This window comes from Durio zibethinus, chromosome 20 (assembly GCF_047325235.1).
Source record: "Durio zibethinus cultivar Kanyao isolate XHJ-2024 chromosome 20, ASM4732523v1, whole genome shotgun sequence".
In the NCBI taxonomy this organism is placed as follows: Eukaryota; Viridiplantae; Streptophyta; class Magnoliopsida; order Malvales; family Malvaceae; genus Durio; species Durio zibethinus.
Genome location: NC_143181.1, coordinates 3,861,944 through 3,913,659, shown reverse-complemented (window position 1 = coordinate 3,913,659; position 51,716 = coordinate 3,861,944). Strand labels below are relative to the sequence as shown.

At 31.1% G+C, this 51,716-nt stretch overlaps 5 protein-coding genes across 10 annotated transcripts; 3 read left to right on the top strand and 2 right to left on the bottom strand.

Annotated features, from left to right (window-relative positions):
• Positions 1–2,840: 2,840 nt before the first annotated feature.
• LOC111315532 (uncharacterized) lies at positions 2,841–3,589 on the bottom strand. The gene is made up of 2 exons (XM_022917350.2): positions 3,269–3,589; positions 2,841–3,143 (listed from the first exon to the last, which is right to left on the bottom strand). The coding sequence occupies exons 1-2, from the start codon at positions 3,440–3,442 to the stop codon at positions 3,051–3,053; spliced, it is 267 nt and encodes an 88-aa protein (XP_022773085.2). The 5' UTR covers positions 3,443–3,589; the 3' UTR covers positions 2,841–3,050.
• Positions 3,590–4,442: 853 nt separating this feature from the next.
• Positions 4,443–6,082, bottom strand: LOC149513060 (uncharacterized). The gene has a single exon (XM_089749288.1). The coding sequence runs from the start codon at positions 5,725–5,727 to the stop codon at positions 4,729–4,731; it is 999 nt and encodes a 332-aa protein (XP_089605414.1). The 5' UTR covers positions 5,728–6,082; the 3' UTR covers positions 4,443–4,728.
• A 4,336-nt stretch (positions 6,083–10,418) lies between these two features.
• LOC111314921 (MADS-box protein SVP-like) lies at positions 10,419–26,584 on the top strand. Of its 4 annotated transcripts, none has more exons than XM_022916539.2 (9): positions 10,423–10,586; positions 11,060–11,250; positions 24,547–24,625; positions 25,029–25,090; positions 25,189–25,288; positions 25,376–25,417; positions 25,585–25,626; positions 25,717–25,874; positions 26,335–26,584. In XM_022916539.2, the coding sequence occupies exons 2-9, from the start codon at positions 11,069–11,071 to the stop codon at positions 26,348–26,350; spliced, it is 681 nt and encodes a 226-aa protein (XP_022772274.2). In that variant the 5' UTR covers positions 10,423–10,586; positions 11,060–11,068; the 3' UTR covers positions 26,351–26,584. The 4 variants fall into 4 exon arrangements, with proteins under 4 accessions (XP_089605415.1, XP_022772274.2, XP_022772275.2 ...); XM_022916540.2 differs by having other exon boundaries at positions 10,508–10,751; XM_089749289.1 differs by lacking the exon at positions 26,335–26,584 and having other exon boundaries at positions 10,419–10,586; positions 25,717–25,878.
• A 4,607-nt stretch (positions 26,585–31,191) lies between these two features.
• On the top strand, positions 31,192–40,949 carry LOC111315113 (putative ubiquitin-like-specific protease 2B). Of its 2 annotated transcripts, none has more exons than XM_089749286.1 (16): positions 31,192–31,491; positions 32,373–32,704; positions 32,789–32,879; positions 32,973–33,022; positions 33,716–33,913; positions 34,002–34,077; positions 34,528–34,636; positions 34,826–34,882; positions 35,064–35,195; positions 35,334–35,534; positions 35,632–35,687; positions 35,762–35,855; positions 37,445–37,535; positions 38,296–38,415; positions 38,809–39,234; positions 39,496–40,949. In XM_089749286.1, the coding sequence occupies exons 1-16, from the start codon at positions 31,353–31,355 to the stop codon at positions 40,579–40,581; spliced, it is 3,258 nt and encodes a 1,085-aa protein (XP_089605412.1). In that variant the 5' UTR covers positions 31,192–31,352; the 3' UTR covers positions 40,582–40,949. The 2 variants fall into 2 exon arrangements, with proteins under 2 accessions (XP_089605412.1, XP_089605413.1); XM_089749287.1 differs by having other exon boundaries at positions 32,350–32,704.
• A 633-nt stretch (positions 40,950–41,582) lies between these two features.
• On the top strand, positions 41,583–51,454 carry LOC111315531 (kinesin-like protein KIN-4C). 2 transcript variants are annotated; one of them, XM_022917348.2, is made up of 28 exons: positions 41,583–41,718; positions 41,869–42,016; positions 42,131–42,277; positions 42,394–42,546; positions 42,629–42,882; positions 43,199–43,374; positions 43,503–43,627; positions 44,202–44,238; positions 44,362–44,453; positions 44,548–44,664; positions 44,773–44,886; positions 45,010–45,093; positions 45,174–45,351; positions 45,899–45,999; positions 46,324–46,422; positions 46,513–46,626; positions 46,697–46,813; positions 46,924–47,004; positions 47,591–47,662; positions 47,743–47,836; positions 47,934–47,965; positions 48,134–48,219; positions 49,262–49,333; positions 49,451–49,678; positions 49,843–49,987; positions 50,148–50,243; positions 50,322–50,828; positions 50,929–51,454. In XM_022917348.2, the coding sequence occupies exons 2-28, from the start codon at positions 41,906–41,908 to the stop codon at positions 51,277–51,279; spliced, it is 3,783 nt and encodes a 1,260-aa protein (XP_022773083.2). In that variant the 5' UTR covers positions 41,583–41,718; positions 41,869–41,905; the 3' UTR covers positions 51,280–51,454. The 2 variants fall into 2 exon arrangements, with proteins under 2 accessions (XP_022773083.2, XP_022773081.2); XM_022917346.2 differs by having other exon boundaries at positions 50,316–50,828.
• The last annotated feature ends 262 nt before the right edge of the window (positions 51,455–51,716 follow it).

Below are 51,716 nucleotides of genomic sequence, written 5' to 3'. Positions count from 1 at the left end.
CGGTGAAGATCGGGTTTAAAGCTCTCTAAGAACAAATTCAGGGTGTATTTGTTGAGTCACTTATTTGATGAGATTTTTCTAATTGTTTATCTAGTTGTTTAGTTCTAATTTTAGCTAGAGAAGAATATTGTATAACTATTATTTGATAGTAAAATTTTTTTTGATGACCCGTAATTTTTTTTCTCTACACTAGAAGATTTTTCACGTAAATTTTAATGTGTTTTATTTTTTTTACGTATTTAATTATTGATTATTATTTATTATTTTTATATTGTTGTGATTATTGCAGACGCAACAATTAAACCCGCCGTGAACATGACATTTCATCGCTGCAATTGGCATGTTTCTGGGCCCAACTTGCGTCTCATGCTTGGTCGGCATCAATTAAAGTTCATTTTTTCCACCGACACTCGGTAACTAGAATTCACAAATGGAGAATAGGGTTTTAACAGTTCGCTAATGGAGCATAGGTTTTCTTTTCCTATATCTTATGTCTAAGGTTTTTTTAATACAATTAAAGATGTTTTTGTGTTTCTGTTTATTTATATAAAGTGATAGTAATGGCATTATATGGGAGAGAAGCTGCATGTATTTTGAGTTGTTAATGCATGCAACTTGAAAAAAGATTTAAATGAATTTTTTATTAAAAATAATTAAATCAAATTTTGAATAATAATTAATTAATATATTTTGATATATTTTTGAGATAAATATTTTTAATAAAAATATTAAAAAAATTTTATTATTAAATAAATATTAATTAAATCTAAATTATAAATAATATTTTTAATATTTTTAATTTTGTTAATTTTTACATTATACTTATTAATTTATTAATTTATATTTTTTATTAAGTTTTTATTACATATTTTTCAAAAAATTTCACAAAAATCTCATTAAAAAAACTTAATATTGCCTTTATCATGTAACTTAATTTATAAGGAAAAATGACCGATTGCAGGCCAAGTACTTGCTTCCATATTCCACTGCCAAAACCCTGAGCTGTGTGGGACCAAAGTCAGAAATGACTGTTTAACAAATTACACCGTACTTGGAATTACTTTCCTTCTTCTAAAACTAAAAGCTTTTAAGTTCAAAGTTACCGAAAGAAATGGAAATGAAAATGGCAAAGCAACCGACAAGTTTGCTCTTAAGACTGTACTTGCTAAGGAATAAATTTTGGATGATAAAAAAAATTTTGAATTCAAATTTTGTTTAAAATCACTTATTAATTTTATCTTAAATATGTAATTTGTAATCACTTAATTTATACGATTTATAATCACTTAAATTATAAAATTTTATCATCGAAAAATTTACTTATTTCAGATTTTTTTTGTAAAATAAAAAAAAAAAGGGAAAAAAGCAAATGGCAAAGCAAGATGTAATGAGATGGGACATTGTTTCCCGTAGGCAGCAAAATGGAAGGTCCCTTTAAAGGCAAATGGAACTTCAAACAGCGTTCAAAATTCTGTATGTTCCAAAAGCTACCTGCATCTGTCATTTACGTGCAACCCAATGGTTCATATCACTTTTTCAACTTTGGCCCCTTTATAACTATTTTTTCACTTCCCCCTCCCCGGCTTCGCTCGAGCAAAGCAAAGGCGTGAGCAAAAGCACAAAAAGAAGAGACAGAAAACATGGAGACAAGAGTGAAAATGTGAAACATGAGAAAAAAGTTTGTCCTTAGAAGAGAGAGCATCTTTGTTTCCCCATTTTGCTTAGAGATTTTGCTATTTGTTTCTGCAACTATTTTAAAGAGCGCTCCAGCATCTGCAGCATAGTGGCATATCAGATGCATGTTAACTACTCTACTTTTCCTAGCAGTTGCATCCTGTATTAAGGTAGCATTTATCAGCAACCAGGTTTTACCAAATACAGCTTAAAATTAGAAGAATGTATGATGACAACTAAACTTAAAGGAGTTGATTCATCCGCCTGATTCTCTTTTACTTGATTTGATTCAATTTCTTCTTGCCTTAGGAAGTATCACCTCCTTTATTTGCTTCTAACAAGTAATAGCCAAGAAGTTAATTCAATAAACATGACATGAAAACATCGTTACCACACAAACTCGATTTGAATATGGCAATCCTATATATATAATGAAAGGTCTGAGAAACACAGCTCAGTGTGCGTATCTTCATAACATGCAGATTTCATCATGAATCTAGACTCTAGAGGGTAGTAGCTTTATGATTATTCTATAAAAGAAAGGGCATGCTTATCTTTTAAAGTTATCGACTCTTTTTTTAATTTGGCGGGAGAGCAAGGAGATAGATATCAGTCCTCTGAAGTCATAAGTTCCTAGACGGTTGCTATCAACCAAGAATTGCACAAATGTGAAGAAACACTAGCTAAGTTACATGGGACTACAACAGTACTAATTGAGGTGCCCAGAAGGTTTCACTTTAATCAAGTCAATCTCATTGCAATTCATGTGACAAAAATAAAAGCAATGCTTCAAAGGCTCTGTTGTTCGCTTCTACATTGTTCTTTCCGGATAACCAAGGCAATCCTACAGCCATATCCAAAATGATGGGAGAACCATCAATTACAATCTTTAGGAGTAATTTGCTAACTATGACAAGCAGGTCTGCCCAAATAAGAATCTGCTTCAAAACAATCCAAAATGAAAGGGAAAAACGAGGTAGGGGAGAGAGGAAGAAACTTATTACCTGCTCCAAAGCTTTGCCAAAAATCTCTTACAAACTACCATTATTCTGTCCTAGAATATGTCAGTATAGAGACAGCATTTCAAGATAATCACTTTGAACGCAATAACCATGCAGTATAATAATGCACATGAGTGGTTGAACCACAAAGATGGAAGTACAGGATAAAAAATTTACCATTTTAAACTCAGAATAATATTTCATAAGGTCTGAACGTAAGCTGCAGGGGACATATAAGACACTTCAATCCTTGCATGGTTTTATCGACACATTTTAAATCCTTACAAGTTTATAAAACTCATAAAATCCATAACAAAGCTTTCTAAACTTTCCCTTTAAGAAAAACGACAGTTAAGAGAGGATAGAGAGAAATGACTACTCATAGCTCCATACAGCTGCACAGCAACTTCCCCCCTCTGATTTATTTCCTGGTTTACAGCTCGCACTAACACTGTTATCATCAACAACCTGACACAATATTGAGTAGAGAAATAAAATTCACAGAACTACATAATTCTGATCAAAAGGCTAATTAATTTCTAGAAGACCGGATAAATGAGTTGCACAACCAACTAAGACCGCATTAAGCATACCAGTGCTGGCCACCAGGAGTTTCCGTGGAGTTTGACCCATATTAAATCTCCTAGTGACACCTTCCCTTCCAACTGCAAGGCAGCAGATTCCTCCTCATCATCATTGTTATCATGAATTTTGCTACCTGCAGTACTTTTACCTTTTGTTGCCTGTCTTTTTTGTGATTCACACATAATCTAGTTTCAAAAGCCAGTACATTTAAAGACATATCATACATGATCACAACTCCACCATCACAAATAACATCAGCAAAATTTGCCACGAAAAAGAAAAATCAGCATTAAAACGGATTTCTAAATAATATATATTCTTTTAACAGATTTCATTAATGGGTCGAGTAAAACCCCAAAAAAAAATAATAACTTCACTGCACATGACAGTCTTTACATATACACGACAGTTTACTCTACACATTCAATTTCAACAGAGTTCAGAGAAATGTTGATTTAGAAAGAAAATGTTACCTCAACAAGGGTTAATGATGAATGTCATAAACCCAAATAATTAAGTGATCAAAACTTTTAAGTGATTGTATATGCAAATCTAAATCTTGATAGACACTGGAAATGAGATTCCACCTTTACATTTTGTTTGGTTAGCATGAAAAGAAAAGAAAGTGAAATGAAAGAAAATTAAAGAATACATCTTTTCTGTCAACAAATGAAACTAAAACCCGACACCCAATGGCCCAAAAATTAATTACCTGGTTACCTGCCTGTGGAATTCACAGTCTAACTTTCACCTGCTACACCTATCTCTACTCATCAACTAAACAATAATTCACAGCAACACAAGGAAAGCTCCTTGGCTATTCAAACACTGCTGTTATAATTAACATTTCTGCAGTTTGTCATTAGAATCATGGAAGATGCACCAGTCCAACAATATAATTTAATCTATGAAATGAGGAATGAATCAATATCTCAATTGCAATATGAGAAACGTACACAAACAACCAGTACTGCTGCGTATGACAACAATTATGGTAGTGTTCTAAACCATCTCCTATTTCACAATTGCAGGGAAAAAGTTCCTGTCAACATCGGTGAATTTTAGCCATATTTTCCTAAAAGACAGAGGAAGATGAAAAGATCACCTTTAGTCCAAGAAACTGACTAGAAAATGCACCGATTCAATCAAATGCCAAGAAGTAAAATTGCTCAAAATCAATGGTGAAAGAATTTGCAGGCTTGACATTACTGCGTATATGATAATGTTACATAATCACCTATCTGCCAGTCAGTACATGAAAACAACCTATAATCTACAAACAAAATAATTAACAACAACTACAACAATACTAAAAAATTCCCCCAAACATAGCAAGTTTCAGCCTCATTTCTATCCTTCCTTCTCCATTCATCATAATCCTCGGTATCTGCCTCGAAAACTCCTGCATCACAGTCAGGTTCGTTCTAAACCAAAGCTAGGAAAACCATATTGCCTTACCTATAAAACCTCACAGTGGATTCTTCCTCGGCCTCCCTCTCTTCCTTGGGGCGGAATTGGACACATTCCCACCCGAAATCCCTGCCACATTATTCCTACTTTCTACCACCTTCTTCGTGGTGGTCTTAGGAGCAACCGCTGGCAGTGGCGTAGCTGGCACACTATCTCCATTTCTTTCACTCTCCTGCCGCAGTCTTGGAAACATAGGAGGCATCCAATTCGGAAACCCGGTCGGAGCTTTTCCTCCACCCTCCTGACCCCCAGACACAAACCCTAACGGGAAAAACGCCCAGCAACAATAATACGCTTCTTTTCCCGGAACCAACGGCGGCAAAGTCGGAATCAAAACCGCGTGAAAAGCTCTCTCACAATTCTGGCACCTTAAACAACAACCTTCGTAATCCCTTGGATACTCAAACAACCTATAACAGTATGGACATGCTGTCCAAAATGTTGACAATCTTAACCTTGGATTCTCGTTTTGCGTCTTCGAATTCGGCGTGCGATGTTGCACGCAATCCTGATATTGCCCTCTTCTCGTGACCGCTAAATTCCCGGCTTGATTCGAACGATCGCCGGCACTGCTTAAATCAATCCTCGTAAACAAGCTCAACTCTTTGTCGTAAAGAGATTTTTTCGAGCTGTTAGATAAAACGGCCCATGCATCGGCTACGAGCTTAAACGCGTGATCGGCGAAAGGAAACTTATTTTTGTCGGGGCGAAGAAGGAGAGCTAGGCGACGGTACTGTTTCTTGATGAGATCGTTGTCTTCGGATCGAAGATCCACTTGTAAGATGGAGTACCAATCGTGGTGGTTGTTTATTCTTTTTTCGGTGGCGAGGAGGACGTCGGCGACGGCTAGGATCTGATCTGACCCATCCAAGAGGGGTTCGTTTTCTTGGGCTAAGATTGCGAAGTCTCTTGAGCCATTGAAATCACGGTTTTGGAGAAGCTTCTCGGCGATTCCTAGAAGGCGTATGGCTTCGGCTCTGCTGCCGTTTTCCTCCATTTCCCACCGGTGAGGGTAAGGACCTGTTCGGATGGTGAGAAACGATGGGATTTTCGATTTTGATAGACTTATACGTTGGAATTTCTACGACTAGATAGAAGGAATTGGTGTTAGAGTTTTGCTTAAATTACAAAGAATTTTAGGTTTTTTGCAGTGGTAGGGCGGCTGTTTTTGATCTTTTTAAAGGAATCGTAGATTTTCAGACAAAAAAACCTTGAGTATGTCTTTGAAGTTTGAACTTTCCGTTGCGATTTTGGCCAAGTGAAACTGGCTCTGTTTGCCTGCCTGAGTTGAGACCCGGCACTCATTTTTAGATCTTACTTAGTTTTAGGACTCATTTGTATTTCGCCGCATTTAAGATGTGATAGAATTGAACTCATCGAATTTTTAATTAAATTTAAAAGTTGATTTTAGTAAGTTTTATTTAATATAAATTTTTTATTAAAAATTTTTAAATTATAATTATAATAATTTTTTTAATCACAATTATAATAATAATAATAATTATTTTTAATTTTATTATAATTAATTTTATCGTTAATCTAAATAAATAATTTAAATTTTATTGAAAGTGCGATTATGGTGGTGTCAATGAGTTTAATGTATTATTAATTAAATTTAAATATTAATTTTAATAAAATTTATTAAATATAAAATTTTTATTAAAATATTTTTCAATCAAAATTATAATAATTTTTTTATTAAATTAATTATAATAATTATTATTTTTAATCTAATTAAAATCAATTTCATTTTCTATCCAAATAAAATCTAAATTAACTGACCATTTTTGGAGAAAATTTATTCAGGTTTATTTGAATTTCCTTTTCCATTTTTTTAGTATGAAAAGATTATTCAAAATTTATTTATTTTGAAATGCTACAAATTGCTCACAGGACCCCAAAAAATATTTAATTCCCTTATATGTATCCCTGATTAAAAAAAGTTGAATTTGAATATTTTCTCTAAAAATTGTACCTTTGATTAAGATAAATTAATAATGAAAATTATTCACTTCTACTATCATTGATAGGAAAAAAATTTTTAAAAAAATAAAGTTATTTCTTCTCCATATTTGATATAAAAAGATGAAAAATAAAAGAAAAAAAATTTATGTCATACTTGCAAAAGCTCGGCCCAGACCCATAAATAATATCTCGACCATTTCATTTTTCAAGGCTGGGGCAGATTTGGATACATGGTTAAGTTGGGCCTGACCCATAAACATCTTTAACCATCCATTTTTTTGTGAATTTGTTTCTCGAACGATCTTAAATAGACTCTTTTGCATCAATTTAAGGAAGATGATGAACTATTTTATGGATCATAGCATACAACATTGCTTTGATCATTTTGAAATTTTGGTTTACTAGTTATGAGGAGCATTAACAATGCCTTTGGTTACAGGCAAAAACAAATTCATGATGCCAAGGTAGCTCAACAATTATAATATGCACAAGTCCATGTAGTTTTTGAAAAATGGTATGTTCATGGAGAGTCTTTTTGGCTAATATTATGTCGTATTTCATCTTTTAAAATTATGTCAAATGTTCAAAGAGAGAGGATGGGATGCATTAATTTCGTATAAAATAAAAAATATAGGTCATTGAATATATAAATATCGGTATTACGCGTTTTAATAAATCGATTTTATAAAAAAAAAAGATATTAATATGTGATAAGTGATATTAAAATTAATTTTTGACTCGTCTCATTTCATGTCAAGCGTCTTAGTGATGGTATACAAGGTAAGTCAATGAAATTAAACAAAAAAAAAAAATCATACCAAACATTAAAAGAGATTAGACAAGATTCATTAACCTTACATCAAATAAGAGAAAATTACTCGGCATGTATATAAACAATGATGTTGCATATTTTGAGAGAACAATAACAATGTGACAAGAGTTTTTTTTTTTTCTTCAAAATTTTAAAAGAAACTAATTTGGGTATTACTAAAAATTTCAGTTTTATATTATAATTAAAAAATTAAAGATAAATTTAACGCATCGAATGATTCATAAAATATAAAAGATTAGATTAAAAATTATGCATAGAAGATATACTTTTGGTACAAACTTATTTTTTAATAAATATAATATTTTAAAATACAATATAAAAATTATATAAATAAAAAATACAAAAATAATATGATTTAAAAATTTTAAAAAATTATAAATAGATTAAATAAAATTAAAAAATTATATTTTATATTTTTATGTTGACATAAATTATAACATGTAATTTTTATATAAAATATAATATAAATATAATATTTTATATGATATGATGATGTGAATTATTAAATTTATTTTTTTTAAAATAAAGTAATTTAATTTGTAGTACTGTATTAGTTTCAAAGCATTTATTTCGCACGTGAGCTTTTAAGTTTTGCATGGGTCAACTTCAGTTTTCGACTTTTTCTCGTGCTCCGGTAGCGCGTGAGCGCGATGGAAAAGGAGAAAACCTTTTTCCAATTTCAAACAAACAGGCCTTTACCACTTACCAAAAAAATTTATTGGAACATAGAGGAAAAAAATAATAAAGTTCAAATAAACAAATTTAATTTATTGAAATTTCAAACAAGTCTCTTGGGACCACAGAAATTTCCAAAGAAAAAACCTCAATAAAAAACTCCCTTGACTATTGAATTGACTTGTTTCATGTGATTTTGCCATATAAAAAATTAAGCAAATGAAATAATGAGAGATATGGAAACCTGAATCCAACATTGAGAATTACAAAAAAAGAAACAAAATTCACATGAAGGCTGGAAGGCTTTAACGTCTCTTGGTAGTTATTCTATTAATTCGATTAATTTTGAATTAAATTATTTAAAATTAAATTAATTAAATTATTTTATTAATCAAATTTAATTTATAAATTTATTAATTTAATTTAATTTAATTGATTTAATTAATTATTTTAATTAATTAAATAATAAATATATTTAAATTTAATTACATTGTAAACTTTTAATTTATTATATTTTAAATAAATTAAGTAAAATTATCTTACAAAATATTTAAATATCAAAGTAATACATTAAAAATTTTAATAACTTATGAAATTAAATGATTCATTTTATATATAGATTATATATATATTTTTATTTTTAATTAATTTGATTTGAAAATCGAATTAATCAAAAAATAAAAAAATTTTAAAATTATTTTTATTAATTGATTAAAATCAATTCAATGAGCTATCAATTATTCAAATTAAATTAGTTGGACATTAAAATCGAATTATGAACATATTTATTTAACAATGAAAAATTAAAATTTATTTGAGAGTATAATAAAAAATATTTTCATCACTTTTTATTATAGTTTTATGATCAAACTTTTAAAAAGTTAATTATAAAACACAATTATAATGCAATAAAACTCTATCCAATCACACCATCAAATAAACCCTATTCCTTGGTGTGAAAATGCGTGAAGTCTTCAGTTTCGCAATGAGGGGCCTCGACGGTACCCCAGCAATGGCCGAGCCAAGCAATTTATGCTCCCCTTCATAGTGCCGTTGCACATGCCGCGCATCTCCGTCGTATTCCCCAGTCTATTCTTAAACAGTGTAAACGCGATCATCTGCCTCAGCCAGCCAAAGTGTTTGTCGAAACGCAAACAACATTTTTGGCCAAAAGAAAAGAATGATTTGATTCGTCCTCAGCCATCCAAAACTGCCGTCGGCCTGCGACATTCCAATATTCCATCCTATCACACTCATTTTTATTGGAGGCATTGTAGTTTCAAGTTCAACCTTATTTAGTTACCTCTAAATAAAATAATTTCGTGTATTATTGATGAATTATTAATTCAATGATATTAAATTCGTTTTTAGAATTTGTTAGAATTATTTAAAAGTCAAAAAAATATGTTGATCTCTTTTTTATTAGAGATTTTTTATACATAATTTGCGGTATTTTAGGTATTTGTTTCGAATTTAATTTTATATCAAATTTATTACATTATTATTATTTTTGGTTAATTTTTTATTTTTTATCTATAAATATAGATATCAAAATATTTTTAAGATAAGTCATCTCTAATCTAAATTCTCTATCTAGCTTTTTTTAAAAATAATTTTTACGTACATGTCAAAGTATAAATGTAAAAAATATTTTTTATCATAATTTTTAATTATTTTTCTTTCATATCCTTTTAAGAACACTGTTATTTCGAATTTCGACGCAAAAAATTAAAGATTTTAAACTTAAACTTCAATAGTAATATAAAAATTTTAAAAAAATTTATATTTTTTTATTTAAAAAACTGGATTTTATTTTTTATTTTAAAAGAAGAGGGTGAAATACATTCTGTTGAATCAAGACTAGCACATATTGATTGAACAAAAACTGCTGTCGATTTCACATATCTCGATTCTTTAATTCGTCGGCAAAACTTTTTAAACTTTCAACATGTATTAAATAATCTTATAATTTTTTTATAAGAAAGGTTAATAACTGTTCAAAGTTGCAAAAGGAAAATAAAAAGTGATAGAAGGAGGAATCAATTGATTGGGAAGTGATGCAGTGACGTGCCATTGGGTATAGGAATAGCAGAAACAAAGTAGGGTTATATTTAACGCTATCCATTGTACGAAAAGCGATAGACCACATAAAATAAAGAAAAGAGGTTTGATAAAAATTGAAATGAAGTCACTTCATTTGGTTTTTGATGCCATCATCTATGATCGAAGCCCTGATTTTGGCTTCCCTCCCTCTCTCTCTCTCTCTCACTCTCTCTCACACGCCCACACAAACGAATTTCTTTTTAACCTTTTTAGGCAAAAACTCACAAACTGAATATAGTGTTGAAGAGTCTGCCTTCATCTATAAAAGGGAAGGCAAATCGGTAAACCTTTCCCTTCTTGAACCAGCAAATATTCACAAACAAAGCCTCTCTCTCTTTTTCTGTTCTTTCTCTTATGGTTTAACTTTCTGCAATTGTGAGGCTTTTGGTTTCTGTGAGCTGACCTAACTTGCAGCTTCTGAACAAATCCCACAGTTCCTCAATAGGGTAAAACTAATGAAAAATAACCCACCAATCTTAGATCCTTTGTGTTTTTTGTGCATGTCCATGAGCTAAGATTGGTGGGTTTTTGTCACTTTTTCTTGTTTTGTTCACCTGGATCTGGACTTGGGGTCTTCCACTAGGGTTTCAGCCAAAAATTCATCAAAGACCTTAGCACAAAAAGTCAAGAAAACCCCCTAATTCTTTTTAAGTCATTTTATGTACTAGTATAGTAGTAGTATTTGTCTTTCTATGTGTGGTAAAATGTGGAACTTTTATTTTATTTTTTTGGTTTTGATCTTATGTTATGGAAGGTAGTAGAAATGGCCAGAGAGAAGATCAAGATCAAGAAGATTGACAACGTGACGGCCAGGCAAGTGACTTTCTCTAAGAGAAGGAGAGGGCTTTTCAAGAAAGCACAAGAGCTTTCAGTTATGTGTGATGCTGAGGTTGCTCTCATCATTTTCTCGGCTACTGGCAAGCTGTTTGAGTTTGCTAGCTCCAGGTATTTTTAATAAACCGTCTTTTCTTTGGAAAAAAATGGCTTTTGTATATCACCAATGCATCACTTCTCTGATCTCTCTTTCAGTATTCCTGCTCTTCTTTTATTTTGCGTGTACTTATATGAGGAAGGGCAAGAGGACCTGGCAGCTAGATTCTATTGCTCTCAGGTTTTAGATCGCACGACTGATCTTTCAAAACAAGAATGATCAACCCTTTGAAGAAAAAAGGAAAGTCTTCAAGGGCCAGAAAGAAACCTGGCTATCTCAAGCTAGTGCCTGGGTTTATGATTATGGTTTACCGAAAGCTCTTAGGGTGAGTCTTTTCAAGGAAAGATCTTGAGGAAATGAGAAATTACAAACCCTTAAGGATCATCTTTCTGTTGTTGATTTTCCATAGATCATGGATGCCAAACTCTCTTCTAAGACTTTTTAACTTATTTGTAGGAAGAAAAAATTGACTAAAACTAGTTTTTTCTTTCTTTTCTAATTGAAGACGTACCCTTTTTCATACTAATTTTTATTTTATTGCACGACATTATTAGATACTAACATATAGTACAATTAATTGTACTATATGTTCTCTCTTCTGCATAAAATATAATTTCTCAAGCCCCAAAAAATCTACTCCTCGTGTTGGTAAAGATTGGTGGACTTTAAGAAAGATGATTCGTGTTTAAATTTATTTAGTTCATATCTTTCTTGGATAATTTTGGTACCTTGCTTTTGATCATCCTTATGCCCTTCGGTTACCGAGTCTTGGGGCAAGAGATCTTAGGTATTGCATGGTATATGTTGAGAATCTTCGGTGGCACATATAGCTACCTAGAGAATATATCCCTTTTAAAATTTACATGTACAAAAATTTATTGTTCCATTTCTGATAGCTGTGGAAGATGACTTGTTAGTATCAAAGGTTTCCTTCAAATTTTTTTTTCAAATTTGTTTTTTGGTATCCAAATGTTAATTCCATGCCATAAAACCTTATTAATGGCATTGTCTACTATTATCTTATATGAAGATGGTCTGAGATTGACCAAGTTTGAGTTTGAAGACAAGCCTTGCTATAGTGAAAAGTCTTAGGAAATATGAGACTCATTCATATATATATATATATATATATATATATATAAGGTATAGCTAAGCTAAGCTGTTTTTGCTCTTTCTTTGTCCATCAACTATGAAATTCCAAGACTAACAAGTGCGTAAAACCATATTTTCTCTTTCTTTTGTCTTTAATAGGTGTTGTACTTCTTATTTATAAAAGCTTGAATGGTGTTTGAAAGCAAGGGGTTATTGAGTCAAACAAGAGGCTGTAACAATATGACTATGACTATGACTGTCAGCCATACAAACTTGAGCTAAATGATTAGTTGTTTATATATAAAGTATATCAGATGAGCTAATTAAGAAGAATATGTAACAGAATAAGTATAACTGATGTCGGGCCGGAACAAGAGAGGAATGCTAGTCGTTGGAGGGAGAAAAGACATTACTAATGCTGTAATGCAAAGGGATGATTTAGAAGATGAAATAAATGAAGGTAGTTGGATGCTTTGTGTTGAATGCAACCTGAAACAGTAGTGCAACAAGACTAAGGCAATCATGATAAAAAAGGATTGGGAGAGACTATGAGGTTTTATTTGAATATATAACTAATAATGAATGAGTATTCAATGAACTAGTGGAATACACTATATATCATAAATAGCTTATATTACAATGCTAGGTGATCATGGCCTTCTAGGTTGAAATAGTTAATTGATGGTGTAGACATCTTAATTTGTTTGGGGTTGTAATTGTTTAATTTATTTTTATTAAATAAATAAATAATGAAAAAGAAAAATCAAGTGGTTTAGTTTATATGAACTGTTTGTTTGGATCGTAAAGTTAGAGTTGAACTTAAAGTTTGAAAGGAGAATTAAAGGAAAATTGAAACTTTGTTTGATATAGAGTTCTCTTTATTTGAATCTTATAAATACAAACCCAAAATAAGCAGTAGAACACATAGAGAGATAGCAAAAAGAAAAGGCATATTTAGAAATTAGAAAAGAAAGTAGTGATTTTTTTTGAAGAGTTTTTTTTGGAAAAATATGAAAATTTCAAATTTCGACGGACTTTTTCAGTTTTCAATGAAGATTTTGACAAAGTTTGAACTTTTTGGTAAGTTTTTCAAAATCTGATTAAAAATTTTGATGAAGATTGAATTTTTCGATGGTATTTTGGCAAAATAATCCAAAAATCAATGAAGATACCTTGTTTCTGGTGACCAATTCTAGAAATCGGTGAATGTGCATTTGGTTGTTTATAGGTTGTAGATAGAGAGATAGAAAAAAATAAGTAAAGAGAAAATGTATGAGGATTTTGAGGAACAGAAGAATTTTGGCCTTTTTATACGTCTACCCAAATGTCGTTTTTTGCATATAAGTTTTTATAGGATTTGTGTTTTTTCTCGTGCCTAACCCACGCCCCACATGTGACTTGGTTCGTAACTGGCAAAGTTGAGCAGACTCTTTAGTTGAGTCGAGTACTAGCTGAGCCATTTCAATCGTTTATTTGTTCCTTTAGTCGAGCCTTCTAGTCATTAAAGTCGAGCTGGTTCTTGTTTTGGTATTTTTTATTTTATTTATTTACTTTTAAAGTACTTTTATATGATTAAATTTTAAAAAAATTAAAGAAGAAAAATAATATAAAACAAAATAAAACATTAATAATTTTTTTAAATAAATACTAATTATCCAATGATAAAATTTTTAAAAATTGTAAAATGTTAATTTTTATACAATTCTTATGTGAGAATTTTTTAAATTTAACTTAAATGGAAGAGAATTTGGATAAAGTTTCAATAATAATAATAATAATTTTTTTAATTTAAAAAAACACAAATTTAAATAAAATTTTGGAATTAAAATATTAATTACTCAATGATAAGATTCTTAGAAATTATCCTCAAGCCTTTAGTCTAGTGGTTAAAGGCGCTCGAGAAGATATCAAAGGGCTAGTTTTGAACTAAGCCTCTCTCTTTCCCCTTACTTGTGCTAGGGTTTTGCCCTCCTGATGTAACCAAAAAAAGATTCTTAAAAATTTCAAATAGCAAATTTTTTAAAATATTTAGTGAGGAATTTCTTTAAATTTTATTCAAATTATGAAATAATTTAGATGAAATTTTAATAAAAGTAATTGTATTCTTATCTAAATAATAGTTAAAAATAATAAAATTATAACAAATATAACTTTAAAATGTGGAGAAAAATATTTGATAATTATCCAAGGATGAGAATTTTAAAAATTTCAAATGATAAATTTTTTAATAAATTTTGAGGTGAGAAATTTTTTTAAATTCAACCAAAATGGTGGAAGAATTTAAATGAGACTTCAAAAAATAATTGTCATATTATTTTTTCTAAGGATTAGAAAATTAACAATAGTTTAAATTCTAAATTAACTCAAATTGTGAAAAATTTAAAAATAAAACTTGTAAAAACTTTTCTAAATACACCCAAATGGTGAAAAAAATTTAAAAATAAAAATAAAATTGTAAAATAAATTTCAAGGATGAAATTTTTAGTAATCATAAATGAATGGTTATCTAAAAAATTTTTAGATGAGAAAATATTTTTAATTTAGGCCTAAATGGTGGAAGAATTAGATATATTTTTGACAAACAAAAATTGATTAAGTTTTTTGGACGACGAAACCTTTTCAAGAAAATAAATGAAATTCTTGAATACTCTTGAGGTGATGAAGTAATTTTAAGAATTCTTTTAGATTGATGGAGAAATCTTAGAAGTTATTTTCAATATTTAAACATTAAAATAAAAATTATTAAAACCAAGATAATTGTTAGAATAATTCAAAATTAAATGGTATCATCTTAGGATGGATGTTGTAAAGGTGCTATAATATTTTTCACACATAATCAAACTCTCAAACTTAGTTTTGGTTAGAAAGTCAGAACCTATTCTTTAAGGACCCTTAGTCAAGTTTACGAGTTCTTTAAAAGAATAGATTCATTAGGTGATTTATCACACCTTAAAAAAAGATTGGTGACGACAGTTCAGTTATAGATTTTTGGATTTATATGTTATAATAGTTTGACAATTCCACTGGAGATTCTGAGAGTTAGCTATTAATTAATTTTGAATTTTTCTAATTTTTGTTTTGCTTGGTTTTAAATTATTTATTTATTTTATTCTTTGACTTGGCATGTGAAAATGGCGAATAATGATATATGTATTTTTTCATGTTCATGATCATATGCATATGCATCACATGAGCTCTATACCTAAGCTTTTTCCTTCATAAGAGGGAATAAAATACTTACGCTCTCGTGAGATAATAATCTCTGTAATGATAATGAAATATTTTTATTCAATTTGAATCATTTTCATTTATAGCCTATGATGGGCGAGGATTGGACTCTCTTAGTAGTTTGTGATGGATAATGATGTGAGAACAATTTAAAAACTTTTAGATTTAACCCAAACCACGTATAAAAATACATAAGAAGCCAATCTTAGGTTAGAGCTATATCTACCCATCACTAAAATATAACCTTAATTAAGACATATGAGTGGACTTTTTGAGCTTCATGATAAATGTTGATTAAGCTATTGTATGTTAAGTGTTGTATTTTATTCCAGCATCACTAACGTATGTTTTTATCCATGCATATGATGTGACACGTCAGTACATGTATTCATACATTGTTTATGCGTTTATTCATTCATACATATAGGATTTTTAAAAAAGGTTAGATTAATAACATTAACATACTAATCAAGGTATACAAGGTTCAAATATAGCTTCACCGTCTAAGAATCTAGTTCAACCATTCACCATCAGTATAATACCAGAATCGGAGCTATACAAATGGAATAGAAAAATGCTAATCGTTTTGAGAAGATAAAGAAAGCCCAAGAGAAGCTTGAAGAGGAGTTGGATAAGATTCTAAAAGCTTTGAATAAATTAAATACGAAAAATAGTGTAGAAGAAGATGTTAGTCAGTAAGAGCATTATTCACAAGATGTTTTTCATAGTTATGGCTCGTATCAAGCCCAGTTCATATAGGATTCACCATTACTTCAATTCACATACCTTGTAGGGTATACATACTGCGAAATACCATTGACTTCAAACCCAGGGCATTATCAGAGTTATGTAAATCCTATCTTTATGAGAAGACAGTAGAATCAATCAAAGTTCCTGATATTCTTGATATGGATAATCTAAAAGAAAAAGAAAAATTAAAAATAAAAGTGGTCGAGTTGCTAGGGGACTCTAAGGTTAAACAGAAAATGAACTTGTTAGAAGAAAGGTTGTGAGTAGTGGAAGAAATTGATTTTTATGGTTCCATGGATGTTGTTGGGCTCTGTTTAGTTTCAGATATTGTTATTCTTTCAAAATTTAAAGTTTTAAAGTTTAAGAAATATGATAATACAAAGTGTCCAATGAGTCATATTACCATGTGCTGTCAAAAAATGGTTACCTATGCTAGTAATGAAAAGTTACTAATGCATATATTTTAAGATAGCTTTATTGGCTCTGTTGCTAGATGTATGTCCAGTTGGACAAGACTCTTATTTACTTTTGGAACGAGATGGCCTGTGACTTCATTGTCAGTATCGACATATAATAGATCTAGCTCTTGATCGCCTTTACTTACAGAATATGGAGAATAAGACAATCAAGTCCTTTAAAGAGTACGCCCAGAGGTGGAGGGATATAGTTATTCAAGTTTAGCTATCTTTAACTGATAAGAAAATCGTTTGTTTATCTATACCCTTAAAGTTCTTTACTATGAGAAAATGGTAGGAAATGCAACATAAAACTTCGTTAATATGGTGATTTTAGGAGAAATTATTAAAAATACCATCAAAAGTGGCAAGTTTAAAGAAGAAGAGATCGATAGCACCAAGAAAAAAGGTTGCCTAAAAAGAAAGAAGCTAAAGCCCAAATTACGAATTTCGATAGGCAACAATTTAAAAGCTATGCTTTATATCCATCGCTTGTTCATCCTGTTTACTATCCCATAGTTAATGATATTGTGTAAGCTTTTTACCATCCATATCCACGACCAGTTTACCCATCAAACTACCAACCAGCCTTTTAAATACCCATATATGGGTCTAGTCATATCACTACATCAGCTACAAAGCCTAACAATCAAGTGAGTAGTTTGAAAAGATCTTGTAATAATCAAGAAAGGGCTCACATTGGCTTTATTTGCATGACTTACACTAAGATATTCTCAAAATTGATGGAGAACGATTTGGTATCTCCAGTTATTCTATAATCATTGTAGTCACCCTATCCAAAGTAGTATGATGCTAATGCCATATGCAATTACTATAATGGGAACATAGGTCATTTTATTAAAACTCGCCTTACTTTCAAACACAGGGTGCAAAGTTTGATCCGAAAAAGCTTGACAAGCTTTAACGAATCAGGGGAGTCGGATGTCAATAAAAATCTTTTGTTTGATCACCCAAGGCATAATTTTTGGAAGGACAAACATGTTAAGGTTGGTTGAAAATTGTCATTTTATGATTTCTTTTAGAGTAATGTTAGAAATTTTTTATATAATAATATTTTATTTTTTTGTCATTTTAATAAAAAGTAAGTTTATGCATTTCATTACATTTTCTCTTTCATTCCAACCACTATTCCATGCTTAGGTTTTTTCCCATGTCTTTTTATTTTCATTCTCAAATTTCAAATGATAAATGTTTAGACAATGATAAACAATAATTTTAGGATTTACTTTTGAAAACTTATATTGATTTGTGGAGACTATTTGAGTAAAAGAAACAAGCTACTAGCAGATATAAAATAGATATATCTTAAAGATATACAACATTTATAATGATACATGAGTTTATCTTTGTTTAATAGATGATCTTCAAAGAAAGTATTCACGTTTGAGATGAAAAATGATCGTCTTTTTTTTATCATTCATAAAATCATTTATTGATACCATTTTTAAGTCTTTTATGATTTTTTTTAAAGAACCCCAACGAAGGATCACTTTTCGTATTGGGGAATAAATTTTGAGAATAACCTATTTGAAAAAAAAAGGCAAAAGATTACAAAAGTCTTTAAAGATAGAGTAAAAAAAAAGAGAAGAACCCATTAAAAAAAAAATGAATGCTACAAATGATTTGGGGTAAAGTAATGGAATTTTTTGTAAGAAATAAGATAAATAAAAAAAAAGAAGTGAAATGATGAAGAATGGGGCAAAGTGTCAAGTTGCATCAAATGATGAGAAATGAGCCTTTGGTTTTGAACCTTTAAGCATATATTTTAAGCTTATTTTTTTTATGACCCCTCACCATAGCCTTCACTATAACCCTTAAAAGTTTATTTTGATCGAATGTAAATGCTCAAATTGAATGATCATATATTGAGCTAAGACATGCTTGTGAGGGAGCAATGGAATTGTTTTATGTTTTTGTATTTTAGAGATTGATATGTGAGAGATTTATGATGGATGAAAAAAAGTGAAAAAATGAAAATGAAAAAAAATGAAATTGAAAAAGTGAAAAATATGAGAAATATGAAAAAAATAAAAAAGTGAAAAACATAAAAAAAGACTTAAATTGAAAACTTGAAAGGGTGATTTGGGTAGAAAAATGTTTAAGTTAAAAATTGGATAGGTAGTCAAATATATAGAAGATTAAAGACATCTAAAGATCTTTTTAAAGCTAAGACAAAGTTTGATGAGCTCAAAATGAAAGATAATGGAATGAGTTTTTGAAAAAGAACTATGGGTCAATGTTAAGAATTATTTGAATAGTTATTGTTTGGACATTGTTGTACCATTCAATACCATCCTTAGTGATATATTTTGAATTTATTCCTTTGTCTATTTAATTTTTACTAGACTTGTTCTTTTACCTTTCTCATAATTCACTTAGTACTATCGTATTTTTGTATCCCTAAAATAAGTTGAGAAAATATATGATTGTATTATATTTGTCAAGAATTGAAATGATAATGAATGAATGAGAATATTTAGAAAAGATTCTTGCATTCATTAGAAAAGAAATCTATGAGCAAAAAAAAAAAATGAAAGAAGCTTCAGAAGATTTGAAAAGACAGGGATGACTAAGTGATGAATATGATAATAGATTAGTCGACATAACCTATGAATTGTGATCAAACGATGAAATAATATGGATCAGTGGATGAAATTTGTTTTGAAATTGCTAGTGCTGTGAAGCCTGTGGGTTGTGATCAAGTGATGAAAATAATGTGGAGCAGTTGACGAAATTTGTTTTAAATTGTTAGTGTCAAGATGCTAAAAAGAGAAAAAATAAGATGGTGGACTCTTGAGAATCATATTATCACAATTAATTAGAATTTCATGATATTAATGTTAGTGATATTTGCATTACATGCATTACGTTTGCATTGTTGTTTGAACAATAGATGTACATAATTTGGTAAATATTTAAAACTTTGGTTTGATCATGCATTCGCATCATACAGTGAACATTTGACTCATGGTTTAAAGTATGGCATTTGCATTATTGTAAGAATTTAGACTATTGCATTTGCATCATTAAGAAAACATTTGCCTCATGATCATGACATTTATTACATACAAAATCTTGACTTTAATGAAAAATTGAGAATTTTCATGACAAAAAATTTTAAACTTTTTGAGGAAAGCCTTTTGAAGATAAGGTTGGGAATTATCGAATGGAAAAATGTTTTATAAGAAAAACATTTAGAATTCTGAAGTTGTGAAGCCTTTTAGAAGAGCATTTTTTAATGTTAAAAATGATGATAATCTTTGAGTTTTAAATAAGAACATGTAAATTTAGATGTGAAACTCTAAAATTTATCAAATGTGAAATTTTAAACTTAATGAGAAACTTTGAAATTTTGGAAGTAAACTCTTAAATTTTTTGAATGAGAACCTTTGAATTTAGATGTGAAACTCTAAAATCTATCAGATGTGAATATTTGAACTCGAATAAGAAGTTTGAAATTTTGAATGTGAACCTCTAAAATTTTTTGAATGAGAACCTTTGAATTTAGATGTGAAACTCTTAAAATTTATCGAATGTAAATCTTTGAACTCGAATAAGAAGCTTTAAAATTTTGGACGAAATTCTGAAGTTTTTAAATGAGAATTATCGAATGTAAAACACAAAACTTTAAATTCTTGGAAGTCAATCCTTAAAGTTTTTCAAATAAAAAATCTTTAACTTTTGGATGTAAATCTTTAGAATTCGAATGTGAATCTATAGATGTTAATGTGAATCTTGCAATTTTGATGCAAATCCTTAAATTGAACTTTGGATGTGAATATCTCAAATGCATATATGAATTTTTACGAATCTAATGTGCTTGCAAATTTGAAATGCTTACGAATATGAAATACTTGCGGATCTGAAAAATCCTATGAATTTGAAAATATTACGAATTTGAATTCTTTCGAATTTGAAAGTCTTGTAAATTTTTGAATTACGAACCTTTGATTTTCAAAATGGTGATTCTTTGAACTCAAATTGTGAATCTTTAAGTTACAACTTGGATTACTAATTTTCAGGTTACGAAGTTCTTGAATATTTCAAATTGTGAATCTTTGGAGTTCAAACACAATCTATAAGACCTCTAAACCTTTATTTATAGGAGTTTTTTTTTTAAATCATTAAACTTCTGTGTAGAAGAATCTTATTTAATTTTCAAAAGTCATTGAGCCTTTATTTAGAGGAGATCATATTTATTTTTCAAAAGTTGAGCCTTTGTTTAAAGAAGCTTATATATTTGTCAAAAGTTGTTGAGCCTCTGTTGAAAGGAGTTTTTATATTTTTCAAAGTGTTAAATCTCTGTTTAAAAAAGCTATTATGCTATTCAAGACATCTTACGTATCCTTTTCTTAAAAAAAATGTCGAGTTGATTCTTATTTGGATTGTATACGTCTTTACACAATTCTTAGTTCTCAAAAAGTACGCAAAGAGGAGCAACTGTAGACATTTCAATTTATTTGGGTTTGTAATTGTTTAACTTGTTTTTGTTAAATAAATAAATAACTAAAAAAAAAAGGCGGTTGAGTTTGTATGAAACTGTTTGCTTGGATCGTAAAGTTAGAGTTGAACTTAAAATTTGAAGAAAGTTAAAGGAAAATTGAAACTCTGTTTGATATAAAGTTCTCTTGATTTGAACCTTATAAATACAAACCCAAAACAAGTAGTAGAACACATAGAGAGATCAACAAAAAAAAGGCATATGCAAAAATCAAAGAACAAAGTAGTGATTTTTTTTAAGAGGTTTTTTTGAAAAAATCTAAATTTTTAGATTTCGATGAACTTTTTCATTTTTCGATGATGATTTCAGTGAAGTTTGAACTTTTTGACGAGTCTTCCAGAATCTAGTTGAAGATTTCAATGAAAATTGAATTTTTCAGTGGTATTCTGGCAAAAAATCTAGAAACTGATGAAGATATCCAGTTTTCAGCTACCAATTCCAAAAACCAGTATATGTTCATTTGATTGTTCATAGTTTGTAGAGAGAGAGGGAAAGAAAAATATTAAGTAGAGAGAGTGTAAGAAGATTATAAGGAAAAGAAGAATTTTGGCCATTTTATACGTTCGCTTAAACAACGTGGTGTTTTGCATATCAATTTTTATAGGATCCGTTTTTTTCTCGTGCCTGACCCACGCCCAGGTGTGACTCAATTCGCGACCCGCAAAGTTAAGCCAATTTTTTAGTCAAGTCGAGTATCGATTGAGCCATTTTAGTTCATTTGTTCCTCTAGCTAAGCCTTCTAGCTGTTAAAGCTGAATCAGTTCCTATTTTATCTTATTTATTTATTTTTAAAGTATTTTGCATGATTAATTTTAGGAAAAATTAGAGAGGAAAAAATAATATAAAACAAAATAAACATTAATATTTTTTAGAATAAATAATAATTACTAATGATAAAATTTTTAGAAATTGTAAAAGTTTAATTTCTATACAATTCTTAGGTGAATTTTTTTTTTTTAAATTTGACTCAAATTGAGGAGAATTTAGATAAAATTTTAATAATAATAATTAACATTTATTTTTAATTTGTAAAAAGAATAAAAAAAAACAAATTTGAATTAAATTTTAGAATTAAAATGCTAATTACTCAATGATTAAATTCTTAGAAATTTCAAATAGTAAATTTTTTAAGAAATTTATAAGTGAGAAATTTTTTTAAATTTTACTCAAATTTTAAAATAATTTAGATAAAATTTTAATAAAAGTAATTATTTTTGTGTGCAAATAATAATTAAAAATTATAAAATTATAAAAAAATAAAACTTAAAAATGTGGGGAAAAAATATTTGACAATTACCAAATGATGAGAATTTTAAAAATTTTAAATGATAAATTTTTTAAGAAATCTTTAGATAAAAATTTTCTTTAAATTCAACCCAAATTGTGGAAGAATTTAAATGAGACTTTAAAAAATAATTGTCATTTTTTTTTCTAAGGATTAGGAAATTAACAATATTTTAAATTCTAAATTGACTCAAATGGTGAAAAATTTAGAAATAAAACTTTTAAAAACTTTTCTAAATAAATCCAAATGGTGAAAAAATTTAAAAATAAAAATAAAATTGTAAAATAAATTTCGAAGATGAAATTTTTAGTAATCACAAATGGATGTTTATCTAAAAATTTTTTAGATGATAAATTATTTCTAATTTAAGCCCAAATGAAAAAAAATTAGATATATTTTAGATAAACAAAAATTAATTAAGTTTTTTTGACAACGAGGCTCTCCAAGAAAACAAATAGAATTCGTGAATACTGTTGATGTGAGGAAGTAATTTTAAGGATTCTTTTAGATTAATGAAAAAATCTTAGAAGTTATTTTCAATATTTAAACATTAAAATAAAAACCATTGAAATCAAGATAATTATTAGGATAATTCAAAATTAAATGGTACCATCTTAGGATGGGTGTTGTTGGGGTGTCATAACTTTTTTTACACGTAATTGAATTCCTGAACTTAGTTCTGATCAGAAGGTCAGAATTTATTTTTTAAGGACTTTTAATCAAGCTTAAGAGCTTTTAAAAGAATATATTCATTAGGGGACTAATTACACTGTAAAAAAAAATGATGGCAATTTTTCTTGTTAAGTCTAGCTATAGATTTTTAAATTTATACGTTATGATAAATGTTTTGGATAAATGTTCTAGAATATTTTAATAGAGTATCAAATTGTGTTAATAATCATTTGATTTGTCTGTAAATTGTTGAGTTTTTAGTTCTAGTGATTAATTCGGACCTACAAATACAAAAAAAAAAATCAAATTGTACTTTTGATTTCAATATTATAATCCCAAATAATTTTCCAAATGGTTTCTTATGTTATGCAAAGAGCAGAATATTGATAATCATACGAAAAAGTTTTGCATATAAATTAATAGGGTCAAATTGTTTGAAATACATAATATTCTATGACTTGATATATAATAATTTTACAATTTACATATATCAATTAATGAGTTTTCCTAGATAATTCTTCTAAGAGATGGCTGGTGCTTGTTGGTCAATGCAAACACATGTCCTTACGTCTCAAAAATTGACCTTTATGATGTGTTCTCCCTCAGTTTATCATATTTGAATGGCCTTTGTTCTTTAGAGGCAATGTAGGAAAACTGGGAATTTTGATGTATCATGTTGAATGAGCCTAGCTAAGTTAAGTTTCTGCTTTTGCATTCAGCTCATTCCAAAGGGTAATGTATTTCTGAATGAATTGATATATGAAATCTCAGCCAGAGCTTGAGCTCAATTACTTGGTTTTTCTACTCCCTAATTTTAGATTGAATGCCTTGTGTATTTAATTTCCGTGCTACTTGGTCTGAATTCAACATCATAGTATATTTATTTTTTCTAGCAGTGCATCTATTGTCTTCTCCATGGTCTCCAGTCTCAATTATGAGTGTTGGTTAACTGTTTAAGTGAACATCACACACTAATTCGTTAAATGCAGAAAATAAGATTCCACTGTTATAATGTCATTTTTTGGATACAATTTGCTTATCGATGATTGTTGCAGTAACTGTTTAGACTTTGTCCCTAGCATCTATAGGCTTACTGTATGGTGAACATTCTTTAACATATCGTTTCGTGTCAGGTGAAACTATATTGGAAATATAGATAGTTTTGCTGAAGAAGAATTCCTTTTAAACCTTTCCTTGTTTGATGCACCTTGTAATTGAATTCAATATTTATAATGTCATGCTTCAGGTTTTTCACCTGAAGAATAATGTCATCTAAGTAATTTTATCATTTTTTTCCTCCATGAAGCATGAGGGATATATTGGGAAGGTATAATCTGCAATCCAACAATCTCAGCAAATTGGATCAACCAACTCTTAAACTGCAGGTATACAAGTTGTTTTTAACCTTCTAAATCATTTTGTTATCATAATTTCTGAAGCATCCTTTAGGATATGTTGAATATTTCAAGGAGAAACATGCTTCAGCCTCTTGAATTGCATTTCAAACATATATTTACATGTTCAGTTTATTTCCTATGCATAGCTTGCGATCCCCCTTCATTATATGTAAAGCAACATTGTTCCTTGAGTTCTTCCATTAATTTTATGTATGTAGAATACTTTTTTTTTTCCAATTTTCTTTCTGTTGATAATTTCATCTGAAAAGATGGAATTTGTAGATTGAAAAGGCTTCAGAAAACTCAATTGCCAATGCTTTCTTTTGGTATTTTGAAGTCTTGCAACTTGGAAATATAGCTTTTAATCAGAGTGTGCCATTTTTAAATACAGCTGGAAAACAGTAATCACGTAGGATTGAGCAAAGAAATTGCTGATAAGAGCCTTCAACTAAGGTAAGAATAATGATCAATAATTTGTTTCCTTAATATGACTGCTGCTGAAGGAAATTAGACATTTATGATTACATTGACACATGACCACTTTATAACAGGCAGATGAGAGGAGAAGATCTTCAAGGATTGAACATAGATCAATTGCAGCAACTAGAGAAAATGCTTGAATCAGGACTTACTCGCATTCTCGAGACTAAGGTTTATACATGTTGCTTAAGCTGCAACGCAAATGCTTGATTTTGATTTTGTCCATTATAACAAGAATCTTATTTCATTTTTTTCCAGGGTGAACGTATTATGAATGAGATCTCTTCACTTGAAAAAAGGGTTAGTAAGCAATGGAAATATCTATGACTACAAGCCAAGCCAACAATATGCATGTTAAAACAAGTGTCATCTTCCATGCAAACAACCATGAAAATTATTAAGAAAATTCATTTTTATATCCGTGTTTTCTTTTTTGTTTGCTTAATTTGCACTTGATAATACTGCAGGGAGCACAGTTGCTGGAAGAAAATAAGCAACTTAAAATGAAAGTAAGTGTAGTAGTTTCCAAAAATGTTATGCTGCTGTTCATACAATTATCAAACTATAAAAAATTTGACCTAGGATTTTGGGTTTTTCAGCTGGTGTCATTGTGTAAGGGAAAAAGACCTGTCTTAGCATATTCAGATGTCGGAGTTCAGGAAGAAGGCATGTCATCAGAGTCTGTCACTAATGTTTGTAGCTTCAGCAGCGGCCCTCCAGTGGAAGATGATAGCTCAGATACTTCTCTCAAATTAGGGTAAGCTAAAAATTTTCTATACACGCATTCTTCCAAATCTTGAACGTTAATGTTTGAAAGATTAAGCGATAATGTTACGAATGGTCATTGAATTATAGTAAAATATTCAATATTATATTTGAACTATAAAATGATAATAATGTAATATTTCAAAAGTTATTTGTTCGTTACGTATTATTATTTAGAACTAATCATGTTAGAACTGCTATCATATTAGTTACAAATTCATATTTCAAGTACTGAATTAAATATTTCAATATAATTTAAGGGTCATTCTTCACATTAATACAAGGATAAAAGGTAAGAGACAGTGGCTAATCGCGGCTTTTAATCACACACTTGAAATTCAAGGTCTTTTAACCAGTTAAAAATGGTGATAGAGGTCTCTTTTGATAGAATAATCAACATTGGTGCACTACTGGACATGTTTGATCAAATTTTGGTGCCTACTCTTTTGCAGGCTTCCCTTCTCTTAGCTGGAACACATGAGAGGAGATGAAGTAAATTCTTGCAAGAAATAAAGCTGAACACTTGCAAGATATGTTCCTGTCATATGTGTTAGGTGAAATGCAAATTGAAACATATAATATAATATTGGAAGTTGGTGATTTATCTTGAATTGCTTTAAACCTTGTTGTGGGTAGCACTGTTATTACCCTTTTAATTTGGATGTTTTTTTCCAACTTATTCTGAAGAAAACAAGTTTTTAACTTGTGTGCTGCTAGGGTTCTACGGTTCTGTTTATTAATTGATAATAACTAGTAATCTATATATCTACCTTCCTTTCGTTTCTGGATAATATGATCAGGACATAATTTTTTTAATATTAAAAAAGAAAATAATATTTATTTGTTCCATGTCAGCATTTTATTCCATGTAAGCATATCCTTCTTTCAAGTCTTTCTCTTCCCTGCAATCTCAACTAAAAAGCAACCAAAACATTTTATTTCGCTAGCTTCATCTTTTAAGATTTTCAAAATAAAAAAAAAAAATCGTACGATTTCAAATTGAAGAGAAAGAAGAAGAAATCCAAATTTAAAACCCAAAAAATAAGGAGAAAAATATCTCAAAATAAAAATCGAAGAGTTTTTTTTTTTCTTTTTAAAGGAGAATGACAAATAAGATTTGTGATTTCATAAGAAATTTTTAATTTTTATTTTTTGAAACTGATGATGTGATTTTGCTATGCATCCGTGGGAAGTAGATTTGATAAGCCAATGCCAATGGATTGGAGACATTAAAGATAATGGAAAGGACAACTTGTTCAATGAGAGGTGGCCGCCATGTTCATATCCACTTTAAAAGCTTCTTCCCACGTGATTGTGTGAGAAAGGGCAGATTTTACTAATTTAAAACACAAAATAAATACGATTCAAAAATAAAATATAAAAATGATATAATTTAAAATTATAGTAATAATTATATATGTATTTAATAAAATAAAAAAATTATATTTTATATTTTATATTAACATAAATTATGATACATAATTTTTATATAAAATATGATACGAATATATAAATTTTAATATTTTATATGATATAAATACACAAATTGTCAAATCTAAAATAGGTGAATAGATCACCAGTTCATTTCTCTGCAATAAGATTTGCAACAAATTTTATTGTTTCTTGGTTGATGTTGTAGGAAAGAAATGACAAATTACTTTGGCTTACTGACATAGAGTATAATGTTGACATGGAATCGAATTAAACCAAAATATCTTTGTTTAAGAATAAAGTTTAAATGTATCTTATTTTTGAGAATTAAGAATTTAAACTATCTTAATTGAGGAAAAAACTCTGAAATTCTTGCTATTTTTGTATGATGGGTATTTTAAATGTTATTTTTTAGAGTTTTTAATTAAAATAAAAATAAAACTATTTGTGCCGAGCTCCAATCTTAGGGCATTCTTAGAGAAACAGAAGAAAATGACGATATGAGGTAAAGGCAAAGTATGTGTCTTGCATTTGCACTTCGACGTACAAGTAAGACATTATGAGGTTGGAAAGGAAGTAGAAATGAGGAAATGGGACTATCATCAACTTACTTTAATGGTGTCTAGACCTTCATATTTATAGGTGAGTAACAAATGATCATTAGGGGATAATAAAAACAGTGTCAAGCTGATATGATACTGAGCATGTTATATTGACCTAACATGTCAAGTCGGCATAAATGACAGAAATACTTTTAGTTATCTACTGAAGGCTTATAAGATGAAAAAAAAATCACTATACCTTTTTAATCACCAAATAATTCTAACAAAAACATATTACTTTTACAATATAAGGTAATGCCTAATTGACATCTTATACAAGGTGGATCATATGATAAATAAATATATATATATTACTTTTTTTATAAAAAAAAAACTATATATTTTATGAAGATAAATTTATATAAATATATATAATGAATGAATCAACTTACATTCGTGTAAAATTAAAAATTTTACACATTTTTTTAGTTATTTATTTCAATAAATCTAAAAAAACGAGAGTCAAATAAAAAGAAAAAAAATTGATTAATTTTATCTCATAGATTTATTGAAATCAATAATTAAAAAAATTTAAAATTTTTTAGGCAAGTTAATCTCTATATTATAGGAAAAAAATACTTGTATATATGAAAAAAAAAAAAGTCAAACGTATTTTAAAATGTACTTGAATTTATTGAGAGATTGTGAGAAAATAATTATTTATAAATTTATTAAATTCAATTAAATAATTTCATTTAAACTAATTCAAAGAGAAGATACAAAAATCTCCTATCTCTCTCTCTCTCTCTCTCTCTCTCTCTCTCTATATATATATATATATATATAAACTAATTCAAAGAGAAGATACAAAAATCTCCTATCTCTCTCTCTCTCTCTCTCTCTCTATATATATATATATATATATATATATATATATATCGAACATATGCAACAGCTTAAGAATGCTATATAAAATTAGCAAAACTACACGATCGATGTAGTAAAATACTAGTATATTGTAGGATTAAATGTTGGTGACAAGATGAAAAATGAATGAAACTCGTCTATATAATGGATCCATTGATGAAAAAGTAATGAAACTTGCCTATTTTTTATCAACGAATTAAATTTATCATATTAAAATTGTGTCATTTAATACAAAAATATTACTATAATAATATTTTATTTAGTTTTAAAAATTGTTTAAAAATACTCGTTAACAAAAAAGTATTATTAACCTTATTTATGGTTATGATTTTTTTTTATATAAAAAAAAATTCCTTAACAAAATCTTATAATAATCCAACACTTTAGTTTTTTTTTTTTTATCCAAACTATTTTTTATCATTATCATTTATATTGGTATCTTTACCTACTATAAAAGCAATACCTTGCCTGTATTTTTCTGTATACATTTTTAAAGTTTTTTAAAAAATTGAAGGTTAAATTTGGGTCATAAAAAATTGTTTTACAGTTGTTTGTTGTATTTACCGTAATACCTACGTGACACTTATTAAAAAATATACATTAAGGGTATTTTTATTTATTGATGATATGAAGGGTTATATGAATTTCTATTGTTAAATGTTTTAAGGGTTTGAAAACACTCAATTTCTGTTTTATCTTTTTTCCTTTCCTTCTTTCTTCAACGATGCCTTTCTCCATTCTGTCATCCTCTTTCTTTCTCCATTAGCGGTGTTGCCACTGTCTTTTCCACTATCGTGGCTACTTTTTGCCAATGTTTGCCTTCTCCTTATTTTTATTTATCAATCTTTGTTTAGAAAACCCACTTAAAAAACTTAAAGGAAATTACCTAAAAATCTTGATCAATCTATTTAGGAATTGTGGTCTTTAGTTTCTTGTTTCTCTTAATCCTATGTTGATGGAGCTGATGGAGTTTTGGTGTAAAGTGAATTTGCTCAAATTTCATAGATGAATCATTTGATGGTTAGTGATAGCATGTGTTATGCAATCTTGATGTAAAAAATGAGATTTAAGTAAATCTTATAATTGTTTTGTTTTGTTTTTCCTTTCATTTTCTTTTCTTTTTGGGTAATCAATCAAGGAAAAGGAATTTTATTGTGTTATTTGCTAGGTACTTTGCATGGATTGACAAAATTACGAATTGTTGGCTTTTTTTTTTTTTTAATTTCATTTTTAGCTTTTGTATTGTGATCCATGTAATTTCCCCCATATATATTAGTGGAAAAGTATAAATTACAATATGTGGATTCAGGCTTTCAATCTGATCAAATAAAATTAAGAGTTTATCTTTATTGGTTCTTTGATTAATTAATTTATATTGGTTTTGATGATTCTTAATTTTGATTTCTGAAATTACAAATCAAATGTCTAGCAAAATCAATTTAAATATTTAGTTTTTTTTTTCCAGTAAAAGCTTTTTCATAAATTATTTCAAAAGGAATTATGTTCACAAAATGTATGTGAAAATTGTATAAATTATGTAATAGAATCATCTAATATTTATGTATATGATTGATGTATTTTTCAAAATCTTATTTAAACTATATATTTAAATGTATTATATGTTAATGAAATGATTATCTACAAATGATTACTATATTATTATCATTTAATGACTTGCTATGTTAGCTATTATGCATTTTTTTATCAAAAGAAAATATTTTTTACCATTATATATTTGATCTATCTTTTTTAAAGAAATAATTTATTTTTTTCCTCAAATCACCAATTTTATTAGAAATGCTTTGACAACTATCTCATAATTAAGTTATGATTAAGATAGATTAGTATTTCATACATTAACACAATTTTTTATATTTCATAAAATGAGATTAATAATTTTTTAAAATAAAATTATTGACGAAATAAAACATATGCATAATTTTAAAGTTAGTCATTATAAATTAATTACTATTTTTAAAGAAATATTTCAATGATTAAAAATTTAGAATTTCAATTATAAATTTAATTTGAATTTAAATTTTGAAATAAAAAATGGAATGAAACTTATCATGAGAGAAAACTACCTGTTAAGAATGATTTAAGATCACGAGTATAAAATAATAACAAATTTATTGCTATTAGACCGTATTTCAATTAGCTGGTTAAAGAAAAAGGTTGTGGGGCAATTTAGAAAATTGGCACAATTAGAAGGGGTCAACGTCCAATAAACCCCTTTTCCTTGTCTGATTAAACTACTGTAAACCAAACCCTACGCTCAAAGAAAAGCGTTCAGGAACTATTTCTCTCACCTGATTGATTCGTGTTATCCAGTCCCCAAACTTGAGCGTCAGGTAATTATCCCCGAGCCAACACGTTTCCAATATTTTTCCCCACTCGAGCTGGTTTCTTACCCTCTAATTGGCTCATAGAAATTAGGGCAGTGCGCTTTCTCCCCGTCTCGGAAGGTTGCGGGCAATTCTCCTCTACCTTTACTAACTGAGTTTCTATTTCTGACTCACTGAGTTTCCAACTGGTTCCTCCAACCCAGCCTAAAATCGTCCCACGCACCGATGAAGAACGGTCTCGAGGTGTTCGACTTCAAAGAGGAAGACGAGATTTCGGAATTGGTAGCTGATAAATACTTGAGCAAATTGAAAAACCCTAATTTCGATGACTCCGCAAGTCTTAAATATCAGTTTCTCGAATGTGGTACGTTTCTAAAAAAAAGTGTTTCCTCTTTTATTTTCTACTATTTTCATTTTTTAAAATAAATTTGTTTAGACACTGAAAAAAGCCGCTAGAAAACGATAGAATTTTCTGTCTGATTTAAACTCCCTAAACCCTTTCCTTTTTAGTAGGGTTAGGATAATGAATATGGAATTATTGAATCATAGTGATTAATTGTATGAATTTGATATGTACCAAGTAAAATTGTGTTCTCAGTTGTTTGCTGTGGTTAAGCATTGGGGTTATAGGAAACATTTTTCAGTCACCCTTGGGATTTGGAATTCCATAATTTAGTGAATGTTAGAGATATGCATTCACATTTGAGGAAGTAAAGTGAATGTTAATGAGTTGGTGGCTATTAGTAGATTGATTATTTAGTTGTAATCTCTTATCGAGTAATTGTGATCCAAGTTGTGGAAATATGGTGAATTACAAGTTTATGGATTGTTTAATCAAATGTGCTTGGTAGGCTTTATTTGTGTCTAACAAACGGTCTTTCACTAGCACGAAAACATATAATCCTGTTTGGATTGCTTAGGTTTGGGTTTACCATTTCCTTACTGCAGTAGTTTGATATGCTACATGCAATTCGCATGGATTTTGTGGTTGCTGTTGTTGTTGTCGGTATTCTTTCTTTCTTTGTACTTGTGCAAGTGGGAATGGGATTAGATAGTATGACTTGTATTCTGCGTGTCTGGCAATGGTTGTTGAGTTTGGGATGGTTAAATTTGTAATATCATATGAAACATTCGTTCCCAAATTTGTATTACAGTACAGGATAACTGTAGAATAAGATGGGTGGATGCTCTATATTCATTTATTGCTCTGCTTTTCTGATAGTAATTCTTTACGTTTGCTTCAAGTTGCCCATGGTGCTGCTATTCAGAGAAAGGAAATGGACAACATTCCTTGGGTAGATGTTGATGCAATTGATGGCAATTGTAGTTGTGATGGTGCTACTCCAGCTGTCCCACTGGGTAGTGAAAAGGAATTTGTCATAAAGGAAGGAAATGCTGAGCCGGATGCTTCCCCAGATTCAAAGTCTACTCGTTCTGAACAACAGGCAGACTTAGAAAAAGATAGCCATGAGCATAGAAGTAGCTGTTCTGAATTGGATTTGGGAGATTCATGTGCTGAAGTACCTTCACCTGGGAATAGACAATTAAACTGTGCCCTTTCTAATTCTCCATTAACTGTACTTTTCAAGTTTTCCTAAACTACATTTTGAATTCAGATATTTATATTCTGGCTTGCGCTTAGATTGTTTTAATATTTGCAGAATGAACCAGTTGATCTTGCTTCAAATTCTAATGAAAGCATGAGTCAAATATCCCCATCAAGTCTTGCTTCAGATGTAGTAGAGGATGATGGTATTCTTTCAGATTTGAAATTTTATATTCATTTTACCCTATAGGTTGTAGTGGGTTTTTATGTTCTAAATATAGTTATCTGCATAATTTCAGTTTCTTTGAATGGCAACGGGACCGATCATTTCTTTGGCAATACGCCTGTGGTAATTTCCTTTTCTTTTAAATATATTAGTTAATTATAATGAGCTCGGAAATACTGTAGTGTGTTTCCCATCTTCAAGGGGTTCATTCATGTACCAAGTATTCATTCATCAATTGCCTGATATTAACTCTTTGATATATGCCCACTCCACATGTAATTTTGAAGTTCTCTTTGGTTGATCCATATTTCATTCTCTATTTACTTATAAAGCAATGCTATTTGCATTCCATGAAACAATGTTGCTTGTTTAGCATCGAAACTCCAATTGTTATTGGCCCTGAGTCTAATTTGCTGTTGCTTACGTTGCTTAATGAAAGGATGTTTTACCTTTACCTTAGTTGGAATATTTACCATGCATCCAATGAGCTAAAGGCTTCTAAAGGTTAGAATTAGGGATATTCAATTGAGGCTTTGGTTTCAAATCTTGGGGAGGGTGAAGTTTATGAAATAGGAGAGAAATACTTTCTTTGTGTAACCCAAAAGTCCAATTAACTTTAACATCCATGTGTACTTGAAAAAGAAGAAGAAGATACTGGTCTTTAGCTAGATGTCTTGGGAATTTTTGTCAATTAAACTTAAAAACAGTTTTAGGGAAAATTATTTGCCAATAAGATCTATACTAATTAGTGCCTGCTGTGTATCTTCTGATAGCTTTTTAGATTTGTTTTGACTATCTTTTTTGTGAAATTTGCAGGATAACATAGACAGGACAATTATTATATGTTCTGATTATGTTCTATATCAAGATAATTATTACACAGGGGCGTCAGTCATTTTCTCTCCTAGTGGCATCAAAATTGAGGGGTCAATTGTGAGTGAACACCGAGGGGCCTTTAGTTTCGAAAGGGGAATTGATGATATTATTAATATTGATAGTCAGGGGTTTGAAAGGGTGAGTCCTTAATGGCAATATTTGGAGTTACTGGCAGCATTTTCTTGGTTTTAACACTATACAGTTTTTTGTTTGAACTGCATCTTAGGTTGGATATGTGACAGTCAATCTGAAAGTACTAACAAAGGTTGCAGTAGAGGCTGAGAATGCATGTGGTCCTGCAGGTCAGTGGCCTTAAACAACTGTATTGCCTGTGCCTGTGTGAGCTAAGGATCTATATCTTTTATTTTCATCAGAAGTTAGGAATGGAAGAACTTGGAGAATCTCCATAAAGTGTGATATGAACATAACACTGCTAGAACTAATTTCTCATAATCTGTATGTCCATGATGTCCTGTACTGGAAAAAATGTTGTTAATAAATTTGTTATTTTGCCTAGAAAACATGAACATAACTAATCATTGCTTATTAAACATAATGAAGACACTTATCATGCTTGTATGGTTTGTTTCTTACCTTCTTAGGTCAATTTTTTTGTCTATATGAGATGAAGAAAATTTTGAGAATTTGATTGGAACCTAGTTCAATTGTTTTTCCTTGTTTAAAGTTCAGGCCTATGCTTTATTTTTTCTTCATTTTATCTGACTTTATTTGCTCATGTATATTTCTTCCAGTCGTTGAGGAGTTAAAGTTTGCGGTTGTTGACCCCAGATGGTCTGAGAAACAGGAAGCAATCACTTCATTAAATTCTAAATACCTGGCCATATGGAATATTGTGCTTGAGTAAGCTTCTAAATAAATGTTTCTTTTCAAAATCATCATTCAACAGTAATTGTCCAGCTATGTTGATTTACTTGTGGAATTTTATGTTGCCTTTAAAAGGCATTTGCATGCCTGTCATGATATTATTTTGTTAAATCTAGAGCAAGGCTAAGATATTCCTTTTTCTTTTAATGCTGCATATGCTTGCAGTCCACTTACAGGAATAGATGGAGATGATTCACTTGTACAAAAGTCTTATTTTCCCAAGTAAGTAACTGCATTCCCCACCCCCCCCCCCCCCCCCCCAAAAAAAAAAAAGCTTAAAACTCTGGTTTTCTTTAATGTTTCCCGTGTATTCCCTTATTTCTTGTTCCTGTTAGGTATCATCTACTCCTGCTTATGTTATCAAGTTCTGTTTAATTTATACTTACAAAACCGGGTTTTGCAGTTTTGATGAGCCTTTTAAGGAGGTTATATATCCAAAAGGCGATTTTGATGCAGTTTCCATTAGCAAGAGAGATGTTGATCTTTTACAACCAGAGACATTCATCAATGATACGATCATTGACTTCTACATCAAGTAAGATCTATGTAATTCTTTTATCATTACATATGTCTTTATTTTTTAACTGCAGATTCTAGTTTGGAACATAAATCAAGAGTTCAGCATACCTATCTAGTGCTACTGGAGGACCTTTACACCAAAATTTTTTAATAGGTATCTGAAGAATCAGATTCAACCAGAGGAAAGTCAGAGATTGCATTTTTTTAACAGTTTTTTCTTTCGGAAACTTGCTGATCTTGACAAAGATCCATCCAGTATTTCAGATGGCAAGGCAGCTTTCCTCCGTGTTCATAAATGGACAAAGAAATTCGATATGTTTGGAAAAGATTACATCTTTATTCCTGTAAATTTCAAGTACGAAATTTGTCCAACAGAATTATTAATTTCTTTTAAGAGATTACGTTTAAAAAATTATGAGCTAATATAAAATGTATATGCATATTACTAACAGCCTTCATTGGAGTTTGATAGTCATATGTCATCCTGGTGAAGTGGCTGGTTTTAAAGGTATATTATTGTTTGACAGTACAATGTCTTTTGGGAAATCTACCCTTCATTCATGCATATTTATCATTTTTCAGATGAAGAGTTGGACCAGTCATCCAAAGTACCATGCATACTGCATATGGATTCTATCAGAGGAAATCATGCAGGTCTCAAAAATCTTGTCCAAAGGTATCCTAAAGCTTTTACGGTTCATATATTTGACTTCATAGATATGCAGACATGCAAGTTTCCCTTGTTAGTTTTTGATGGTTTTAGTGATGCATGGTTGGGCTTCTAAGTGGCAAGTACTGAAAATTTTTTCTGGATTACATATAAGAACTTTTGCTTTTCATCTATTAAACAGTCATATCATGTCTTTGCTATGGCTAAGATGTTTATTTTGAACAACATTTGCTATTAGTTAATCAGAATTTAGGCAAACTGAATTTCATAAGTTTCTCTAGGATTATGTTGAAACTTCAGTATTATGCACTACGGTCCTTGGGAGTTTGCCACAGAACATACAATTTTTAAAGTTGGGATTGTGAATGAAAAGGATTAGGGTGCCTTTAATCATATATGTAGTAGTAGTAATGAAAGTAACTAGTTTTTCACTCTCACTGAATCATTCTCACACATTGTACAAGATTTTGGACGTCTAGGTATGTATGTGATATTTTGTTTCTTTCCCTTGAGTTTGCTGTTAGGGAAATTATATGCCCAGATGTGACTTTATGAGCCATTAACCATTCATTGTTAGTGGAATTCTTAAACTTTCCTTTGTAGTGTTAAAAATGAATTAGAGCTTGATAAAATTTCTGCATGTTTCTGTTGAAACATTCTAGATATCATAACCTTTTGAGACAGAACCAGATCTGAACCCATTTTTACTTATGCATGAATATATACCTTTGCTTATATCTATATGAAACATGAAGTTCCTACTAGCAAAGTGCTGCATATGGTGTTAGTCAACACTTGAGTGTGAACAACAGACTTGTGTTTTAGAATATTCATAGATAATCATTTTTTTTATTCTCTCTCTCCCCCACCCCACAAAAGAAAAAGAAAAAAAAAAGAAAAATCCCTCAACCAACAGTGCTTAGATATATTGAGATTTAGATGCTTGAATCTTTGTTTTTCCTGGTCTGTTTGGAATGTAAAACAGTATTTTATACAATATTGTAATCAAATTCATGACCGACTTTGTTGCCATTATAATTATCACTTCTGGTCTGAGTTGTGGAATTTGCATTAGGTCAGCAGGCTGGAGTTCTTTTCCTCCCTTCCTGATAGTCAAGCATTTATAGCTTCAAAAGCCTCTCTTGAAGTTGCATGAATTCCTGAATCACTTCATTGCTAAGTTATTCATTGTTTAAATAAAGTATCAAGCTTCAGTATATCCAAAATTTTACTTTATAAAGTAGCCAAAAAGGAAAAAAAAAGAGATGACTTCATAAATGACTAACATGCTTTAAATTGCAGCAAAAGGTAGCCTGTGAACGAAAGGGGTCCAAACCTTCTTCATATTTACTGGTCTCACATGGTGCTTTTAAGAATTGATCTATATATTTTTTCCCTTTTCTCCAATTTGATCATACACAGTTTTATTGAAGAATTTCTTCCCATCTATCATGATGAATTTTTTTTTTCTACATCTTTAATTTCAAACTTGATCACTTTTGTAATTTTTTTTTTCTCTGTAATTAGCTAGTATGATTTTTTGAATGCTAGATCTTGTTAGTTCTTGACATGACTTTTGTCCCTGAAAATGATAGTTACCTATGGGAAGAGTGGAAAGAGAGGCACAAGGAGACATCTGAAGATCTTTCTTCAAAATTCTTGAATCTGCGGTTTGTCTCACTCGAGGTACTGCTAATCTTAGTTTACTATTTAGCTATTTTAGGGTACACTTTTGGAATAAGAATTTCCTTAACAACTTCTTGCACCTGCCTGGGGAGGTAAGGAGCAGTGAGAACTGGTCTAAATATTATGGTTTCTTGTCCCATTTGATTCTGTGCATTGAATTTATCTAATAATCATGTTTTGTGGGAGCTCTTGGGGTTGCCACTATCTTTTACTTTCGCTGCGTTTGTCTAGCATTCAGAGAGACGTACTTTAGCCATCCTTCCTCCACTTTCTCAATATCATGTTGAATTTAGAGTATTTATTTGCAATATAATGATTTTACTCTAAATATGCAGCTTCCAAAGAACAAAGCTGTTTTTCACTAGGGAAGTGGTGAAATTGCAATAAAGATATCTGTACTTATATACGAGGACGCAGTCTTGTTATGCTTTACATCTTTTGCCTTTCTTTTTTTTTTTGTGTGATTGTGTTTGTCAGTTGTCTCTCTGGGCATTTATGTAGATTATGTTTGTTTTTGTTTTCTTTTTTTGACATTTTTGTATGTGTGCTTGTATGCAACTTAGAGAACTGACTATTCTTTATTCATTTGGGGATTGCAAAGTTGAAAAGAGAAAAGGAAGATAAAGAAACTAAATTTGCCCTGCATTATAGCTTCATAATTCTGTTGTTAGTTTACACTTTATGATTTGCTTAGTGACCATCTCTCTCATGGCATATGTATGTAATCCATTTTTCTTTCATTTTGTTTATTTATTATCAGCTGCCACAGCAGGAGAATTCATTTGATTGCGGTCTGTTCTTACTCCACTATCTGGAGCTCTTTTTAGCTGAAGCCCCTCCTAACTTCAATCCATTCAAAATAACCAAGTTCTCTAACTTTGTAAGTGGCCTGCACTGTTATTTTGGTTCATAGTGAAATTGATGCTTAAGTTTGTAATTGTCTAATATGAAGGGCTCATCCAAGCACCATCTTTTTTTTCTTTAATATATATTTATTGTATAATTTTAATAAATTTGTACATTTTTTATTTTCTATTCCTTATTCATCCTGTTCGCAATTGAAGTGATCTAAGGTTTTGAATTGAAGGGTAAATGCTTTAATATGGAAATGTTCTGGACTTTGTTCTTAGGACCAGGCACCTAGTTAAAAGTTTCTTTAAGATAAGCTAAGAATAACCTGATGACTATTTGTGATCAATCTTTTATTTGTTGTATGTTCTAAGTAATCAGCCATAGTTTTATAATTTTATTTTTCCTTTGTTTTCTTTCCCAGCTTACTTTGGGTTGGTTTCCACCTGCTGAGGCATCTCTAAAGCGCACTCTTATCCAGAAGTTAATTTTTGAACTCCTAGAGATTCGGTCTCGGGAAATCAGTTCATCTGATTGCAGTGATGAACATCAATCGACTAAATCTCCTGAAAAGATTGAAAATGAAAATGGTGTGGAGTTTATTTCAGAGAGTTTCAGCCCACAAGTAGCTTGTCATGGGAATTTAGATTCCCAAGCGTGCCGAGGGATTGAAATGACTTTGTTAGCATCATCTTCTATGAGAAATATGGAGAGTGTTAATGATTCCGGCTTGGTTCTTAGGGAGTTCTTTGAGCCAGGAGTTACAACAGGATCTTTGCTTGGACAATTTCAGTCTTTTGGCCAGCAGCCATCATATTACAATCTGAATGGGGCTATATCACCAAGAGAGGTATTGAATTTCATTATTCTTGTGATAATCATTTGGTCTGCCCAGTTATGTCATAAAATGCATTTGGTGCATTGCTAGCTAATTACTTCCTTCCTACCTTCTTTCCACGTATTAGACATGCATACAAACCTGAGAAATGGGGAATATAGGGACTTCTCCTGCCATATCATATTCATTGTTCTAAGTTTTCTTGGGAATTTATTATTATGTCAGTAAATTTTTTATTTCCAAATTCAACCGAGAAAACTGTTTTATTTACAGCAAGAAGATGTGCAAACCGGTCAACAGTTTCTTTATTTAGCTTCTGGAGAAACTGGTTTTCCGCAATTTGCTGGAATCACACCTGAAGCCTGTGAAGTTCCATATTCATCGAGAGGTTTTGTCATGGGCAGTTCATGGAATCCTGGAATTTCCATGCAAGGGGAGCATGAAGTTGACGGATCACTTGAAACATCTTGTGCCTCTGATGATAATGATGACGGTGATGATGACGATGATGTTGGGATCATTGAAAATAACTCCATTGAGGATAATGTAGATCCAATTGGAGAACTGGATACAGATCAGGAACGATCTCAGTTGGTGGAAAATGTTGAGCGTCTGAAGAAAGGTTTCACACCTGCCTCCATTGGGGTGCTGGAGACTTCTATTGCTGAAGTTTCTGGAGCTTCTGAGGACACTAACAAGATTCACAATAGCACTAAGGATGCAGACCTTCCTTCCGAAGATAATTTGCCCATATTGTTCCATAAAAATCCTGGTGGAGCAGTGAACCAATTGGATCAGGATCCTGAACTTGTTGAAACGAATGTTGAAATGGTTGAGAACAAGGAGGCTGGAGTTGATGATGTGCAAATGATTGGTGACCTTCCATCCCAAGATAATTCAGTTGCATCATTGCATCAAAATCCCATTATGGTGTCGAACCAGTTGGATCTGGATTCTGAACTGGTTGAAAAGGAGGCTAGAGGTGATGATGTGCAAATGATCGGTGATGACCTTCCATCTGAAGATAATTCAACTGTATCGTCACGTCAAAATCCCAGTATGGTGTTGAACCATTTGGATCAGGATTTTGAATTGGTTGAAAACAAGGAGGCTAGAGGTGATTCCATAGGCGAAGATGTGAAAATGATTGGTGATGACCTTCCCTCTGAAGATAATTCAACTGTACAGTCGCATCAAAATCCAGGTATGGCTGTGAACCAATTGGATCAGGATTCTGAAGTTGTTCAAAACAAGGAGACCATTGGTGATGATGTGCAACTAACCAGTGACGACCAAACGTCCGAATTAGCTGGACAACCAGCTTCAAAAAGGATACGGCTTACGCCTTCCCTTGAGTAGAAAGTGAACTCATTGGAAGCCTGCCAAAGGGGCCATTTGTTTTGTAAGTAGGACAGGATGGATTTTCTTACACCTTATATGCTAGGAATCCAAATCTCACTAGGTATTTATGTGCCAAGCTGTGAATAGTGGTTGTGGTTGTATGTTGATTTAAGACTACGAGGATGGGGCAGTAGGAGAATTGTTTTGAATAGATTTCATGCTTTTATAGCTTATAAAAGAATTAACGAAATTTCCTGCCTAGCAAACTATAATCTTAATTCAAAAATTTAGATTGCTAATGATCTGTGTCTTCCCTGTATCTGCCAGCTTCAGACCCTGCGACTTTACACAAATTTTTATATATTTTATTATAACATTGTTAGCCATTGTCAAGTTTTATTTGAGCTTAATTTTTTTTCATGTGATTTTAAGAGCGCATTTTCTAACATCGATTTAATGCATCAAGGGTTTTACTTTCAAAATATTCTCTACAAAGATTGAATTTTGATCGACATTTTTGTTATCATCAAATTTTTGTTATTATGAAGCTAAACATTCTTGATGAGAAAGTAGAACAAATAGAATTGAAGTTTAATATTAGTATTAGTAATTTTCATGGAATTAATTATCTTAAATCTTAAATTTATTTTATAGAATTTAAAAAATCCACCAAACAATGGAAAAAAAAAGGAGATCAAACAAAATAAATAGTGAAATACATAAAAAAAAATTTTACTCAAAATTTCTCATTTATATATTTATTTAGTTTTTATAAAAAAAACATTTATTAGTATTAATCAATGATTTCAAATATAGGAAAAATCAGTTAGGATTAGGATTAGACCAAGGGCCAAGCTAAAACCACTCCTACAAGGACTACCGCCCAATTTTAAGCCAAGCCTGTTTGAAATGCGGATCCACATTCAGACGTTGCTTTGCCCTATTTACAAACACGTGAAAGTCACGTGATCCCACCTCTCTGATCAACATTTTGAATTCGGAACCAAGCGCCTTTTCTTAAATCCAGTTCAATTGTTAATTGCCCCATCCGCCTCCATCGTTCAAATTCCCCGTCCCCTCTTTTTGTCTTTTCTAAAATTCAAATTCTAACGTCTAAGAATCCAAAAAAAAAAAAAAAAACTCCATCTCGTTCAGGTATTGTATTCTCCTATCAAATCAATATTTTCTCTCCGTATTTTTTTTGTCGTATAATCTCCTCAGCTAACGGATTTCATATCTGATGCATTTGATTTTGAGTGACTCAAAAGATTTTTAACGGTTTGATTTTCCCTTTTTTTGATTTAGGGTTTTTAAGGTATAGTTTTTAGATTTGGATAACGAGATGGAGAATTCGGAATCCGTGAGAGTTGCCGTTAATATTCGCCCACTAATTACTACAGAGCTTCTCAATGGATGTACAGATTGCATTACTGTCGTTCCCGGCGAACCTCAGGTTTTAATTCTATAACATTTTTACCCGTGAATATATTGATTTTGTAATGAATATAGATGTTGAAATCTTAACTTAATAGTTTCTTTTTTTTTTTTTTAATTTTTACAATTATAGGTTCAAATTGGATCTCATGCCTTTACCTATGATTACGTTTATGGCGGAGCGGGATCGCCTTCTTCAACTATTTATGATGATTGTGTTGCTCCTCTTGTTGATGCACTTTTTCGTGGTTATAATGCTACTGTACTTGCGTATGGTCAGGTTAGTTTCATTTTATTCTAATGAAGGTTTTTTATATTATTATTATTTTGCCTTTTTGTTTCCATAAAATTTTATGATTTGACTAACCATGATATTGAATTTCTGGGGTTTTTTAGACGGGATCTGGTAAAACATATACTATGGGAACCAACTATACAGGGGAAGGAAGTAGTGGTGGGATTATACCCAATGTTGTGGAAACTATATTTAGAAGAGTTGAGGCAACGAAACACACCACGGAATTTTTGATACGAGTATCATTTATTGAGGTAGTTGGCTAAAAGTAATTCTTTTGCTTATTTTTCTTAGTGATCAGGTAATGTGCTTATATATGATCTTTGGAATTGACAGATATTTAAGGAAGAAGTGTTCGACTTACTTGACTCAAATTCAGTTGCCTTGCCTAAAGTTGATGGGGTGTCTCTTGCAAAGACTACAGCTCCTGGGAGACTTCCCATACAAATTAGGGAAACAGTGAACGGAGGGATAACACTTGCTGGGGTGACTGAGGCAGAAGTTCGGACGAAAGAAGAGATGGCGTCGTACTTGTCAAGAGGTTCTTTATCTCGTGCTACAGGAAGTACAAATATGAATAGCCAATCAAGGTGAGCGTTATGAAGCTATATGTTTTAGTAGTCTTTTGCCTTTTGTTTTACCAGAATTAATATTCTTTTTTATTTAAAACATTATGTTCATTTGTTATAATAGCATTTTTAAATAATAAAGGATACAAAGTTCTGCAATTGGCTTTTATCTTGCTTTACTTATTTTTGGAAAAGGACAGAATGATTCTATTGTTTACATGTTCTATGTGTTAGATTTATAAAGTTTACATAATCATAAAGTATTTATCATTGTAATTCTCTTATATTTGTAAATTTATGCTTATGTCAAGTGCAATGCTCGTTATATTGTTTCCAGTCGCTCACATGCCATCTTTACAATAACAATGGAGCAAAAGAAGATTGCTAACTGCCCAAATGGAGTAAATGATGATATTGGTGATGATATCTTATGTGCAAAGCTTCATTTAGTGGACCTTGCTGGCTCAGAACGTGCAAAAAGAACGGGTGCTGATGGCATGCGCTTAAAAGAAGGTATTTATGATTTTCCATTTTCCAAATGTTCATGTCTTAAAATAAGTAGTGATAGGTTCTAATAGTAAGCCACAACATGAAACTTTGTGCTTTATGTTATCTAAAATTTTGACATTTTGTTGTTGCAGGCATTCATATCAATAAAGGTTTACTGGCTCTAGGAAATGTGATTAGTGCCTTGGGAGATGAGAAGAAGAGGAAAGAAGGGGGACATGTCCCTTATCGTGATAGCAAGTTGACGCGCTTGTTACAGGCATGTTTTGATTTTTTATTCTAATGTCTACAATTTGTTTTAAATAGTGATATTCTGGATATTTATGAACAATCATTTCAACTAGTTTTTTTTAATTGGATGCTTTCACTCTATTGAAATGAACAATCATTTCAACAGTTTGTTTAGAAAAACTGAACAGCTAAATCAAATTGCCATCTATCAGGTGTCAACTAGTCTTAGGTTTAATGCATTAAAATATTTAATAAGTGTGTGATGCAGAGACTATTTGTTAAGCACACTAAACCAATCGAAAGTGCGTTCATTAGTATCGTCACATTTTATATTGTAAAAAATAAATGGCTAGAAAATGGATGTTTCTTACATCAAGCAAATGGAGAATATGTTCAGTTTTATTTTCTAAGGCTTTTACTTGGTTGTGGTGATATTTGTGTTTCTTTGGATCTGAAAAGTGTGATTAGTTTTGAAAGTATTTGCTATAATTCTCCATGTTTTGGAATTAAATTTGCTCTGACCATAAAAAAATATGAATATGGTCTTCTTACTTAGTTTACAAAGAAATTTTACATTTGCTGATGGAAATTTAATTTCTCAGGATTCTCTCGGTGGAAACAGCAAAACAGTGATGATAGGTATGCTGTTATACATTTAAGAGCATTAAATAGTTGTCACTATTGTTATATTACTAGTACCCAGGTTTTTTCTTTCAATTTCTTTTGTAAGCATAAGTTTTGTTTTTCTATATTTGATTGTAGCTTGTGTTAGTCCGGCTGACACTAATGCTGAAGAAACCCTGAACACCTTGAAGTATGCCAATCGTGCTCGAAACATTCAGAATAAGGCAGTTGTAAGATACTTGTGTATCATACTTGCAAGAAGAAAAGTTCCTTGCTGGCATTATAATTCTTATTCTAACTATCTCATCTCTTATATGTGATTAGATAAACCGCGATCCAATGGCAGCTCAGTTGCAAAGAATGCGAAGCCAAATTGAGCAATTGCAAGCTGAACTTTTGTTTTATCGTGGTGATGGCAATGCATCATTTGATGAACTTCAGGTTAATTTTTATATAGAAAATGCAAACACTTCTCTTGACTTTCTTAACCTAGTAGCTTAAAGTAAGTGGTTTTCTTTTTTTTATTATTATTATTATTTTTTTTTTCAGATTCTCAAGCATAAAGTATCTTTACTTGAAGCAAGCAATGCAGAGCTACAACGAGAGCTTCAAGAACGTAGACTCACAAGTGAACAATTAGCCCAACGTGCACTTGATGCTCAGGTGTTTTCCCTTTCCTTTTTTTGTCTTAAATTGTACAGGTTGTTATAAAATTCCCCTTTCCATTCTGTGCTTGTGTAGCTGGTCAAAGGCACTATGAAATCTCATGTATATTTAATATTTCAGGTCGAGAAAGATAAACTGATAATGCAAATTGAATCAGCTCGTAATGGTAAATCATGGGATGAGATTGATTCTAATCAAAATCAGGTAAGATCTATGCTTAGCTATTGAATCTTGAAGTTGATGAACATGATCTTTGGTTGACTTGAGCTTTTGCATTATTGCAGGATTTTGATTTGATAAAAACTTATGTGTTAAAAATTCAAGATTTAGAAGGAGAATTGATACACTTGAAAAGCTTAAACAGCTCAAAGCGTAGCCAGTTTTCTGATTGTGTTGATTCCGATGATGATGGAACCTCAAAAAATTCGTTATTTTCTTCAGGAAATGATTATTCATCTTCAGGTAAATTAGGAAAGTAGTGACCGTGCAGTTAACTATTAATTATTTTGTTAGATGCTAACTCTTTTTTTTTTTTTGTTAAAACTTTTCTATCTGTTCATTATAAGATTTCCCAAATTGTTATTTGAAAAGTATATACATATAATTGTCAACTATCAAAAAGTTATTCTTAGTTTCTTCCTTATCATTTTCTTCTTGCTTGTAAATCTCTTAAACAGGTAATAATTGAACAGTACTCGAAATTCATGTCTATTTTAATCCCTGAAATGGGAAGTTTTTATCCATTCGCATACCTGATTACTATAATAAGCCCCATTAAGGACTAAATTCAATGATCTTGATACATCAATGCGTGTCTCATCATATTGATACTAGTGATTATTTGTTAGGTTGCACGTATAGGTAGAGAATTTAATGTCTGATACGCATCATTATTTAAGCCATTTACATTTATGCATTTCATTTCTATTGCTTATGCATTTTCTATCCAACTTTTAAGAGCTTACCATAGAACTAATTCAGATAAGAATAATTCTTCCTTCATGTGTAGATGAGATTGAGGATAACGAAAAGGAGCTAGAACATTCTTCTCTCCAAGAAAAATTGGACAGGGAACTTAAGGAGTTGGACAAAAGACTTGAACTGAAAGAGGTATAAGTTTGCCTAGGTCATTAATTAATTTGGCCACCCTGTTTCTCTTGTCATTTATATTACCGCTACTAATACATGGAGATATTCAAGAATACTTGTCATTGAAACATTTACAACCCTTTCTAGTCTGCTGCCTTTTATGGAGGCAGAATTATCAGAAGCTGAATATAGTTATTGCTACAAATTTCTTGTGAATCACTTGTTCAGATGTTCATGATATCATGCTAATGCAAAATCTTTATTTTCCAACCATCTTGGTTTTACCCTTTACTAAACTTGTTCTTTCATTTTCTTATTTTCCTTACGGCTTTTTATTTGTTTAAGGCTGAAATGAAGCATTTTACAAGTTCTGACACCTCAGTTCTTAAACAACATTATGAGAAGAAAGTTAACGAGTTGGAACAAGAAAAAAGAGTTTTCCAGGTTAATCCCTATTTAAAGTTATTATGCTATTTTCTGATTGGTGTCATCTTATAATATTAATTTATTTCCTTTTTATTTGTCAATTGACAGAAAGAAATTGTGGAGCTGAGACATAATCTTGCCAATATTTCTTCTGCTTCTGATGATGGTGCTCAAAAGTTAAAGGAAGCATACCTTCAGAAGTTGAATGTCCTCGAGGCACAGGTGAGTTTTGAATTTTCTTTGCCCTGTCAACTTAAGTTATCAGTTTCTAGATTAAAATTCTGCTTTTCAGGTTACAGAGTTGAAGAAGAAGCAAGAGGCTCAAGCTCAACTTTTGAGGCAAAAACAAAAAAGTGATGAGGCAGCAAAGAGACTTCAGGATGAGATTCAGAGAATCAAGTCTCAGAAGGTGATCTTAATCCGACGCTCTCCAATTTTCATCTTAAAAACTGAAATTCTTTCTGCAAAATAGGGGTAGGATTCTTGCTATCAATACCAATGCAAATGTCTATTTTTTAGGTTCAACTGCAACATAAGATCAAGCAAGAATCTGAGCAGTTTAGGTTATGGAAAGCATCACGAGAGAAAGAGGTTCTTCAGGTACACGCAAATATGAGATTAAATGCACATTTAATTCTTGGTTTTGTCATGTGATAGATATTTGTTATTTGCAATACCTTGTTAAGTGCTATATGGGCTATGTAATAAAAATTTGGCATACCATCTAAATGGCAATCATTTGATAATTGGTAATAGGTGACATGTTTTGTTGTAACTGTGATACCTGAATTATACTCCACATTAACTTTTCAAGTTTCTTTGTGTCAATATCCTGTTTAGTTTGAAATCGAAAATAATTGTATCACTTCGACTTGCTCAAGAGGTAGAGGTGGGATGGGGTATGGATAGGGATCTTACATTTGAGCTGCACTCTTGCACCAAATTTTTTTCTATAATAGTAGCCTCTTTCAAATGAACGTTGAAGGGAATGTAGTTGTTACTTGTTTCTAAGACTTAGGGGTAGCACTCAGCAGAAATTTAGTGTTGTTAGATACAAGGATAGAAATGAGAATTCAAATGATGTGTAATTCTTTTTCTCAAAGTTTTGGAGTTGTACAGTTTAGATAACTCTAGCAACAAATTCTTTTTGTTAACAAATAATTATTCTCTTTTTCTTGATAACTAGCTTAAGAAAGAGGGAAGGAGAAATGAGTATGAGATGCACAAGCTCTTAGCTCTGAATCAGAGGCAAAAAATGGTAACATTTATTTTCACATAGAAAGCTTTGATCTTACTAATTCTAAGGAACTGTTCTCACTCGTTGCACATGCATGTTAGGTTTTGCAAAGAAAGACTGAAGAGGCTGCCATGGCTACAAAAAGGCTAAAGGACCTTCTAGAATCTCGAAAGACTTCATCACGTGAAGCATCCAGTTAGGAGCATTTTTTGTGTCATGCAGTTTATTTTTGTTATTTATTTATTCTTTTTTGTAATTATAACTTACTGACTATAATATCTTTGATATGCAGTCACTGGAAATGGCAATGGTCCTGGAATTCAGGTACTGAAAACTGCAAACAGATTAAACAGTTTGTTTTTGAATTGTACAGACCAATTAGATTTTATCTAGCACATCCTATTGAAGTGTCATGATAGGGGTTATATTTTCAATTTTTTTCATACATGTTCTAAGTTGCTCTCTTTTTTATATAATTTTCTCCTTTTGAAGGCAATAATGCAAACAATTGAGCATGAACTTGAGGTCACAGTACGGGTACAAGAAGTACGCTCTGAATATGAACGACAAATGGAAGAGTGAGTGCTCTTTATTTATTTCATGTGCAGCTCCATGAGTTTTTGTTGCTTCTCTTCCATTTCTAGCATTAATAGCCTATCCTTTCATTTACTTATTTGGTTTGAGCTTTCATTTTATTCCAATTCAATTTTTACAATGGTTGAAGAGTACTAGTTTAAATATAAGACTCTTAGTTGAATGCCTCTAACCTTTTCTTTCTTTTTAGTTTTAATCATGGTCAGCATTGCTGATTTACTCTATTATTTTAGATCTTCTGGTTTGGCAGTGTTGACCATAGAATTGTTGTAATGTTTGAATGCTTGTTAAACATGATCTTTTACATTTGTATGTTGTCTCATATTCTGGTTTCAGTGGCTTGTGTTAGAGTCGCAACAACAGTCTAAAAAATTAGAAACACTAGTAAGGGTATTTTGCCTGTAACTAAATATTAGAAACACTACGGTGTTTGAAATTTTCATTGTTTTCTTTTTATTTACTAATTGTAACTAAAAGGAAAATTTTGTTTGCAACCCCTACATGTGAAGTTATATTTAAAAGTTGAGGAGAATGTTTCATGGTTCCAGGCATCCAGCTTAGTGTGAATACTTAGGAAGGATTTACTTCTAAGAGATTCCGTGAGTAATTTGAGTTGTATCCTTATGGAATTAGTTTAACTTTCAGTTTTATTTTTGGTGTTTGATTTTCTGGTCTCCTTATGCTATTTTAGACAAAATTGTGCATTGAATAGAGATGCCAACGTGCTCCCTTCTTGATGAAAAAGGAAAGAAAGGACTGTTTAGTCATGCTTAAAACGATGGACCAGATTTCACAATGCTTTTCATTTGGCAAATTTGTTATTGTGCTTTTCTTGATTTTTATTTAATTGCCTCTTCTTCTCTCTAGCTTTTTGTTTTTGTGGAGGATGGCAGAGGAAGTTTGTTTACATAAAGGCATTTGGGTTTAATATCTATTAATTTCTAACTAGAAGTGGAAGCTTTCTTATTGCACTCTTATTACAATGTTGTTGAATCTATTAAAATAATGTTCTGTTTGTACCAATAGGAGGACAAGGATGGCCAAGGAGGTTGCAAGACTGAAGGAAGAAGCTGAGATACTTAAGCAGAGTGATTTGAGGTTTAAACTTTTGCTTTTGTATACACTCTTCATAATTTCAATCATTTTCTCTTTTCTCTACATATTATTATGTAAACCAATGATCAAATACTTTACATTTAATGCTACCAAATGCAGAGATTGTCCTGAGACAATGTCTCCGGGTGCAAGAAACTCAAGGATTTTTGCTCTAGAAAACATGCTTGCTGCTACTTCTAGCACTCTGGTCTCTATGGCCTCACAACTGTCTGAAGCTGAAGAGCGTGAGCGCATTTTTAGTGGAAGAGGACGTTGGAACCATGTTCGCTCTCTTGCTGATGCAAAAAATATTATGAATTATCTATTCAATATAGCATCATCCTCAAGGTACTGCATATTTCCAAATAGAAAAATTGCATGCTAAATCTTTCCATTTCCATTTTGACAAACTGATTTGCTGCTACTTTTTTCTTTTGTTATCATGGTTGTTAACATCATGGATCTTGCTTTCTATTTGCTTCAATTCATAACATGTTGTCCCTTCTTTCAAGGTGCTCATTGCGAGATAAGGAAGTTCAATGCAGAGAAAAGGATGAGGAAATAAGAAATCTAAAGGAAAAGGTGGTGAAACTTAGTGGTTTGGCTAGACAACTTGAGGTACAAAGGGTAGATCTTGTTCATCAAGTGAAAATGAAGGTTAGTTCATTTTATTTGTGTTCAATCTAACTCCAAGGGGTAAGGTATCACTTGATACGTGTCTGCTGATTATTACCATTTCTCTGTTCAATATTCTCTTTTGATGTCAGTTGATCCTGGAATCTTGATTCTGATTTGTTATGTATGAACCGTGTAACAGAATATAACCATTAAGCAATACTCCATGAAAGGAACCATGGATTCTGGCATCCCTGACTTGAATGGCGGAAGACGTAAGTACGAGTTGCGGAAGCAGGTAGGTGCCACTCCCCTCTTCTATAGATATCTATTGCATTTAGTTGTTACTTAAAGTGTAATGGTTTTATAGGAACAGCGAAACTCCATAATCTTTGCGGAGGACATGGATACATCTGAGTCAGAACATTCAGATATGGATGCAAGTGATGATGACGATTGGGTGCAGTCAGAAAAAAGGCCAATAAAGAGAAGAGCTTCAAAATCTAGGGCTCCTAGTTTGGGAATTCATCAATCAGATACCAATGACTTAGAAAACATTAAGGGATGTGCTGGTGAGGTTACAGGGAAAGTTGATGGGTTATGCTGCACTTGCAGTAAGAACTCTTCATGCAAGACAACAAAATGCCAATGTAGAGCAAATGGAAATTCTTGTGGACAGTCATGTGGTTGTTCTTCAGTCAAATGTTCCAATAGAGAAGCAGAAGCAAACATGCCAAATGAGGTTGGCACTAATGAAGAGAAGAACCTTGTTGCTCAAGGTGCCATGCTACTCCAGAATGCATTGGAGGGTGAGAAGGCAGCCGAAACAAATGAAAATTGTGCTACGAGGAGAAAAGCACTCTCAGACATTGGAAACACATTGGTATCATTTCTGGTCTTATATGATAAAAAGATAGCTTAGTTTAGCATAATCCTCTCATTTTCATTCTTTAATCTTATGGTAAGTTTACTTATTTTGACAGTCTAAACCCAATGCACCAAAGCCTAATCAGAGAAAGAAATGGGGAAAATCAGTGATTCAGCTAGTTCCAGTTGCTCCACCAGCTTCACAACCAGAGAATGCTGCAGCACCCCAAAATCCAGAAAATATTGATCCTCCCAAAAAACCAGATAACTGTTCAAGTGAGCCAGATATCCCTTTGAAGTTACCAAGAGCAATGCGATCAGCTTCGTCAAATGGCAGCAAATTGCTCAGAGAAAGAAATGCGGATCAACATGATGAATCAACCAACAAGGAACCAGCTGTTCTTCACCCTAGCAGTCCTGTTAGGCCAACAAAAACATCAGAAGAGAAAGAGAACTGCCGCCGTTAACCATTCGTTGGTAAAATATCCACCACCACACTTGTCACTAACCATTTCCATGAAAAAGCATTTGCCTTTTTTTTAGTCGGAATTTTTTTGTGCACTCTTACAGATACATAAAATTGTTTCCTTGAGATCAGCCCAAGATTAATACTATTATTATTATATGTCTGGATTAAGAGAAGTGGTGAGAAATGATCAAAATTGGTTTCCAACTTCAACTTTTTGTGCCTTGTTTCTAAAATGTTCAATTTCATCAAAAACCTGCTCCACATATGGTTCATTTTCATTTTTATTGGATTTGTTCAGAGAAGTAACAAATGGGACAGGTTTGTTTCAAAACTTGTTAAACCAAATTCATAAGCTTAATGGGCTTCTTATGAAAATGTTTTGTATTAGGGTTAATGGGCCTATAAAATTTTCATTGACCCTTCTTTGTCATTGGT

Coding starts and splice junctions, on each gene's coding strand:
- LOC149513060 (XM_089749288.1), bottom strand. CDS start 5,727: ATGGAGGAAAACGGCAGCAGAGCCGAAGCCATACGCCTTCTAGGAATC.
- LOC111314921 (XM_089749289.1), top strand. CDS start 10,422: ATGATCGAAGCCCTGATTTTGGCTTCCCTCCCTCTCTCTCTCTCTCTC. Junction 24,626..25,028: donor AACCAACTCTTAAACTGCAG/GTATACAAGTTG, acceptor TTTTAAATACAG/CTGGAAAACAGTAATCACGT. Junction 25,091..25,188: donor GATAAGAGCCTTCAACTAAG/GTAAGAATAATG, acceptor ACTTTATAACAG/GCAGATGAGAGGAGAAGATC.
- LOC111315532 (XM_022917350.2), bottom strand. CDS start 3,442: ATGTGTGAATCACAAAAAAGACAGGCAACAAAAGGTAAAAGTACTGCA. Junction 3,144..3,268: donor ACTCCTGGTGGCCAGCACTG/GTATGCTTAATG, acceptor ATATTGTGTCAG/GTTGTTGATGATAACAGTGT.
- LOC111315113 (XM_089749286.1), top strand. CDS start 31,353: ATGAAGAACGGTCTCGAGGTGTTCGACTTCAAAGAGGAAGACGAGATT. Junction 34,078..34,527: donor GAATGCATGTGGTCCTGCAG/GTCAGTGGCCTT, acceptor TATTTCTTCCAG/TCGTTGAGGAGTTAAAGTTT. Junction 37,536..38,295: donor TGCGGTTTGTCTCACTCGAG/GTACTGCTAATC, acceptor ATTTATTATCAG/CTGCCACAGCAGGAGAATTC.
- LOC111315531 (XM_022917346.2), top strand. CDS start 41,906: ATGGAGAATTCGGAATCCGTGAGAGTTGCCGTTAATATTCGCCCACTA. Junction 44,454..44,547: donor ACATTCAGAATAAGGCAGTT/GTAAGATACTTG, acceptor ATATGTGATTAG/ATAAACCGCGATCCAATGGC. Junction 44,887..45,009: donor AACGTGCACTTGATGCTCAG/GTGTTTTCCCTT, acceptor TTAATATTTCAG/GTCGAGAAAGATAAACTGAT.